The sequence below is a fragment of the Saccostrea cucullata genome, unplaced genomic scaffold (assembly GCF_032062105.1).
Source record: "Saccostrea cucullata isolate Sc308-1 unplaced genomic scaffold, CSIRO_AGI_Scuc_v1 ctg1149, whole genome shotgun sequence".
Classification (NCBI taxonomy): Eukaryota; Metazoa; Mollusca; class Bivalvia; order Ostreida; family Ostreidae; genus Saccostrea; species Saccostrea cuccullata.
Window position 1 is genome coordinate 616,722 of NW_026935988.1, and position 62,108 is coordinate 678,829.

General features: G+C 33.7%; 2 protein-coding genes across 2 annotated transcripts; one reads left to right on the plus strand and one right to left on the minus strand.

Moving 5' to 3' along the window:
• Positions 1-20,330: 20,330 nt before the first annotated feature.
• Positions 20,331-60,022, minus strand: LOC134244421 (alpha-mannosidase 2x-like; the record flags this gene model as incomplete). The annotated part of the gene is made up of 17 exons (XM_062726689.1): positions 20,331-20,721; positions 21,317-21,619; positions 22,025-22,155; positions 23,396-23,537; positions 24,111-24,247; positions 26,371-26,482; positions 26,621-26,743; positions 27,267-27,363; positions 32,967-33,091; positions 33,754-33,919; positions 35,191-35,258; positions 37,170-37,275; positions 38,190-38,372; positions 38,811-39,013; positions 40,062-40,239; positions 58,619-58,805; positions 59,832-60,022. Coding segments are annotated over 17 exons (2,605 nt in total), but the record flags the coding sequence as incomplete, so codon positions are not given.
• Positions 54,721-55,714, plus strand: LOC134244409 (uncharacterized). Its single transcript, XM_062726680.1, has 5 exons — positions 54,721-54,729; positions 54,808-54,930; positions 55,009-55,131; positions 55,210-55,341; positions 55,538-55,714. Exons 1-5 carry the CDS (start codon positions 54,721-54,723, stop codon positions 55,712-55,714), a joined length of 564 nt encoding a protein of 187 aa, XP_062582664.1.
• Positions 60,023-62,108: the final 2,086 nt, after the last annotated feature.

Sequence of the window (62,108 nt, forward strand, 5' to 3'; positions counted from 1 at the left end):
ATATGAGTGAAAAATTCTCGAGAGGGACGTTAAACAATATAAAATCAATCAATCAATCTTAAAAATAACATAATATATGTTCAAATCAAAAGAGGTGGGTTAAGATGATCCCACCCGACATTTTTTTGTTGTTGACATGATGGATTTAACTGGAAATCGACAGACAATTTGGTATAATAAAACCCTAACAATTTGTTGTCAACATACGAGTCGATGATATATTGTATTTGCTAAAATTTATCGACCATAGAATTAGCGGAATATTAAATTTTCAATATAATTAGAAGTATGTTCTTGGGTATAAGGATTACATTGTGAACTTGTTGTAAAAAGTATTTAATAGATGAAAGGAAGATAAATAACCTTTATACCAAACATTCTAAAGATTCAAATTTATTTTATGTGTACTTTTACCTTAAAATGCTGGAAAAAGGGGAATGTTTATTTTTAGAAACTTAATTCCGAATTTACATCTACCTTCTCAGACTTTCTAAAACACATCATAAGAGAAGTAAATTATTAAAAATCGTACCATCCTGTATTATTCTATTTCATTTTAAATCTTTCAATACTTATTTCAGATATCTTTATCTTAGCTTATATGGAAGAAATGCTAAACCGTGATATGAAGTAGCTGACAATAAAGTATTGCAAAGGCAATTCTTATTTAAATCTATGATGTCGTTATCAAAGTACAAATCAACAATAGAGACCGCAAACATGGATCGGGTGCAGAGGATCATACGGGGACCTGTACAGACTTGTTACGTGATATTCTTAAAAAGAAAATTCCACCCTCTGATTTATCTCTGAAAGTCAAACAATGGACAGATGTTAAGAAACATAAAAATAAAAACCATCTTATTCCATCACAAAATGACATCATTTTCCCCTCACCTACAAAGCAGTATGGAGGAGACTACTCAGATCTGGACATATCTATCTTGTACATCATTCTTCGAAATGTCAGTAAAATACCTTCACATTCTAAGGGTTGGGGGAGAATCCGGACCCCGTCGATAGAAGTGTTGCAGCCAACATTGAACGGATTCGTGTTCTTCGGAACCAATACCTTGTCCACTCTGTTGCTTCATTTCCCGTGCAATCCTTTCCTTAAGAAATATAAAAATAAAAACCCTCTTATTCCATCACAAAATGACATCATTTTCCCCTCACCAACAAATCAGTATGGAGGAGACTGCTCAGACTTGGATATATCTATCTTGTACATCATTCTTAGAAATGTCAGCAAACTTTCTCCACCTTCCAAAGGTTGGGGTGAGACTCCAGACCACACCGATAGAAGTATTAGCGCCAATATCGAACGGATTCGTCTTCTTCGGAACAAATACCAACACTCTGTTGCTTTATTTCTCTCTCACGCTGAATTTAGGCAGGAATGGCGGAACATATGGGATATTTTTGTAGAAGTAGAGCAACATCGAGCAACGGGTACTATCTATCAGGAATATGTGAAGGAAATCAAAACATGTTCTATGGACCCTAAACGTGAGTTAAAATTCGTTAAAAAATTGATGCTGTTAATGAATTACATACAGCTGTGTATAAATTTTAAACTGTTATAACTCTACAAATTCTAAATTGACAAGAGAACCACAAGTTAAATGTAAGAATCAATCGATCACAAATTCTAACAGTAGCACTAGTTCAGCTAAACAAACTACTGTCATTTCTCCTATGCCAGGCTCATTCAATTCTGTTTCACAAGTAAAGAAAACGGTTCCTCTGACCCGTAACAATGATATTCAAACAACACAAAAAAATCAAGGATTTGGATTGGTAAAAAAAGGTTTACGATTCGGAAATTTAAATATTCGTCATATTATCCCCCAAAAAGATGAAATTAAACTATTACTTCAAAACAGACAAACTTTAGATATTTTAGGTTTATGTGAAACATTTTTGACTGAGCAGATAGGCAACTCTGAATTGAATATTGAGGGCTTTGTCTTTGAAAGAAAAGATCGTTTACTAAGGGCAGGTGGTGGAATCTTAATATACATTTCAAATGAAATTTCATATAAACGTAGAGCTGATTTAGAAATCAGTAACATTGAGACAATCTGGCTAGAGATAAATCTGAAAAATTCAAAACCTATATTTTATTGCTCTGCTTATCGTCCACCATCTGCCCCCTCCTGCTGGGCAGAGGACCTAGCAAGGGAGGTGAATCGTGCCTCCTGCTGTGACGATACTGAAATAATTTTATCAGGTGATTTCAATATTGATCTAATGAAAGACCCGCCACAATACTGGGCATCTGCTTTAGAGGAGTTTGGACTTTCACGGATAGTTACTGTTCCTACTAGAATAACAAGTACCTCAAGTACCTTAATTGATCATTTTTATACAACGAAACCAGAAAACATATGTGAAACAAATGTACCCCCTATTGCTATATCTGACCACTACCCTGTATGTTTGACACGGAAAACTAATTGTATACAGCGTAGAGGAAAACATACTGAAATCCAATATCGAGATTTTAAACAATTCAATGAAAATGAGTTTTTAAGAGATTTAGAAAATGCAAATTTTAACTCACTTCTTGAGCTAAAAGACACAAACGAGATCATGAATAAATTTTATGAATTATTTAATGATATTCTTAACAAGCATGCCAAAGTAAAAACTAAAAGAGTCAAGACTGAAATTCGACCTAAATGGCTTACTCAGGAAATAAATGATGCTAGACATTTACGTGATACATACCATCTACAAAGAAATTCAGAAAATTACAAATTTTGGAGAAATAAAGTCACACAATTAATAGATCAAGCCAAATCAAAGTATTACAAATCAGCAATTGAAGATAGTTCAAGTCCTAAAGAAATGTGGAGTTATTTAAACCAACTGGCATCAGATTCAAAAAATTTCACACCTACCCGTATAACACAAAATGGTTCGGATTTCGAAGATTTACAGGATATTGTTGATATTTTTAACAAACACTTTACTGAAATATCCTGTAAATTATTAGCAGATATGTCAGTAGAAAGTTTTGATTCAGAATTATTAAATAGTTTTACAGAAACTAAACTAGGGAAAGAAAATGTTTTCAGTATAAATCATATAAGTGAGTTTGAAGTATTAAATATGTTGAATACACTTGATGTAAACAAGTCAGCCGGTATAGATTTGATTGGACCTCGTCTTCTAAAGCTTTCGGCAAATGTTATATGCAAATCTATTACACATCTTATAAATACTAGCATCACTAATGGAGTGTTTCCATCCCGTTTAAAACAAGCAAAAGTTACTCCTATTTTCAAAAATGGCGACCACGCAGATCCAGGGAACTACAGACCGATATCCATTCTTCCAACATTATCAAAATTAGTTGAAAAACACATAGCCAATCAGATATGTAACTTTACCTCTAGCTTTGATCTCTTATTTAAATCACAATCTGGATTTCGAGAATTTCACTCATGTCAAACGGCTCTAACGAAACTTACAGATAATTGGCTACAAGCTATGGACCAAGGAAATTTAGTAGGCATAACTTTCATCGATTTTAGCAAGGCATTTGATTTGGTTAATCATGATATTCTTATAAGTAAACTTCAATCATATCACTTTGACCAAATGGCTATTAAATGGTTTCAATCTTATTTAACCTCAAGGTCTCAGTGTGTAAAAATAGGTACATATTCCTCTGATTTTTTGCCCGTCACAGCAGGAGTGCCCCAGGGATCTATCTTAGGTCCCCTATTATTTTTATTGTATATAAATGATCTCCCTTTACATGTAAATAGAACAGATATTGATATGTTTGCTGATGATGCAACCTTACATACATATCATAAAAATGTAGAAGATATTGAAAATGCCCTAAACTCTGATTTGTGTCAGATAGAAAATTGGTGTTCCAAAAATCAAATGGTGTTAAATACCAACAAGACAAAATGTATGCTCATGGGAACTCAACAGAGAAAATCAAGAATAAATTCCCCTGAACTAAATTTATATGCGTCAAACAAATTAATTGAAAATGTTGAATCTGAAAAGCTTTTGGGAGTACATATTGACCATTCATTGCGCTTTAATTATCATATTGACTCAGTTTGTAAATCTTTGACTTATAAATTGTATACTTTACGCAGAATTAAGAAGTTTCTTCCCTTACACACGAGAAAAATATTTTATAATGCATACATTCTGCCTTCTTTGAATTATTGTCTTACTATTTGGGGTAATGCGCCAGGTGCTGGCATAGATAGAGTTTTTAAATTGCAAAAAAGGGCAGCCCGGATTATTTTAGATGTAGCTTATGATGCCCCTTCACTACCATTATTTGAAAAACTTGGATGGCTGACCATTTATGAGTTAATTGATTTTCATAAATATGTATTACTGTACAAAACACTTCATGGTATGGCACCAACATATTTAAGAGACTCCTTTGAATTTATTTCCTCTAATAGTTATGTTCTACGATCTGAAACGAACTATGACCTTCATCTACCAAAATATCGAACAAATCAATTTAAAAATTCTTTTCATTATTCTGGAGTTCATTTATGGAACAAATTACCTTTGCATATCCGTTTCTCACCAACTGTTCAAACTTTTCGTAAAAATGTAGAAAAATTCATTATAACATGTAGAAACTAAAAGTTATATAAATTCATGTTCTTGAATCAATCTGTATATGTACATGTTTTTTCACGTCACGTTGTATTATTTATTATAATATTGTACGATGTTTTAATATTGTATTATTGTGAATGTGTTTAGAGGGCCCCGAGGAAGACTAGTGCATTGCACTAATCGGGTTACCCTCTTTAAATAAAGTATTAGTATTATTATTATTATTATTATTATTATTATTAATGTTGGTGCAAATATCGCAGATCAAAGTCTGTCAATATTGACCTTGGCTGTCATTCTGCAAAATAAGTGGGTAAGAGATTAACTTAGCTTTTCTCTTAGGAGCCAAATCAAACTTATATACAAGATGGAGATTCTACATTTTTCCTTTCGTATTTAACGTGTGTCACTCGTCAACGTTTTAGAAAAGTTCACGCAGATCATCTTACTTCAAAACTATTTATTAAAATTCGGTTTTTATGACAAACAAATTCAACAATGTAATTTTTTTTAATATTCAACGAATAAAACTGCTCAAAAATCAGCAAAGAAACCAGATTTATGAGGGACTATGTTTGTGGTGAAAGGATAGTTAGCAGACCGACCCCCTAATTTTTCTGCAATTTTGAGTTTCACTACATTGGTACTTATCAAAAATATACTTCCAAAAAACGTAATTTAACAAATTTCACGAGTGACATACCTTAACTTTTATTTTGCTTTGTAAGACTAAAACGGTAAATTTACTGTTTGTGTTTCAAATAGGAACAAATGGTAATCTTTCTAAAGGAAATATGATTTGAGAAAAAATTAAGTGGGATAAGTGCTGATTTTGTACATTTATTATTTGTTTTTACAACGCCATTTCCCTAAATCAAAATCTGATTATGATGTATCTATCCTGTCTATCCTAAAAAGCTCACAAATGTTCAAGAATTGATGTTATTACATATTTTTCTTTTTTGAATGTATTGAAATAAAATATATTTCAGAGAAACTGAGAGATATGAGAAAGAAACTTAGATTGCGCATCGGTAAGTGATTAACCTTGTTGACTGTGTTATATCTAAATATCTCGATCATTGTAATTATTTCTTTGTTATGAATTTTTTTTATATTGCATCGATTATTTTGCCTGTTTGCTTTCCAACTTATTTTTAAAGACATTTTTAAAACAAATGTTATAGAATAAATTATGTATTTGCATCTTTTTATTAATGGTTTAAAAAGCATCTTTAAAAAACGAAATTACCAGCTTTAACAATTGTAAATGTAGGATGATTAGAAAGTCCTCAAATCCAGAATATGAGAGAACCTTAAAACTTCAAGTCCATGACATTTTCAGTGTTTTAGGTTATCGAATACAAATTACATGTACTATAACTTGCTGGGAGAAAATGTAGAAAGTATATAGATACCGTATACAGGGTTATTTTTGCCCCGTCTTATTTTCGTCCTTTCACACTTGCAAACAAGTTTGCCCCGTTTTAAATTCATCCAGTCATAGTTTTGTTTAAGAAATTATACTGTATTCTTTGAATTCGCCCCGTTTTAAATCGCCCGAATAATAGGGCAAAAGGGGCGAAAATAAAAAGGGGGCGAAAATTTCCCTGTATAGTACCTGTAAAGTCTTTTAAAAATTGTAAATATTAGAAAACCTTATAGAAATTGCCAGCATTTTAAAAAAAAGTTTGTAAGATATTGTCAGCTCTTTATCAAAAATAAACAAAGAAGTTATGATAAAAGGAAAACGACAGATTACCTATATAATGCTTCAAAAATTCCCGAAATTATAAACACAGTTTAATTTGCAAAAAATACACAATAAGGATGCTCCAAGGAACCTATATATCGCTTGCTATTAGCTTCACTGAATAACTTTTAATTCTAAGAATTGTCAGCTATTTATTGCAGCCCGGAGGACCGGGCAGCACATTACATTTAAGTTTAAATTTTGGATCGAGGTGGGAAAAGTTATTCAGAATGAAAGGTTGAATATATATTAAAATGTAAATCAGAATGTTCTTTCCCATTATAAATTACTAGATAATGATATATTTGTTTTCATGAAATACATTTCTTAAAATATATGTATTTCATTCTTAATATAGAAAGTTGCTTATCATTTTCTATCAATAAAACATGTCCTTTATTCTAGAACATTAAATTTTACTTATCGCATAAAAGCTTATGGTACACAGATTGTGTTTTTTGTACCTATTTAATCATACATTATTTAATTTTGATGATAGGAGATACGTGTATGGTTTCAATTCAAATTTTATGAAGCCAACAGTTATTTGAGGAAATGATTAAGTTAAAAACGGTATCGGTGTCGCTTTTGTTAGCTCACCTGAACCAAAGGCTCAAGTGAGCTTTTCTGATCAAAATTTGTCCGTTGTCTGTTGTCGTTGTCGTCAACTTTTCACATTTTCATCTTCTTCTCAAGAACCACTGGGCCTATTTCAACCAAACGTGGCACAAAGTATCCTTTGGTGAAGGGGATTCAAGTTTGTTCAAATGATGGGCCACGCCCTTTTCCAAGGGGAGATAATTATGAATTTGTTAAAAATTAATGGCATTTTTAAAAAAATCTTCTTCTCCAGAACCGCTGGGCTAGGAAAGATGAAACTCATGTGGAAGCATCCTCAGGTAGTGAAGATTCAAGTTTGTTCAAATCATGATCCCCGGGGCAAGGGTGACGCCAAAATGGCCGACTCAAGTTTTACATAGGAATATATAGGAAACATCTTTTGAAATCTTCTTCTCCAGAACCACTGGGTTAGTAAACAATGAAACTCATGTGGAATCATCCTCAGGTAGTGTAGATTCAAGTTTGTTCAAATCATGACCCCCGGGGCAAGGATGGGGCCAAAATAGCCGACCCTAGTTTTACATAGGAATATATAAGAAAAATCTTTAAAAATCCTCATCTCAAGAACCACTAGGACAGGAAAGATGAAACTCATGTGGAATCATTCTCAGGTAGTGTAGATTCAAGTTTGTTCAAATCATGACCCCAAGGGCAAGGGTGGGGCCAAAATGTGCTCAGGTGAGCGCTGCGGCCCCTGGGCCTCTTGCTAGATTTTCATCCGATTTAAGGCGTTCCGTAAATCTTCTCGTCTATAGTCTTCATCATTCAGACTCTTGCCTTTATCACACAAATCGAAGCGGTTGGATGATTAAGACAGATCTTGTTCATGACAGGTTATTGTCCACAAAATAATAAGTACATCTTCCATAAATTTTTTCCGTCATTTTCAACATTTAATGCTCTCTTGGGCAACAACTGATGGCCACATCAATGTTTTTTGTTTGCTACTATCGTAAGCACTATAGTTCATGCATTTGACAGCAAACAAAAAAAAATCATGGATAGTAATCTAGCAGAAATATAAATGTTCAATCCCTCAAATCTAAAATTAATATCAATATAAATTTAAAAGTTTTAGAATTACTTATCAATTAGATAATTAAAACGTGTTTTTTACAATCCTTTAGAAGAAACTTTAGTATGCCTTTACTGCAATTGTCAGTATACATTATCCCTTTTAAATACCAATCCCGATTTACTTTCATAGTACTTAAATTATTTTTTGGTTACTGTTTATCATACAGTGTCAAAGAACATTGCATTGAGCTCATATACACGTAAGTGCTAACGATTAAATCCATATATGTGTAAATTCAAAAGACATAAGTAAAATTAAATCGATTGCAGTATATTTTGCGAAGTAGGTCAAAGGTCAGGGTAAATTTAACGGTACCACTGATATTTTTATACCCCCCGCAAAGAAGTTTGAAGGGGGGTTTATAGGAATCAGCTTGTCCGTCTGTCTGTGCAAGCGTGTCTGGTCCATATCTTTCCTACGGAGAAGCATTAAAATCTACTACTTCACACAAAGATTGCTCATGACCTTAGGATGTTTCATGACCTAGACCCAAGGTCATTTAAGGAAGTCCAAGGTCACAGGAAGAAAAATTTTATTATTCCTATTCGGTCCATATCTTTCTTATGGATAAACTTGGTAGGTTCTCATTTCACACAAAGATTGGTCATTACCTTAGAGTGTGTCATGACTTTGAATCAAGGTCATTTTGGAAAGTTCAAGGTCACTGGAAGAAAATTTCATAATTCGTGTCTGGTTCATATCTTTCTTATGGATAAACTTCGTAGGTTCCTATTTCAAACAAAGAATCCTCATGATCTAAGGGTGTGTCCTGAACTTGACCCAAGGTCATCTGTGCAAGTTCAAGGTGACTGAAAGAAAATTTGTATAATTCATATTCGGTATATATCTTTATTGTGAAAAAAACATGAATGTACTACTTCACACAAACATTGCTTATGACCTGGGGTTGTGTTATGACTCTGAATCAAGGTCATTCATGCAAATACAAAATCCATAATACCAAGTTATATATATAGGAAACCGAAACCTCTTACAGTTCTCAAGATATAAGTTGTGACAGGCGGACAGACAAACAGATGGACAGACAGACAAACATACAGACGCTAATGAAAACTTTCTTAAAGTGTTGCTCTGCTCTGCAGGCGACACAACAATGTATTTTGGCTGGACAATTAAAACAAAATAACCTTTTCTTTAAATACAATAGTTACAAAGGTTCGGTAGGTAGCCATATACTTATACTTTTTATGTTGAATTTTCAAAAATATTATAATCAGTTTTATTTAAACTCATGATAGAAACAACATTGGAAATGGTGAATAATCATCATAAAGAAATAAAGAAAGTCCTTGTTAAAACCCGGGCATTTGACAGAGCAAAGGAATTGTTAGAAAAAAATAGATACGTGATAATTAAAGGTTTTCCTGGATCTGGAAAAACGACATTAGCTAAGTGTTTGTTGAAGACTTCCATGGAGGGAGGGAAACGTCCTCTTCAGGTTTTTAAAATGTCCAAACTCTACGGATGGGTTTCTCCGTTTGACAACTTGGCGATATTCATTGATAATGCATTCAGGGAATCATCGTTTTCTATCAATGACTTCAATAAATTTTTAAATATGAAAAACATTATAGAATCTCTAGTGAAACCTAATAACAGTGGAAAAGGAAATATACTTATTTTGACAGTCAGAAACGATATTTATATGGAAATTGCCGCAAAACAGAAAAGTGTAACTTTAGTATTTTCATCCGTAATTGACTTATCAAGTGGTAAATATGCTTTAGAATCTGAGGAGTTCATAACTTTTCTCAACAAGTATAACCTTCCAGGAAATATAAAAGAAGATTTAAAATTAAGACAGGCCGATTTATATTTACCCTTGGGATTTCCTCAGTGTTGTAGACTAGCTCGGGAAAATCCTGATTTCGGAAATAACCTTTCGAATTTTCTCCGTAGTCCGTCAATTTTCCTAAAAGATTATTTGGAAACCCTGATAAAAGAAAGAGCTGTTAAAACGGCAGTGCTAATATACATTTTATTGAAAGGTGAAAATGTGGATTCCTTGCTGTTCTCTGATCAGAAAGATCGGAAAATGAAATCCGTTGCATTAGAAATGCTTAAATTAAATCTCACATCACTTTGTGAATTCCACGAAAGTGTCAAGGTTTTTGAAGGTTTTTTAACAATGTACGATAAGATTAACGATTCGTATTCCTTTTCCCATAGCTCAGTACAAGATATCTTATTCCATATTCTGATTGTCACTTTCCCCGAGGAAACAATTATAAACTGTCATCATGTTTTGCTTCAAAGGTTAACAACAAGTAAGCATATAAAATGCACAAAAGTATTAGTTGATGCAGAATTGTTTGCAACTATTTGTAAAAGGATTTTTCAAATTTTAAGAGATGGCTCGCCCGAGGAATATCAATCAATATCTTTGTTAGATTTATGGAATGACAAATCATTTTATGAATTTGTATTAGCAGATCAAGTTTGTGGTAATCTCTTTAAAGAATGTGTTGATTCAGATGGAAACGCATTACTGGTACATTTTGGAAAATCGGGACACATCGGTTGTGTAGGATATTTGTTACAAAGTAGTTGTGATGAAAAACAGAAGTATAAATCACTTAATGCTGCATGCAGAGAAAACCATGTAAATATCGTTGATCTCGTTTTGTCATTTGATGTTAGATGTGATATATATACTTGTTTTAACGCGGTACAAAGTGGGAATTTAGATTTATTATTGAAAATATGTCAAAGGTCTGATGATTTGAATAAAACTTGTTTATCACTTTTAAGGACTGACACTCATCATAGTTTAATCCAGGAGATTTGTCTAGCACGACAGTTTCATTTAGTACAGCCTTTACTTGAAAGATACCCAACATTAATTGATATCAAATCTACAGATGATGACGATGCGTTGCATTATGCTTCAGACATTGGTGACTTCAATATCAGCAGCTATCTGGTAACTAATTATCCACAATTAGTTGACCTCAAAAACAATCGAGGAGACACAGCATTACATTCTGCATGTGTTTGTGGAGATCGAAAACTGATTGCATTTCTGATAGAAAAAAGTTTGAATATTGATGCAAAGACAAATGATGGGGATAGTGTCCTTCATATTGCATGTCTATGTGGTAACTATGATGCATGTGAATTCCTTGTCACTAGTTATCCACAATTACTTGACGTCAAAAGCAAGAACAGGCACACAGTATTACACTCTGCATGTGTAAAAGGAGACAGGAAATTAATTTCTTTTCTGTTAGAAAAAGGTTTGGACGTTAATGCACTGACTAATAATGGAGATAGTGCCCTTCATATCGCATGTTTTCATGAGAATTATGATGCATGTGAATTCCTTGTCACTAATTATCCACAATTAATTGACGTCAAAAATAATAAAGGGGACACAGTACTACACGCTGCATGTGTAAATGGAGAAAGACATCTGATTTCTCTTATGCTAGGGAAAGGTTTGGACATTACTGCACTGACAAATGATGGATATAGTGCCCTTCATATTGGAAGTTGTCATGAGAATTATGATGCATGTGAATTCCTTGTCACTAATTATCCACAATTAATTGGCCTAAAAAACAAGAAAGGGTACACAGTTTTACACTCTGCATGCGAAAATGACAAAAGTCAATTGATTTCTTTTCTGGTAGAGAAAGGTTTGGACATTACTGCACTGACAAATGATGGAGGTAGTGCCCTTCATATTGGAAGTTGTTATGATAATTATGATGCATGGGAATTCCTTGTCACTTATTATCCACAATTAATTGGCCTAAAAAACAAGAAAGGGTACACAGCATTACACTCTGCATGCGAAAATGGAAAGGAACAATTGATTTCCTAAACGAGGTAAATTATTGACAAGCAAGTTGATGAAACAAGAATATCAACAGTCTCGTTTAAAGTCATCATTTCGTAAATTCTATGGTCGATACAATGACCTTGTCAGCAAATACAATTTATCATTGAATAAAATGCTGACTGACGTTTTTCATACCAATTGTTAGTCCATTATTTATACACTGAATTGACCACGGATTTTTTCCGTTATTTCCTGATTATGACAACGAGCACACGGCGGGTGTGACCGGTCGGCAGGGGATGCTCACTCCTCCATGGCACCTGATCCCACCTCTGATGTTTCGGAGGTCCGTGTTTGCCCTGCTCTTATTTTGTATATTTTTTTATGGACGTTGAGATTGAATACTGTTCGTTATTTCCATATCCTTCTTCCTTTCTCATAGAAAACGGTTTAGATATTAATGCACTGACAAATGATGGGGAAAATGTCTTGCATATTGCATGTTTTAATGGATATATTGATTTATGTAAATTCATTGTACATGAAAACCCACAGTTACTCCAGGCAAAAGATTATTCTGGTATTACTGTATTACATGCTGCAGCACTAAGTGGAAACCTAGATCTTTTTAAGTATCTTGTTAGTGTAGGTTTGGATGTACATTGTTTGACAAATGATGGCAGATCAGTTGTTGATTTCATTGAAAGTAGCAATGTCTATTTAAATGAATATTTAGAGAAACATTATCCTGAGTTATTCTGTCGGAAAAGAATACAGCAAAATCAGGGCTTTGATAAAATGAAACGTCCGAAATTATAGCCCCTATATTTATTCCAGATTATTCTTTAAAAGGGATTCAAATTTATTTTGCTTTAAATAATGATAGACTGTATAATCTATGTTTCTATAACATTAATGGCTGAAAAACATTAATTATTTTAGTTAGATTTTAATTTTCAGTATATGACAGACTGAACTTTGTGTGAATAATTTTTCAATGTTGTAATTCCTTTGTTACAGGTTACAAATCATTTTTATGACAATTTGCACGAGATTTTCATATTATATGTATGTATGATTTTAACATGTAGTGTAAGTACATAAATATGTATAAGTTCTGATGAATTGTTTTTTTTTGTTTTTCGTATTCCTAGATTTATTAACAAATAAGACATGTATGTTACATTAAGCTTAGGTTTTATGATAACAATATATTAATCTTGCATGTTTACTGTTAACCAAAAATGAAATATAAACAAGTTATTACGAGAAATTTTAATAACTGAATTGACATAATTGCTTTATATTCTTTTTTCTCTCTGCAACAACAAAAATATCTTATATTGTAGCAGAGCCAAATTATTAAAATCTCTTTAAACTTTGAATTCCACATCTAAAACAAAATCGTCTTTAGTGTTGTTCTCTTCCTCTTCTTTGAATTATAGTCCAGCTGAACACGTCATCTTTGTGACCAAACAAAGGAAAAAAATGGCAATTCAAAGCAAGGATATGGAGATAACGAACAGTATTCAATCTCAAAGTCCATTAAACAATATACAAAATAAGAGCAGAGCAAACACGGACCTCTGAAACATCAGAGGTGGGATCAGGTACCTTTATAGCAACTATTTTAAAAGGTTATAAAACAAAGAGTCTATTCATAATCTTTCATGTTGTGGCAAAATCTACTTTCTATTATAAATTCTGCCTTATTTTGCCAACATTTTGACAAATTGTGAAGGGTAAGACCTGAGTAAGAATGGATTAAATGTTTTAGTATGAAAAGTGTTTGATCTCGAGAAATCTCTAAACATACAAATATGTAGGAAATGATAGAGATGGGATCAGCTGCCTTGGATAAGAAAGCACCCGCTGATCGGTCACTCTCGCCGTTAGTCCTATGTATAGCTCAGGTAGATTTGACATTCCGTAGTCAAATTCAGTAGAAAAACAAAGGCCTAACAATTGACATGAATCATGTCAGCCAATATACGATTCAATATAATGTTATATCAGCTAAGTAGATCATTATAAAGACCATAGAACTCACGAAATGCTGACTTCGAAAGAGGTAGTTGAAATCCCTGTCACATTAACCTATCTGTCAGTAGCCAGCAATGATATTAAAATTGATCATTATCTGATCTTGTTCTAAAGTAACAAATGAGTTGAGATATGTAAACACCAAATGCAACTGACAGCCGGATATTACCACACATTTATATTTGTTGCGGTTTTCTTCATAAACAATGATTTGAACGCCATTTTCGTGTATACTCAACTATTTGACAATACCTCAAAGAAAGTTTCTTTAACTTTTAACGTCTCTTAAGCATTAAGAATTTTAACAGAAGTTGAAAATAATCAGACATGCAGTAGCGTAGCAGCAACGAAGATTGATTTCTACACTGTATCAAACGCAAACTACACTTCGGATTATCCAACAATTTGAGGCAAATGTAGAAAAGAAATAAGGGAAATGTTCTTGAAAGTTAATATTGGTTCTCCACAATATATAAAAATTTATGAATTTTTAAGGCAATAAGGAAAAATCGACACAGCAACGACGTACATGTACCAGCATATAGTCCATGAGCCACTGGGGGTGGTCGGTACCATTTTGAGTGAATAACTTTATAGTGATATTTGGTAAGGTATACCCCTAACTAGTGAGAAAATGTATGATAGCATCAAATCTGTTGTGGCTTCAATGCTGGAGACACAGTTATTGCCCTTTATTTTCTCAAATTAGGTATTTTGAGCTAAATATATTTGCAACCTGCAAAGTAATAATCACACAGTTGCCAACCGTGAAAGAAAGTTCTACCAGAATTACTCTGAGATATAATGAACATATTAAAAGAGCATTAACTGAGTTACTAGCCTTGATTCTAACATAAATTGCATATTTTTACAAAAAAAATTGTGTAAAGAAAAGATAAGTACCAACGCACATCTACTAGTTTAGTTATTCGTCCGTCGGTGACGACGATGACCACTGTCTCATCTTCGTGGGGGAGGAGGTTGACCTGGACGCGGAGGTGACTGGTCAGGCCGATCCTCGCACAAGCAGAGGATGGATTTTTTTGAATAGAGCCACGCCCCCTTCTTTGTAAATCTCAGCTGGGATGGAGTATCCGCCAGGTGCTTTGCCAGTTGACAACAGACTAATTGCTTTCTGAATCTCATCCAACGTGGAAACGACGTCCAGTGATTGGTTGATGGGAACCTGGGCAGTCGGTTGATGTCTTCGTAGTTGATGGTGCAAGGGCGGTTAAGAACGCCATTGAAATGTTCCGCCTACCTGTCGAGTATCTTTTCCTTCTCTGTGATGAGTTGTAACCCGTCATCACTGAGGAGAGGTGATGAGCCTGATGGAGTTGGCCCTTAGACTTCCCTAAGTCCACAGTAAAAGTTCATCCGGGGCCTGTCATCAGATTCGCCATAGCGTTGGATCTCGTCATCGTTGGCATACAGCCAGGAGTCCTGCATATCTTGATGCTTTTGCTGTACTATGCTGCAAGCGTTCCTCATAGCGTCTTGTTGGCTGTGGTGCTGGGATCTTCTATATTAGCATTGTAAGCGCGATGTTTGTACTCTAGAAGCTACGTGATCTCGACATGGTTCTCATCACACCATCTTTGTGTTTTGTTTTTGGTGGAGGGCCCAGGACACTCGAAGGCTCTATTGTACACTGTATTACGAAGTGTGTTCCATGCTGCTTCCACGTCGTGGTCATCCAGCAGGGTGGAATACATGCGTTCTTCCAGGGTTTCAGCAAAGTACTGAGAGGTGGAAGGCAACTTGAGCTTACCAACGTGGAGGTGTTTTGAAGCCTATAGTCCTCTGAGGACTTATCCTGAGTTTGATCCGGAAGTTGAGAGGTGAAGTTTAGAGACTGTGCGACGATGATCAGTCCAGCATTCCGTGCCGAACATAGTCTTGGTGAACAAAGGAACTGTCTGTTTGTCAGTTTCCTTCTTCCTGACAATGACGTAGTCCTGATCTTTGTTTTCTTCTGGTTCTCTTTGTTATTTCAACCGCATGTGTAGGGTCCCCATCAGCCACGGTAAACTGGCTAGGGAAGGGTGGAGCAGGCAACATTTGGGATACCTTTTCTAATCCGCTCCTCTTACCATGGAGGTGAGCAGTGTGTTCCTAAAGAGGGCTGCTCAGTTGCACAGGTGGCTTCCAAACTCCAACGCTGCTCCGGTCGGTAAAGGTGAAGAACGGCCGTATTGCCTGTGCCGCCTGTGTGCAGGTCCGCGACTACCGACTTCCAGTGAGACCCGCAACTGTCACATTCGTCGCTCACCTGTTGCCAAAGGGTTTTGGGTGGATGATAGAAGGGATGGAAGATGATCAATGACTTGCGAGATGAGTTTGATTAAAATAAAGAAGGGTTGCGTGTCGCCGACCTCTCTCGCCTGCTTCTATCTAGAGATTGAAACAGATACAGCGGATGACCAAGACGTTATATGTGCCTTGCCTTGCTCCAAGCATTCCACGGTGCTTGCTGTGTCCGCCATCTTCGTTGAACCAGTTGAAACGGTTTCCTCCGCAGAGTCTGCCGGTGCACAGTCTTCACATGCGTTATAGGTGGGCAATCCCTCAATCTACAGGGGTTTGAGACCCGTCAGTGCTTTGTGTAGAGAGTGCTCTCTTAGAGGGATCTCCCTTAAGAGTGTACGGGTTCCCTTTACCCGGACTAGTGGAGGGAAAGGACGTCAGGCCATTGCAGGTCATGAGACACAGCCAACTGCCCACAAAGCACATATATGATTGTGCACATATGTTGCTTAATTTTGCTTAATTTTAATGTCAAAAATATATAATATATTACACCTTTAACTTAGATGAACACACAAGTTCCATTATCACCATGGTTTAGCATGAGATTAAATTAAGAAAACATTTTACGTAAAGGCTCTACTCGAGATCTGACATATACACAATATCTTTGTTAAGTAAGCAAGGAATATACGCACAGGATAAATCCAGGGAATTTTCCTTCAATTTTCATTTTTAGGATAGGGATACAAATTTACTATTAAATCAAGTTATATATATTTGTTACGGAAATAGTGTTTTGAAATCCTAAAACGTCAGGAAAATTCTTTAAATAAAATCATCATGCAATATGTTTTTGATGTGATAATTATCACAGTAGTAATTTCTTTCCTTTGATCAAAATTTCAAAATAGCGTACTCCACTTTTATGATCAAGGGAAGAATTATATTCCTATATAATTTAGACGGCTCATTACAGAGCCAATATTGAATAATAAATGAACAGAATTATAATATAGTCTGCATTTAAAAGAATTTTCAAGAAAATATAATCCGAAAAAAGATAGAAATTGCGTATTAAAAAACCAACCTCCTTCTTTCAAAGACATATCTGTGAGAAAGAACAAGTTGGGTTGGTGTATATAAACAGTTGATACACCATTAAAGCCACAATCAATTGAATGCTATCATACATTTTCTGAAGGTAAAGATGTATGTCTTTCAAAAAATAACTATGAAAATTATTCACCCGAGATGGTACCGAAACCGAAAAATTCATGGCCTGGCTCATGGACTATAGTACCAACCTAGAATATTTTTGTAAAATTCAAACCAAAGCTCCGACTAAAAACTTTAAAAATATGTCTGGAAAGTTTTACGGCAAAACTTAAACAAGAGGCCCATGGGCCCCATCGCTCACCTGAGTTGTTGTGTCCATGCTGTTTTTTTTTTTTTTTTTCCAAATTTCCTACTTATAATACCTTTAGTGACCCCACTCTACCCCAAAGATCATAATTTGGACAATCGAAAATCTACACTACCCCAGGATGCTTTCGCCTAAGTTTCAGGTTTTCTATCCCACTAGTTCCTGATAAGATTTTTAAAGGTTTTCCTATAGTCAAATGTATAACTTTGATTTCAAATTGTGGCCCCGCCCTACCCCGGGGAGTCATGATTTGAATAATTTTGAATCTACACTTCCAAAGAACGTTTTCACAAAAGTTTCAGCTATTCTGGCAAACTAGTCCTTCAACTTTAGAGAAGATTAAAAAAAAAATTAATATTTAAATGGAAAACTTGAGTTCCCTATAGTGGCTCCGCCCTACCCCCGGAGGACATGATTTAAAAAATACCCCAAAGTGCTTCCACATAAGTTTTTTCTGGCCTAGTGGTTCTTGAGAAGATTTTTAATGTTTTTTCTAGTGTTTTTCTATATTAAACTTTGATTCCCAATTGCAACCCCACCCAGGCCTGGGTTTTAGAATGTTCACTACCCTAAGATGTTTCCACATGAGTTTTAGCTATTCTGGCCCAGTTACATATTACATTCAGTTAACATATTTCTATGTAAAACTTTGATTCCCTATTGTGTCCCTGTCCAACCCCCGGGGGTCATGATTTGAACAATTGAGAATTTTACACTACCCAAGGATGCTTCCATATAAGTTTTAACTTTTCTGGCACAGTGGTTCTTGACATATTTATGACCCACCTTTTTTGTCTCTTCTTGATTATTTCCCCTTGTGAGGGGACTTGGTTCTTTATTTAAACAATTTAAAATCCCCTTCACCCAAGGATGCTTTGATTAGAATTTGCACAATAAATCCTTGAAACATTGCGTTTGATCCAGAAACATGATTGTTTTCAAAATTTCTTTGTGCACTCCATCACGTTACTTTGATATTAAAGTCAAATTGCGAACCCTTCTTTCCCAGAATTTTTTTTTCCCAGAATAACATACCAGCCTGCCTCTCTAGATTATCTTGCACACAAAGATGAACAAAATTACTTCACTGACATTAATATAGAACATAAAGCAACTAAAGGATACTTTTTTATTGCAGGGGATCCACTGAAGTGTAAATACATAAAATATTCAGTTTATTGTGAAATCGTGAATAGAAATGAAAATCATTGAGCAATAAAATGCCAGTTATAGTCAGTAACACTCTCATTTACACACACCTGTATCCATAAATATTATTAATATACAAAAAACACACATATATTTCCATGATGGAGTGGACTTGCCATACAATGCCTGTTGCCAAATTGTGAACAAATAATTTGACACACTGTACACATTTTTATTAATTATATTATACATCAGCAACTCTCGTTTCTTTTCTTCCAAACCCTCAGCAAATATATAAAATCACACAGGGATTTAAAAGAGAATTGCTTTTTTAAGCATTCCATTATTTATATACAGGCTTTGTTTTAAACATTTCATATCTCCCATTGAATGAGACTTGCATACAAAATATATTATTAATCACTGAATGCCACTCATGAAGTGATTATAATGAAATAATGATTTTAACAATATGGAATGTTAGAATCTGATGAAACATACATAATTCTAATTAATCAAATACATCTCAATACCTGAAAACATTAGCTCTCCAAGAAATAGAATATATACATACTGTTACGTCTAATTTCTGTAAGCAATAAATAAACACTCTCACTAAATTATATAATTCACGACCATCAATAACTGCCACATTTTCACGAAAACATCCTTAAATTTTTCCGCCAAAACATAGCTGAAAAATTGCCAACTTTGCATAAAACAATATTCAATCAATCATTAATTATCATTGAGAAATGAGACAATCACACACATAAATAGTTGTCTTAATAATTAAAAGAATATCAATGATTCAAACTATGTACAGTAAAACCTGTCTGATCAGATACTTATATAAATCATCCAACTGTGATTTCTGACCTTAATTTAATTTCCCATTGTATTGTTTCTTTTCGTATTTCAAAAACTATTCAAAATGTTCAACTTATTAAAAATTACCAAAAAAGCTATAATTTGCAAAAGCTTTAATTTACACATGATATGTAGGTTTAAGGCTTCATATATTGCACAAGGAATATTCAAAGGCAGAAGAAGGATGCAAAACTAAACACATATAATTTTCAGACATAAATAAAACCAGTTTTTCAAAACTTTTTTAAAATTCAGCTTATGACAAATTACTCCGTAAAAACTATAATTTGCAACAGCTTTAATTTACACATGATATGTTGGTTTAAGGCTTCGTATATTGCACAAGGAATATTCACAGGTAGAAAAAGGATGCAAATCACACACATGATGTTCAGACAAAAACAAAATCGTTAACAGTACATTTTTATGGAAATCATAGAGAATTAAATCATGCATGCATATATAAAGGAATTCATGTTATTTGGATGACAGATGCTTAAACTGACAAAAGAAACATTTTATCAATATCCAGGATATTCAATTAAAATAGACATATATTTCATTTTTCGCCAAAATCAAACTTAGTCATTCTCATTTTCAAATATTTATGATCATAACAAATGTATTTCTGATGATATGCATACATTCAATAACCAACATCTATGATCTTAATTAACAATATCTTCATTACCAAAATCTTCATTGCACTAAACCCAAGTCTAGCATCTCATAAAACTTGGTATAAATTAAAGATTTCATCTTTCTATCTTCACTTCAAACTTCTACACCAGCCCTGCTACACACACTTCAGACCAGCAGTGTTTCCTTGAGAACTCTAAAGTAGGTTCATATCTCAGACAGCTTTGTGCAAAATAAAAATCACTTTTTATCACAATTGATTATCACCATGGGGTTTTACTTCATCCAGAAATTATAGCAGCCATCAGAAATTATAGCTGCCATCACCACTTGACCTTGAAACTGTAGATTTCCATTGGGTTCAAGGTCAGGTCACTGTCCAGTGATGTGGGACCTTTATCATGGAGCAAGGTCAAGGACGTTCTCCGGATCTCTCTTACTCCCAAAGCCTCATTGAACAGTTCTCGTAAACGGACCTGAAAAGAAATAAATCAAAGTACTGAGAGTACTCACAGGTAATTAATTATCACTGACAAACACAAAGGATTTCTCTCATTAGATATAGAAAATGAATCTGAAGAGCCTCAACAATCAATTTTTTTTTCTTTTCTCACTTTAATCATAATATACAAACTGATTGTTGCATTGAATTGTTATTTTTTTCAAACAAATATTAGTTCATTCATCTTCCAAATGTAGGACCCTTAGCAATAACTACACTAATGCCACTGATGGTAGAGTTAAATTTGGAAGGTTTGCTTGAATTCAGTAAAGATCAAATAAAGACTAAAATGTCCTATTTTTATCCCATACAGAAATCTGAACAGTGAATCCTATCCTGCCTCAGTTATATGATTGATTGTATACTGTTTATATGATAAGATATCACCATTGCTGGTGAAGGGCAATTTTATATTACATACAGAAATCTGCCACACCTGCTGTGACACGGGGCCTCGCTTTAAACAGTGAATCCTAGTCCCTTTTGCCTCAGGTATAAGAACAGGTATAAGAACATTGTATACAAGAGATACTGCCCCTGTCAAATGAATAAAGACCTGAGTTACTTACCCTGCCTTGTGTATATGAACACTGTAAGTCTGTGTTAGGTATCCCACAATCCACTCCTATTCTGTGTAACAGCAGGGCTGAGTCATCACCTCGCGTGATTGCTCCATCATAAGTCTTCTGTAGAGAGCGTAGGTTAAGTAGGTGTACGTCACAAGGTAAAGGCGAGGACAGGAAGGAATGCTGGGATAGCAATGCCGGAACACTCACTGAAGACTTCTGGGGGAGTATGCTGATTTTATGGTTTAGCTGTAGATAACTCAGGTGAGCTTCTAGTGATGGAAATCCCATTAATTTATCCTTCACCTGTAAAAATCAAAGTACTGAAAGTATTGAATCGAGGTGAGTCTCTAGATAGGGGAATATCATAAGTTTATCATTAACCTGTAAAAATCAAAGTACTGAAAGTATTGAATGGAGGTGAGCTTCTAGTGAGGGGATTCCCATTAATATATCCTTCATATGTAAAAACGAAAGAGCAGTTCAATGTAGACATCTTGTACAGTGGATTGTACCATCACATAAACTGTTAATAGTTCTAATAAACATTTTGAACAGTAAACATTTTCAAATTGTTGTCATCACAAGTAATAAAAGATTTGCCAGTTAGGACAACATTCATGTCGAATAGACTGCATTGTAAATAATTCAGTATACCTATATATACTTATCTATACCTATAAATACTTATCTATACCTATATATACTTACAGGAGGGGAGCTTCGTTTCTCTATCAGAATTCTAAATCTGTTAGGGGTGGGTCTATTGTCCCTGACACCTTGTCCCATGCCACGCATGTCGTCCTGATTCAGCGTCCGGTCCAACATCACCTGGATCTCACCTGTCAGAATATAAGAACTCATGTTTACATCACCTGTCAGAAAAAAAATCAATGTTTACATCACCTGTCAGAAAAAAAATCAATGTTTACATCACCTGTCAGAAAAAAAATCAATGTTTACAACAGAAAAAAAAAAGAAGAATGCGGTGTCAGAAAAACTTTGTCAATGAAAGTCATCAAATATCCCTGTGAAAAAAAAATCAATGTTTACATCACCTGTCAGAAAATAAAATCAATGTTTACATCACCTGTAATTAATCAAGAAATCATTTCAGAATATTAAAACCTGTGTAAACAACGCACTGAAGAAATCTTGGACAAACATTTGTAGCCTTTCTGTACATAATGAATACACAATATTCAGTGTAACATGATGTGTTTGTGAAACACTTTGTGACTGGTGGCCGCAAAGTTAGAAAATATTTAATAAATCAAGAAATCATGTCTACAATGCACTGAAGAGATTCAGGACAAACATTTGTAGCCTGTCTGTGAACAATGAGAGTACCATATTCAGTGTAAATATTTGTTATTAAAGCCTTTAATACAGGCAAATCTTATCTCAATCTTGATGGGACAAAAAAAAACTTCAACATATCCTAAGATTTGAGGTACAGAGGTAATGAAGACAGAGTTTCATTATGCTAAATCAACATATCAATTGTATTCGAAATTTCTGTGTCAGAGATTAGGAACTGTACATTTGTTTGATTTTTTTCTGGATACTGAATGTCCACTAGTTTTATGACATACCATGGTTTTTAGTTAATAGTTATGTGGTATTAATATTACGCGGAAACAAAGAAATGATTTGTACCAAGTAAATTTAAATTCTGTATATTACAGCCTTGAAAAAGAACAAACAGAAATTTTGCTAAAATTTTAGTGTACATATATCGTGTGTAAATTCTGTACAGAGACTGCTATGGAGATTCTAAAGCTGGCGCTGTAGTGGTTGTGTATGACATGGTTAACCTCTGTTTACACTGCTACTTCCTGTGTACCTGTAGCTTGATCGAGACTTGTTTACAAACAATTAATTTGGGTACATAGGAAAAAAAATCATTATCCAGGTCCAATCAAGGGTGTACAGGGATTTACCCTGGGTTGTATTCCATACACCCTTCAGCCTCAGGTTGTATAGAATACAACTAGGGGTAAATCTCCATACACCCTTGATTGGACCTGGATAACCAATAGTGTCACCTAGTGACTAAGTAATGAGAACACTGTACTCTACCTTTCTGTAGACTGGCGACTCCCAGTGACTGAGCAGTAAGGACAGTGAAGCGAGTTTTATCATCCTCTATGTAGGCCATGGCTGGCATCGGGTAAACATTGGCTTGTATGGGAAGTTTATCAAATGTCTTGCGTTTTATCATCTGTTGGTACAAAAAGTAACATTTCTTTATTTTGAACATATTTCATGGACAATAATGATAAAACAGTGGGTAGAACACAAGCTCCATTAACTGAGGTAGTCCTCTCTTAAATTTTTTAACACCACCTGTTTAACCTGATATACTGTTTAATCTGATATATGGTTTAATATGATATACTGTATAATCTGATATACTGTTTAATATGATAATTTTTTTATCACCACCATTACTTTACATGATTATTTGGTGAATTTTTAAAAAAAAAATTAAAAATAGACAAAATCATAGAGCCCCCAAAAAGAAAATATTTCGATCTGCATTAACTTGTACAAAAATCATTTAACTGATCAAAACACGACTGAATCTTAATTCTAAGCATAAAAAAAACCCTCAACATTACATTCATGCTTGGTATGCAGGAAAAATTTAATCATGAAAGCTACTGATTTTGACTAATGTGAAGCTCATTTAAACATGGCATAAATAAATTTAACCTTGGTGGACTGCCAGGGTTAGGGTTAGGGTTAGGGTTAATTACCTCTACATTCATGTCTGGTTTAGTGCCAAGTTTACCTGGAAGCCATTCAGGTCTGTGTATAATTCTTGTTCCGAGTTCTGGACGTCCGTGACAATCTTCATAGACAACTCATAGTTCACTTCATTTCTGATGTCCACCAGATTAAACACGTCCAGACTTCTTCCATCAAGGCCTACATAATAATATATCATATAAAACAGTATATCAGATTTAACTGTATATTCTATTAAACAGTATATCAGATTAAACATGTTCTACTTTCTACCATCAATGCCTATATAATGATATACCATATAAACTACCATCAAGACCTACATATTTATATATCATTTAAATATAGGATCTCACATGTTTTGTATTTGGCTATGACTTTTATCCAACAAGTTGTGTGTTTTATATCCCTGAGACGTGGAGAGAGGATAAAAACACACGAGTTGGATAAAAATCATATCCAACTACAAATCATGTGTTTTACATTTTGTTTTAAACGCCACAATCAATGTTTTACACAGTTTTTGTATTGAATTCCACTTTATTTTACTTCATATTTAGCTAACACAAACCCATTGTGAAGTTACTACTGTGGGACATGAAGATGATATCACATGAGATATATCAATGGGATAAGGAGTTAATCATGGGATAAAACAGTTTATTATACCTCTGTGAATTTGTTCTATATAAAAATATGACAAATAAACATGCTATCTTTTCCAAACAGCCCCTACCGTGAAATAGTTTTTGTGCTATCTGCCCATGGTGAAATAGTCGTCAAACTATTCATCGGCAACATTCTGTTTCCCTTGCTTTTCATCTTGGAAAACTTCTGATTTTATACGGATTGTGACGTATATATCATGACGTAACAAAAGTAAAGTCAGCATCAGTATAATAAAACACCTATTTATAGACTAGGCCATAAAAAATAAATTGCTAGATTCTCATCCAAATTTTTTTAAATTCCGGGCGGGCAGGCAGCTTTTATTTTATATTTTTTTAAAATTTTGCTGATTTCTTATTGACCGGGTCAATTGGTGTAATTTCATCTACAATACCTAAATAAAAGTCATAGTAAAGGTTCAATTATTTCTTACTTCACATCATCACCAATCTTTTTCAACCAATGACCCTTGTTTAAAATATATACGCATGTATTACAGCAATTACCATCTCTTTAGCTCTCAAAATCATTTCATTAATTCAAATTTAATTAAAACAAAGTAGAATGGTAGATGAATACCGATCCTGATCAGAATTTAAACGAAGAAAAATAAATAAAAAAAATTGAGGCAGGGGTATAAAATCGGGGCGGGTGGGGATGAGAATCTAGGAATATTTTTATTATGGCCCTATTCCAACAATAGCAAGTTTATCCCCCTCGACAGCAAACTATTTCCCTGTCTGCTGTCTTGGGAGTACATAGGTGTATAATATCAGTTTAAACAGTATACTGTAAACCAACTTTTATTAGCGACGACTTTATTTCGCAATTTATAGAGGGTAAACTAGTTCCAGATGATTAAGTTTCGCGATCAAGCCTTTCTGGATCAGTTGTTAATAGACACCGAGACCTTAAGAATCCGTTAGAAGGGGAAAATATTCGCGATGACGAGGCGAAGCCCTCAGGGAATATGATTTTTCTCGGCTGAATAAGTCTTCATATTTCCCTCACTATCATGCAATAAATGTAGAATAGCTAATCATCCTTACTGTATGAAAGACTGGTTTTGTTAGTAAGATACAAGTGGTGCATTTACTGAAGCATGATCTCCTATCATTCAAAAAAATGAAGTATAATTGTGGTTTAATAAAAAAATAAAAATTATACTCTTCTGACCCACACTGACATGTTTCTGATTTCAATACGATCTAGGGAACACAGGTACTTAATAATAATATATAACCAATCAAATAGCTTGTTACAACCAACATTATATAAAATACTGTGGTATTGTGGATTCTGACAACATACTATACGTTACTGATAAAGACGGACACGTCACCTTGGACACGATGATGTGTGATAACAACTTGTGTTGCTGTTATTATAACTACCTGTGTTGCTGTGATAATTACCTGTGGTGTTGTGGATTCTGATGAAATGTTGTAGGTGGCTTATAAAGACGGATACCTCTGACATGATGATGTGTAATAATTACCTGTGTTGCTGGGCTAATTACCTGTGTTGCTGTGTGTTTATTACCTGTGTTGCTGTGTGTTTATTACCTGTGTTGCTGTGTGTTTATTACCTGTGTTGCTGTGTGTTTATTACCTGTGTTGCTGTGTGTTTATTACCTGTTGTGTTGTGGAGTCTGATGACATGTTGTACATGACTGATAAAGACGGACACTTCTGACACGATGGGACCCGACACAACTCTTATTACAGGATGACTGACTCGGACAGGCTAAAATAAGTCACAGTGTACTTAAATCATAAGTTCGATAGGTTATAAATAAGTCATATTCAGTTTAAGTCATAAGTCAAACTCAAAGAGGCTGGAAAAGTTGGCGAGTTTATTTATTTTGTGAAATTCTATTTTTACCTTTGCCGGTCCATCGGGTAAGAACAGATAAGCACCGCTGCGCTCCTTTCCTGAGCGGGCTCCGTAAGTCTGGAAGCTGACCTCTGACCTGTGAGTATCACCCGTGGATTTTGTTGTTACTGTCTGCAATCATAGAAACTCAACTAATCCAAGACTCAGTAACACAAATACCACAGAAATTCAAGTCGTAAAACTAAATCATCTATTTTCAGTTGTTCTGTATTAAATTGTAGCCCCCACTCGTTATCCACCCCCTTTATATAATATGAAATCAATTATATTAAAAGCAATGCATTTTACAAAATAATCTGTGTTAAAATCATAATCATAATGAATCACTTGAATAATCTCAGAAAACTGTGCTTGTATGTATAAGTCAGATTTTAGTTAAATGTTAACATTGTATTTAATATATTAATTGTTTGTATTCGACAGATTTTTACTTAATGTGATTTGTGCTTTAATTATATTAAAACAGAATAAAGATACCCCCAGTTGCTTGTATTTGACTGATTTTTCTTTCTCAGACTGTGATTTGTGCTTTAATTATATTAAAACAGAATAAAGATACCCTCAGTTGTTTGTATTTGAATGATTTTTCTTTCTGTGATTTGTGATTAATTATATTAAAACAGAGTAAAGATACCCTCAGCAGACCAGAGGTTCCAGAGAACGTCGCCTTCAGAAACAAGTTTTCAAGGCTGAACTCCACAGAACTTTTCCTTTCTACTATAAACGCAGAGCTGAAAAAAATACCAGTAACATTACAGACTTTAAAAAAACAAAGTTCAGTTGTACTATGCAGATATTATAAATCTATTGAAATTAATTACAAAAGATGCTCCATTAGTTCAATTTTGAGCCCTGATCACAGCAAACATTTTTAGAGATTTTTAATCTGGCCTGGGGGGCATAAAACTTAGACAAGCTCAGTTGTTATCTAGTCTCACTTCTCCACTATATATTTCTTTGGTAAAAAATGACACTGAAATCTAAGTGAGCTTGTCTAAGTTTTATGGCCCCCAGGCCAAATCAAAGTAGTAACCTTTTCTTATCTTCATTCTTTAACATATTCAAAAATCCTGCAGGTTATTAAATATTCCTTTTAACTCTTTTACCGGCATTTATTGGTCACTGCCAAGAGAACATTGGTTTACTTTACAGAATTTAAGACAGACCAGACTTAAATTTAGGCTTTCTCAAATGGGACTTAAAATTTCGACTAACTCCAGGGCTCTCACATCACTTTTTGGGACTGGGGCCAGGGCAGTTCAAATTGGGAAAATTATCGTCATTTTAGGAAAAGTTGGATGACACAAATTCATTAAAAAAATCCTAAAAGAGTTTAATCCACGAACCATAAAATATGGCCTCATCCCCAAAATTAACATGATTTTTATTATCGATAGTGTAGACTTTAAGCTTTTCATAACCGTTTTTCTTTTTTCGATATCTATTTTACTTTTTCAAAACGAGATCTTGCAATATGGTATTGTTTTGATGGAAAAATGCATTATGAACGTCATTTTTTTGTAATATAACGTCACGTAAAAAGGCGATAGAGATGACTGTAGGATTATAATGCACCTATTTATTAAAGGTGCTTAGACACATAATTGAAGCAATTTTTTTTACTCAAATGTTCTGTTTAAGTCTCAACTTATTATCGAATTGTTTCAAGAGTGAAGAATTCTTATTAGCCAAAGGCGTAAGATTGATACGTCGCCGTTGTTTTATGAAGAACTAATTCTTTATAATCACATCTGGGCGTCATTTTGTTTACAACAAATGCTTGAAAATCACAGTAGCACAATGTCGGCAGTTCTGATAAAAACTGATTTTGATGAAACTGTACATGTATTTTAAAAAACCTGGTTAACAATAAAAAAAAATATTTGAATTATCATCTTATTTAAAAAATCATTTTAGTCGGCGCGATTAAATTTGGTAGGTCGCGTTATAGGGGAAACAAAGGTATTTTTTTTATTTTGGCCTCGGCAAAAAATCACAATTTTCAGATCATGTAAAAAATTCCATGTTCGCAGGTATTTTAAAGCATAATTTTTAAAAGCTAGAAAATGCACTTTTATAGGCTTTTCACAGGTCCGATCAACGTATTTAGGGGGGAAATCGATCAAAAGGAAAAGGGCATTAAAAATATTTTGAAGTGAATTATCATTTACATGTATCTTACTACACAGAGAGAGTTCGTGAAACCAAAAAAAAAAACAAACAAACAAACAAACAAACAAAAAATAAAATAAAAATACACGAGTGAATTTTAAGAATTATTGAATTTCTATACGAAGAAGATCATATTAACTTGTTTGGCATGAATAAACAGGATTTTGCTCAAACTGAAAGCTATATCAATGCAATCGCTCTGTTTACAGATTCCACTGTGTCTTAGCGAATTTATAGTGAGCCATTTCAAATATAACTCGTAAGTTTAGTGGAATAACCTGTCATATAATTTAATCAAGAATCTATGCTTATATTTTGCCGGTCTCTAGCACGAAACAAGATCGAGTGGTTTTATGGGTCAGTTATTAATTTTTTTCACTTAAGACACCCCGCTTTCTCATTCAAATAATACAATTACCTCCATAGCTGTAATGGCTAAGCCGGGATTTTACAGTGAAATATACGATTTTATTATTTCAATATAATGTATATATTGAAAGTCTCTTTCCCAAAAAATCTCTTATGAGTATTTATACAGACTATGCTTTACGACTTTAGCTATAAAATGACAATGTTATGATTTGAAAAGGTAAAATTCTGCATTTAAAAAAAGTGCGAGAAAGCAGAGTTATATGAAGATTCATTCTTTGACACCCCCCCCCCCCAACACACTTGGTGAGAAACAATCTCCGTAGCAGATCAAGTGGGAGTTCAGATTTCAGAGTATAATTAAAAGCAAAGTAAAAAATACCATACCAGCGCACCCAAAAGATACACAGGTCCTCTGCATTTGGTAAGAAGAATAGTGTATATATACTAGGGATGACAATTTGTAACCGGTTAATCGATTAATCGGTCGGAACGATGCTAACCCGTTAGAAAATCCGTACTAATTAATTAGTCGGAAAAATTAGAATATATGTAAATTTGAACGCAGTTTCCTTAAAATCCCTTCTGCTTTTTTTTTTTAAGAAAGGAAAGTGCTGCATTGATTTTTATTTAGGGTTTTTACACCATATTTTGAGGTAATTATAGCTCTCCAGATAGAGATCGCAGTGTAATTGGTAAAGTGTTATTTACTGTTTATATAACATCAAGCCGTTACCCAGATAGTTCTGTGTTGTTTTTTTACGATATTAAAAACATCGCCACCGCTAAGCACTTTTAATTACAGTATGTCTATATTTTGCCGTTATCTATTAAGTTATGTTGATATTATAAAGAACGTTGTAAATTGTAAATAAATTGAAAGTTCAGACATAGACTAGTTCCGATCATGGTATTAACGCAGAATTAACTTCTTTAACAATTGCATTGGAAAATTATCCCTTTCTGATTTCTCAAGCAAGATTCATGATTTTCTTAATTTTTTCTTGTCTATTGAAATTGAAATAGAATATACTCTTATGTACATTAAATACCCCGATCAAAATAATAAACAGAATGTAACTTCTATCCTCCTTTTAGCCTTTTTGTGTATATGAAAAGAAAGTGTCAATTGATATGTATATATCTTGATGCGACTAACTGCATGGTTAATACATGTAGGTCAGAATGTTTTGCAGTTAACCGATTAGCAAATCTGCAATCGATTGCAATCGCTAATATATTCACATGTAAAGTTAACCCCCCCCCCCCCCCCCCCCCATCCGATTGGGTTAATCGATTTAAAGCCTTTTCCTTGTCAATGAATTTAAGTTTGATTTTTGGAAAGGGTACTTTAAACATTTTATTTTAATTGATAATACAACAAGTGGACATGACTCCCCTACACCACACCACTTTGAAAAAAAATTATAGTTCCATAATATTGACTTGAATCAGTATTTTTTTTACTGAAGTGTCTCGACCATACTGCAAAAAATGAATGAAGAAATAAAGAAAGATAGGATGAAAGACTCTTTTAAGACCCCCCCCCCCCCCACACACACACACATGCTTCAATTTGTGTTCTTTCTTAATTATCAAAGTGTATTACTTTTTTAGCTTATTTTTATTTCTTGACTCCAAGCACCGTCTTTAGGGGGAAAGCGATGTTTCTAGTAATTACTACAGTGACATATAGAAAAATGTATTAAAATTAAAATAAATTATGCAATTTGATTCTGGAATCATATTTAAAGTATGTCGCATAAACGACAGTAAGTGTATCAAGATTTATACTTTCGACGTAAATAAAAGATATATCAGATAGGCCTATACTTATACTTTTTTTTTCAGATAAGAAGCCAGACAAGTATCTTTCGTTTGAAAAGGATGATACAGTAACTGCGCGTTTTGTACAAATTCATATACAGTTCGATAAGGGGATTCGTCAAAAACATATTGTGTGTTATATGCGTCCTCACATGAGTTCTATTTAGGATGCAGTTTACAGAAAACCCAAATGTTTGATTTTTTTAATGATTTTTTTTTTCAAGAATTTTACTCATTTCTTCTTCTTTTTTTCAAAAGGGCATTTTATTAAAGACAGCGAGCTACCCAATACGTCCATAAAAGCATTTATTTAACATTTTTTAAAATAAAAAAGTGAAACCTCACTTTACATCTTTTATGACGTCACAAATGACGTATAATAATCAGTAACGTCACATTTATGTGTACATGATCATAGTATTTTTTTCCCACTATTAATTATCGTCTGATACATGTGGGATAGAAATGTGTTGTTCTTTTACTCTTATCAATATAATACCCCCTTGTTCGATGCATTTAATTTATGTAAAACACATGGAAATGTATGATGGTTTGTAGTCATAGCTCTTTCACAGACAATGATTTCTTCTTTTTTCAATAGGGGCGCACACCTTACGGGTAAATATTTTCATTGGAAAATATCTCTCGCATAGTGATTGTTATTTTTCTGGTTTAATATTTTGCCGTAACGAATGTGCTCTATGTGTAAATCACGATTAACTGTCCTATTTTCGGCATTTTCCCGGAAAACTTCGAACCATTGTTAGGTTTAGATTTTAATTTGATATCCCAAACATCCGGTATTGACAGAAATGATGCACATGTAAACTGTATCAATGGTCTAAGGTAAGATTCACCAGAAATATTGATTTTATAGCCCTCTTAAAATTTTTCATATTTGCTAGGCCATATGAGGCACTTTGTGGGTCGAGTTCTTTTGCTTTTCTAGCATTTTGTCATCAATGTTAACTCTTGTTTTGAATAAACAGTTAAACAGAACAAACATGGGTACGTGGGCTATTTATGAAAGTACATTAGCTTTTTCATTACTATCTTTGAGTGTTGATATTACGGTTATATGTCTTTCTGAGTGACAGTCGCTGGTCACATAGTCCCGAATTTCCTCGATCACATGGACAACTTTGCTTACCAATACAGCGCGAGACTGAACATCCCAAAGCGCGGGTATGTTTCTAGGTGCAGCTTACTAATGTTGAAATGAAATGTCTATTTTTGAAACCAAAATGATGTTTTTTGTCGAAACTACATGACAAGATACTCTGCACTCATAGTTGGTACACATTTTTGTACAAACAATAACCTGGTTCCCGGAACCAGTTTCCGAATGCATTTGGCGTGAACTAATAAAATATTAGTAGTACAGTTTCACTTTCATTTGCAAGTGTGTTTTGTTTGTTTGTTTGTTTTTTTTTTGTGATTAAGATTGATGGACTTTTATTTTTTAATTAATATTTTGCTATAGATGGAAATTGGGAAATTTACACCTTTCTTTTGGGAAAAAAGATACCTTTTTTGCATTGGGAACGGGGCCGAATATTAGCCCCAGATTTAGAGAATCGAGAGCCCTGAACTCAGATGAGACTTGAAATTTAAAGTAACTCAGGAAAGAATTAACACTTTTACTTACTCAGATGGGACTTAAAATTTTGACTAACTCAGAAGAGATTAAAAATTTTGACTAACTCAGATGGGACTTAAAAATTTAGACTATCTCAGATGAAACTGAAAATTTTGACTAACTCAGATGGGAATAAAAATTTAGACTAATTCAAATTGGACTCTAAATTTAGACAAATTAAGATGGGAACTAAAAATTTAGACTTAATCAGATGGGACTTAAAATTTTGACTAACTCAGATAAGACTTAAAATTTAGACTTACTTAGATAGAACTTAAAATCTAGACTTACTTAGATGGGGCTTAAATTGAGAATAGTGTAACTTACCCATAGGAGGGTTCCCCACTGTTGTAGAATGTGACTTTACTGTGACTGTTATGAGAGCTGTGTTCCTTCTGTGTGACCTGATACCGAGCGATTCCTAGAGCGGGGACATCAGCAACGAAGGACAGCTATAAAACAGACATTACAAACATCATACAGAGATCTGGTACCGAGCGATTCCTAGAGCAGGGACCTCAGCAACCAAAGACAGCTATAAAACAGACATTACATATATCAGCAACAAAGGACAACTATAAAACAGCTACAAATATCATACAGATGTGAATTGTGATTTTGTCAATGAAAATTAAAACACTACTAAAATTGCAAGATGTTGTATACTTTTAAACAGCAAGTTAATATACATGTTCATGTATGTAGAGAGTTTCAAGACTGAATATTAAACGTTTAACATTGTTCAACTAGGGGTTATATTTTTAGTTTAACATCTCATGTTCTTTTAAAAAACATCAATTTAAAATCGTCATGATTAAAACTGATATTGATTGACAGTTACCTTTATTTTTAAACACAATCTTTACAGTAGATTCCTTATTTTTCGCGGGTAATTTGCATTGCAATTGGCTTTTCAACATCGAAGTGTGCGAGAATAATAATTGTCGAACGGACATTTGATCAAGAGATTTTACATAGATTTCAAAACCTTATAAATAAAAGTTATTTTATTTCCCGATTAGTGTGTCCAAGGAAATTACACGATTATTAAGGAATCCACAGGATACAGTATTTCATCCCACCCCTGGGGATACAACATCTAAATGAAGTCTACCTTGAATCGCCTTTCAGACATGGTGGTGGGTTCTTTCCAGTAGGGGTCAGTCTGGGAGGAGATGACCTTTCCGCGGGGGTCAATGACCTCTACATTAGGGTCACTAACGTGGAGATTGACCACTTCCTGTCTGGGGTGGGCCAGAGAATTGTACAAAATCACAGAACTGTTCACAGAACAGGTGGTTTTTTACAGTTTAACATCTATGTTCTTTTAAAAACAGTGTTCAAATTAAAATCATCATGATTAAAACACAGGTGTATGTTGACATGTATTTTTATAACACAATCTTTTATGTTTATTTCCACTTTTTAATAGGTACTTTTTATTGCAAATGCTTTTACAATTGTCCAAAAGCAATGAAAATAATTGTCCAACAGAAGTTTGGGAAACAGTTGAAAACATTAATATTTTTTCAAAACCGTATAAAAAAAGTAATTTTATTTCCCGATTGGTGTGTCTCACAAAATTACATGATTACTATATATAACAGGATATATTTTGCATATTACTAAGAATAACAACAGGCCTACGGGCATCAAGGTCACCTTGACTGTGTAACAACTTCAAACAATTGGTGGGTTCTGTCCAATAGGGGCCATGAAATTCACAATTTACAATTTTGAGAGAGGCACCAGTTATCATAATTATTAACTTAGCAGATTACCACTTCCTAATCAGGGGTAGATCAGAGAATTGTACAAAATCACAGAACTGAAAAAAAACACAAGAAACATGTTACAGATGTGTGATATACATAAAAGTTAAGGATATTTGAGTTAGATGTATGTTACAGATGGGCAGTGTGTAATCATATGATTTTATATACATTTGTGAATATCTCTCCACTATATCCCGGTCCAGTGCGCACTTGAAGTTAGCGGCCACTGCCCAGAAAGCAGTAGCTCACATAAATATATATAACATGCACGCAATAAAACCCAGAAGCATAAGAAAACAAATATTTTCAGATTCTAATGTATTTTTCAGAGGTTAATACATGACCTAATCACACATTAATCTCTACCTATACATATATTATAAAGTAATAAACTGACTTCCTATACTTGTTTTCATGTATAAAAATGAACAAAATTAGCAAGTAAAATAATTCTTATTTTATTTACAATGTAAACAAGTTTTTCATACGTTTTTTAATTTTTTTTGCCTATCGATCTAACCTGCGTACTTAGAAAACCCATACATAGGTTAATAACGAGCCTAACATTTGTTTACAAGTTCTATATCACTTATGTCAGCTGCAAACAGTTTATAAAGCGTAAACTGCACTAAGTTATGTTATATGGTGTAACAAAAGCTGAAATAAGCTTCGTTCCTTAAATAAATATCTGCGCTTGCCATAACAATTTCACCGTCAACATATTTATGACACTCGTTTAGATATAACACATACATGTAGTATATTATAATAATTACCTGGGTTTAGATGTAACTTGCAGCAGGTTTCTTTCTATTAAGGTGTCATGGCTTTTCCTGGTCTCGTCCTATAACATGTCAATCATAAATCAATCATTAACATATATTATATAACTTTGTGAAATCTGGTAATCTGATTGGTCAATAAAAAGTACTTATTTTTTAATAACGACCGCTGAAAGCGAATAATGACTCGCACAAGCTGCCTCGTTTTCACTTTCGCTTTAGACAAACATGGAAGTGCGCAAGTTGTAGGTGAGGAAAATTTAAAAGATATAGTGAAGAACTATGAGGCTGATAATACAAAAAAATTACAAGGATATCTGTGAATATTTTTGTGGAATACAGTAATACTTAGAACATATACCATTTCATGGTTGAGTTCGACTTTTCCACTCGGTGATTAGAGATTTGACGGTGTTTACGCGATTACGGAGACTAAAAAATGATGACAAGCATGCAATGTAAGATTGGATCTTATCTTAGAAGACAGGTATTTATAATTTGTCAATGCATTTCCTCTGCAAGTGAAAACGAGAGTGATTCTCAATCTGGGGGAGGGGGTACTCTGTGTTATTCTGAGATAGATATCTTGCGTTATTATTATGATATGGGTTAAAATTAGTTATCGAAGCTGAAATTTTCTCAAATGTTAACAATATTCAATGAATTCTGAAACACTTACATTCAACTTATTTATGGTTAATACTATCTCTGTAAACATTAGGAAAATATATACATTGTACTATTAAATTTGGGAAATTATTATTTATATAATATAATAAATATGGACTCAATATAGGTGCAATAGTGTGTGTTATAATACCCATTGGTGACACAATGTAAAGTAAATAAAGTTATATAGGCAGGTTTTATACCTCGGGCTAGCGCCCTCGGTCGATATACCACATGTATCTTCGGTCAATATTGTCATCCTGGGTCATTATAAATGCATATTGAGTCCATATTTGTATAATATTATCAATTAAATTGATTCCAACATATACAAGTTTTTTGCATTTAAAGATGCAATGCTGAACAGAAAACCTCTTTTTCTTTTTTCATTTACAAAATGTATAATTAGGGTTGGATACCGTTAAGGATGAAACGGTATGATACCATACCGATATTTTTGAAACGATACGGTATTTTTGACGATACGGTACTATACCTTGATGTATAGAGATCCGGGTTTATTTTAATAACAAATGTGCTTTCAATTATCACTGCTTATAACCAACTTTCAATATTATAGTCAAAAATGTGTTAAATATATTCTATTTCTATAATTCAACCTTTTATTAAATGATCAACAAAACAAAATAATCTGAATCTCTATAAAATAAAAAATAAGATTAAAAACACCGCCGTTTAATTCTCTGCTAAATTACAGCTGATCGTCTCATCCAGTCGCCATTTTGCTTGGTAGCACTAAATGACGAAACATGAAAAATGAAGAGAAATGACATCACAAATCCGCAACGTTTTGCCTTTTTAATTGACAATTTCTATCAGTTTCTATTAATAAAACTGAAACAAGATTAATTTAAATATTTTTAATACGCATTGGTTTCCCTCGATATCGGCTGTAGAAAGGAATTCTTACTTATATGATTTCGTTGATTAGCCTACCCTTTCAATGCACGGAGAATTCCATTTTAGCGAGTCTGTAATCTTGACTAAAAAATAATTTGTAATGTATAACAATATTTTAAAGATAAAGAAATACCGTTATCAGTACCGGTATGAAATGAAACGGTATTTTACCAGTATTTTGGAAGTAACTATTCGGTACGGTATTGGTACCGTGTACCGGTGTCCAACCCTATGTATAATACTGTTTGATTTCAATTAAACCTTATCCTTGTAAGTTAAGAAAATAAATTTACTTGAATGTTTTTTCCTTTGCTAACACAGAGACAATTTTTTTGCCTCTTTCCTTTACAAACAATCACAAAAAAGTAACAAAAAAATCTTACAATATCAAAGAATATGCTTTGTTTGTAATCACTCTTGGTTGCCATGGAGATAAAGGTCACGGCCTCAGTAATGATGGTCTTACAGTTGTTTTCTGCTGTCAGAAGTCTGGTAAAATAGATACATCTCATAATATGAAGCGGCATGAATAAGGACAACTACAGTACTGTAAAATTCTATTGTCTTCCCTTGCACTAAGAGATACATATATATAATAGAAGACCATGGACCACATCACTCACATGAGTACGTGGACTAGTTAAATAACACAAGTCAACTCAGTATTGAAAAGTTTACTTGTTGGGGGAGGGTGGATTCAAATTTTTTTATTACTTGAGAATGTCACTATATCAATAAAGCATACATGATTAATTTGGCTAAGATTTTTCCAACATATTACTAGATCTCCCATTGTGACCCCTCGCTAACCCCTTCATTTGAACAAACTTGAAACCTCTTCACCCAAGGCTACTTTGTGGCAAGTTTGAATTTGGCCCAGTGGTTTTTGAGAAGATGACAATGTAACAAGTTTACAACGACAACAATGACTTAACTTTCTCTGTAATTGACCACTACAAAGTCCTTGGAGGTGCCGGTGATTCTGTTGTGATTTATCAGTACTTTGATACCAATGTAAGTACTAACCTTTCTCCGTAATTGACTGCTACAAAGTCTTTGGCGGTTCCAGTGATTCTGTCGTGATTAATCAGTACTTTCAGTACTTTGATTACGTTGTAGGTACATGTACTTACTTTTCTCTCTAACTGACCACTACAAAGTCCTTCGCGGTGCCGGTGATTCCGTCGTGATTTATCAGTACTCTCAGTTATTTGATTCCGTTGTGGTTCTGTTTCAGTACTCTCAGTACTTTGATGTGTCGAGATGCTGTTTAGGTACTTTCAGTACTTTGATTCCATTCTAGGTACACACTTTTCTCTGTAATCGACCACTACAAAGTCCTTGGCGGTGCCAGTGATTTCGTCGTGATTTATCAGTACTTTGATTCCATTCTAGGTACTTACTTTTCTCCGTAATCCACCACTACAAAGTCCTTGGCGGTGCCAGTGATCCCGTCGTGGTGCTGGAACAGACCCAGGTGTCTCCTGGCCTCCACCAACAGCCGCATCATCTGGTCCACCGGGAAACCAGTCAACAGGTGCTTCTTCTGGTGGACCGAGGCAAGGCTCAGGGCTATCTCAGCTGATCTGTAGAGATACAAGTAAAATGAAACTAGACTTGAAGTTTTCTCAACTGTCCTATCATGAGATAAAATTAACTGTCCAATAATTAGATAAAAGTAACCTCTGCTGACCTGTTACAGGAAGTTTACAGAAATAAAACTCAGACAGGCAATCTGTCAAACTGAAATTTGTTTTTTTCAAATCGATATTCCTTGCAAAACCAAGTAATAAAGGTTTGTCAAATCTTATTGTCAAAGATAGGCTGTGAAAAGAGGTCTACTTGTAAACCTTACTATGAATAATAAGAAGGTTTGGTTGAGAATATTCAAGGTTATGAAAGGCTTATTACTTTTAAGTTTTGCAGAAGTACAAATTACCTAAGACTTGTTTCTATGTGTCTGTCAAGCTGTTCCGGAATGGCCAGGACGTACATTCTAAAATAGCCAGACCAGTAATACTAACCTAAGACTTGTTTCGATATGTCGGTCAAGCTGTTTCTGGAATGGTCGTGAGGTAAAATAACCAGACCAGTAGTGGTCATCCTTGTCGGCGTACGTGAAGAAATCCCCGGTCAGAACGGGGTAGTCGGGGGGCTTACTGCCAGGCCGTGACCCAGATAACTCGTGGATTTTATTGAAATACTCAGTCAGGGTACCAAACTGTGCCTGGAACAAGAATCAGAGACATGTAAAACAAATCCAGAATATTTACTGAAATAATCAGTGTACTAATCTAAGCCTGAAAGAAACAAGTTATTAATCTTAATTGTACATGTAAAGGAAGAACTGCTGTATAACTAAATTTTCACATTAAGTTTAGGATTTGACATTAACTTTTTTTCTCTATTTGTCCATTTGGAGAAGTGACCAAGACATTTACTTGTCCAAACTTCAACTTTGTTTAACAAAAAAAATCAACAATGATTAATTACGCTTTCAACTTGAGAAATATAATTAAGTCAAATACACTTGACATCTTGCTGGATTGATTCATGATGTTGTTGATAAATACAACAAACACATGACACAGAATTTTTCTAGGCTTTCTGTCCTGACAACAACATAAAGGTTCACAAGTGAACCTATCAATATCAAACAGAGTACAAAGTTCCAAAGTGCCTTTACAGTAGTATGGAATAAGTGAACTTAGATTTCAATTGAATGTGAACTCCAGGATCAAAGTCCAGTTTTTATGTACAGCTTCCATCTTGAAACTACCAATTAGCCTTCAAAAGTCATTCTTTTTATTATATAGACTGAGACTCCTTTACATTAAAAAGTAATTACGTGTAAATGAAAATATTGCAAATGAAACAATCATGATTTACAATAACACAAGTTCTTTGAATTTTTCGGCATAATATCAGACACTCAGTGCTTAATTGTTCATAAATTTCTTCACTTATTGCTTCTTTAGTAAGTCCCTCATCATCATATTAACATCCTTGTCATGGGTTCTGATCAATTTTAACATTTATATCGGTCTTGACACCTTGCTGAGGGTTCTTGTTGAAATAATTAAAGACTCCTATCAATGCCTGGATAAAAGTTTCTGAACATCTTAACTTGACCCCTAGCTTTGGGTTCTTATCAAACCTAACCTTGACCCCTAGCTGTGGGCATCTTATCTGGGACCCTAGCTTAGGGTAACCTTGACCCCTAGCTGTGGGCATCTTACATTGACCCCTGACTGAGGATTTTTATCAAAACTTACCTTGACCCCTAGCTGTGGGTTCTTGTCGAGGTAATCAAAGATTTTCTGATAATTGTCAAACTGTCTCTCGCATTCATCAACTCTGTCGTATCGGAAGTCATCTCCCAGCGGGATAAAGAGGGCGTTACTACCATACAGTGAGGCCTTCTTCTTGTACTGGTCAATTAACAGGGCTGTCCTGTAATTAATGATTACTGGTAATAATTACTGGTCAATTAACAGGGCTGTCCTGTAATTAATGATTACTGGTCAATTAACAGGGCTGTCCTGTAATTAATGATAACTGGTAAGTTAGCAAGTCTGTGCTGTAATTAATAATTTATGATCAATTAATATATTGGACAAATCAGAATCCTTGTTGCAGTGTAATCAAAGTATTTTACAGAGTATTGGTCTTTATTTTTGACACATAACCTGAGGAATAAAAGATAAAAAATTAGTGCGCCCGTGTAGAGAAATATCTTGACAAAACATTGAGGAAATAAAAAATTAGTGCGCCCCGTAAAATTATCGAGATATTTCAGTGCGCCCATACCCACCCATTTCGGAAAAAAGACGTAATATCGTCATATTTGTTTTCTTTGCTATTTAATAAAATATATGGACAGATAACTCTTCCATTCTTGTAGACGTTTTGGGCGTGCACATCGGCCTGGGTAGTTCAGTTATCCAGGACTTGTAATATGTCGTATTTAACATGTTGAAATGAAGAGAATGTTTTAAACACGATAAATAATCCCTGGCATATGTATGTTTTAGGGTCAAATATTTCACAATTTTTTTTACATTACATTAATTATAAATATATACAATGTATATGTGTACATGGTGTATAAATGTTATCATGATTATATACAAACATACCAGATTCTCATTGGAACCATTTGTGAAAAGAGATTATAATTGTCATGATTGTTGTCATGATTTGGTACAGACTCTTCTTATCATGTATTTGACTAGATTTAGTCCTTTTATCATGTTTATAGATTTAATGATGGAATTCAGTTATATTTTGTAATAATTATAAATTATTAATAATAATGATGAAATTCAGTCATTTCTTAAAAAATCAAACAGCATGTCCTGTAGCATACATTTGTGTTCATGGCTGTATGCTGGATATAAATAATTAAAAATCAGATGAGTAAAAAAAAAAAAGAAAGAAGACTATATTATAAAACCCTAATACTGCCTCATAATATTTAATATTTTAATAGATTCAGGTGTTTTATTTTCTGACACTAAAGCAGAGGTTTTTATTTTTTTTAATTTTTTTTTTGTTTGTTTGTTTTTTTTTTTTTTTGTTCTTTTCTATTTTATTAAAAAGTTTTTTAAAATTTATTTTAAACTACATGAAACCCCTCTCGTATAGTTGCCTATAGGGGTACTGGTCAATTAGCATGATTAGGACAGCTTGGATTATTATTATTTTTTTTTGCTTGTTTTATTTTATCATGATAAACGATAAATATATGTATATATTTATGATGATCAGATTACATACAAATATACCATGTATACCAGCAATTTTCTTATGTAGTCTGAAAACATTTTTTGGAAATTAATAGATTAATCATGCGTATGTAAATGACTAGATTTAGTCTTTTATGAATTAAATGATGGAATTCAGTTATAATTGGATATTATAAATTATTATAAATAATGATGAATTTCAGTCATTTCTTAAAAAATTGAACAGCATGTCATGTAGCATAATTTTTGTTCACCATCATGTTCACTGCTTCAGTTGCTGTATACATGGTATATTAGCATGATTAATAAACATGATAGCTAAACAGCAGATGGGGGAAAAAATCTTTGAAACTATTTTTTAAAATATTTTGACTGTTTTATCAGCATTGATCATCAGTTGTATTCAGTTTAAAACATGTAAAATATTACATGTATTATTTTATTTAAATGTTTAAATTACACCTCAACACTGAACATGCTGAAGAATAAACATACGTTCTTGACCATGTTGACTTGGTATGAGGATAACAGCTGTTTGTTTGACCCAAGAACAGATCTGTATGCTGTTGCTTGAATCTGCAGGCTCAGCTAGGGCATAAAAATCTGTCCACATTACCATGATTACAGTTCTTATCATCAGTATCATGTATAAAGACAAAATAAAGTGGTACTACATACTACATATATACTATATGCTACATCAGCATGATCAGCATGGATAACAAAATTGGAAAAAAAGAAATAAAAATTAAAAATTCAGTATTATTTTCTAAAAATTGTCATTTCAAGTTCATTTTGAAAAGAATTAAATGAGTAAAATTCAAAGTTCTGAAAAAAGATTGATGTCATGCATGGCTCTTGTTACACAAATGAAATCATAAGAAGAGATTATCAATTCCCCTCCCTTACAAAACTTACCCCTACCCCCATTTGTTAAAGTTTTAAGTTTTGAAATCGTGGCCCCTGTGGGTAGGGTGGGGTCACAATGAGTATTACAAAGGGGAAATTTGGTGAAAACAGCAGGGGTAAATTTACTCAGTTGAGCGCTAATGGGAATTTTGTTAAATTAAAAATTGAGTCATTTAAATAGGATATCAGTCTTTGCCAAGTATTTTTTTAAGGCCATTCCATGTTTTTTTCTATGTTTAGCGTCCACATGCACCTTGGTTATTGATACCCCATGTCAGAAAAAAACAAGCAAAATATGGAGTCCTGAAATTAGTTATTCTGTTAAAAAATCTTCGAGTTCTGTTAATTTTGCTATATATTTCAGTGTATAGAATTTACGTAAATGATGTAATGTGGGATGTATTTTAAGTATTAAATACTTCATTTTACTAAGGAATTGAAATCAAATCGTGTTTTTTTGCAAATAGGTAGCTAGGTTTTGAAATATTGATGAACGCTAAACAGCAGAAAAACTTTGAATAGCCTAATAGATATGTACTTTTTTAGCTCTACTGGTCAGAGACCAGAAGAGCTTATGCGATAGTAATGCGTTCGTCGTCCGTCCGTCTGTCTGTCTGTCCGTCTGTCTGTCAGTTTGTAAACAATTTTTCAAAATGCTACTCCTCCTACAGTTTTGGTCCGATTTCAATATAACTTGGCACACAAGTAAACTTCACTAATATACACAATTCTGTGCATCTGTTTTGGATTTTGATGAACGATGTTGCCATGGTTGCTAAAAATAGAAAATTCTGTGAAATTATTTCAAAATGCTACTCCTCCTACAGTTTTGGTTTGATTTCAATATAACTTGGCACACAAGTAGACTACACTAAGTTACATAATTCTGTGTATCGGTTTTGGATTTCGATAAACGATTTTGCCATGGTAACTAAAAATAGAAATTTCTGTGAAATTCTTTCAAAATGCTTCTCCTACAGTTTTGATCTGATTTCAATATAACTTGGCACACAAGTAGGCTATACTAAGGTTCATAATTCTGTGTATCGGTTTTGGATTTCGATAAACGATTTTGCCATGGTAACCATGGTAACTAAAAATAGAAATTTTTATACTAAGATACATTATTCTGTGCATTGGTTTTTATTTTGATAAGCGGCAAGGACCATTTTTATATTAATTGCTATTTTAAAGTTTCAAGTCCCAGCTGCTACTTTTCTCTTCCTTTGTTTTATGTATAAACCAGTAGAGCTACAGTCTCAACAGAGACTTCTGGTTTCAAGATGTAATGCATCTTCATATTTATGCAGGTGGGCATTAAATCTCATTTATCTGACTTTCTGTTTGTTTGTAATAATAAATATTAAACTTGCATTAGTATTAACTTGCTAGCTTTCATATTATTATTGACAAGGTGTTTTTTAGAATGTATATGGTTTTTGACCTTGAAGTTTGAACTTATCTTAGTCATAACATTTGCACCTGAGGAGATGGGGCCTGCACTTTTTCAAGTGTGCATTACTATGATTACCTTTGACCACTAAATAGTCAGCATGTTCACATTAGCCTGGAATCCATTATTTTTTTGAATGATTGTAATTATTAATATTCTTATAGTGTACATGTGTATCATGTGTATTGAGGGAATAATTTTATTGAATACATTTGGTACTGCATATTTATTGTGACTGCTTTTCTTAGTATTCAAATATGACTGCTTTTCATCATTTTTAAATATGACTGCTTTCACCATTTTTTAAATATGACTGTTTATAATCATTTTTTTATTATGACTGCTTTTCATCACTTTTTACAATTATGAGTACCTGTGGTTATTGTCATTTTTAAAATCATTTTTGTTTATATTTTATGTACTGATAGTAAATCATTATTTATATACTTAAAATGATAAAGAGTGAAAAACTGATTGTTGGGAATGTTTTATAATCATCGATAATGGATCATGTAACTAAATATAGAACAGGGGGGGGGGGGGGAGATTTTTTTAAAAAAAAATATCATGATTCTGATTACATAACTTAATTTTTATCCATATTATACATAAAATACATATAACACAACACATATAAAAGCACACAAGTACATTTTTATATATGGAATGAACTTGAGTATCCTGGCAATGTACATGATGTACATTGATAAAAGTGATCATGTTTTTGTATTTTCAAAAATGCTAAATGAAGTTTAAGGATGTTTTTACCATACATGCAGTATAAAAGAGTATGTAACCTGATTGAAAATTTTTCAGAGGGGAAAAAAAAAGTTATGTTCATGGTGATTTGAACACATCCTCTTTACTACTAAATATCAGCATGTGAAAATCAGACTTTTTTTAATAATATTTAAAAAAAAAAAACTCAGATGCCCCCTAGGAAGGCTTTTCTGCACGGGTCTGCTTGCTCCGTGGGTTGCCCGACGCCCAACCAGGCGGGGAGATTAAATCCTGCTCAAGACAAAGATCCACTTGCTCCCAACGATGCTCAATGGTCAGTGAGATTTGCCCACTGTGCCATCTTGCATCTTATAGTGTATGGAGGGAATAATTTCATTGAATACATTTGGTATCTTTATTATGACTGTTTTTCATCATTTTTAAATATGACTGTTTTTCATCATTTTTTTTTATTATGACTGCTTTTCATCATTTGTCATTCAGTTTTGAAATCATTCAATTTTCTCATCTGTGGTTATTGTCATTTTTAAAATCATGCTTATATTTTATATACTGATAAAAAAAAAAAACAAACAAATCCTTAAGATGACACGATTTAAAAACTGAAAGTTGTGAATGTTTTATAATCATCGATAATGGATCACTTATCATGCTTATCTTTAGCATGTTTAGGAATAACTAAATAGAAAAAAAGGGGAGGGTCAAAATTTTTTTTTTAAATTATGTTCGTGATAATATATCTTAAGTTTTATTTATGATCTATATAAAAAACATGATCGAGTTACAACATGCATAAAAGCACACAAAAATCATATACAGAATATATAAATGTATTGCAGATAGTATGATGGATCAAGTGGATTTAATAAACTCGAACAAGTTGAGTGAAACGGAAATGCCAACACATTTAATGAAGCAAAACGATAATCATGATAATAAAACAGATCTAGATAAACACCATGAAAACCTGAAAAACATATGTAGACTTTGTGGAAAAGTAATAAAAGGAACCGGCAAGTACAATAAGCTCAACTTTCAAGAAGAACTTCAAAAAGCTTTTGGAATATCTTTGGAAATGGAGGACAGTTCCAAACATCCAGTGTTCATATGTCGAAATGATTGCCGCAGGTTATATAAAATAAGGGCTGCCTTAAAAGAACATGACGAAGTTGACAATGAATATCTTCTTCTAAATAATCCAAATGACATATCATTTCCTCATTCTAAAGATTGTGAGCTCTGCTATGTCATATTTGCAGCAGAGGAAAAGGATGTAAAACCACAAAGCAGGAAGCGAAAGTATAAGAAAACTGGCAATGTAAATAACCTTGAACATGTTAAAAGAAAAAGGTCAGAACAAGACCGTGAACCCGATGAAGTAGTTTCAGAAACCACAAGCATACAGTCTCCTTCTGAATGCCCAACAGACAGTGTTAATGCACCAGAGACAGGCATTTTTATTACGAAGACTTCTAGAGAGCATAAAGAAGAAAATCTGAATTCCACAAATGATTCTTTAACAGGCAGATTTTCAGGAAAGGTATTATCCAAATTAATTAAAGAAAGTTTGGAAGGAATGAACTCAAGTGAAAAACAAGATTTTTTTATAGAAATTCTTTCTCTGCTGTCTGATACAGATTTTACATTGCTTTCACACTGCTATGGTCAAGTTCTTAGACCTCATATTGTGAACGATGCTAAAAGATGTACAATGTCCTACAGAGATGTGGAAGAAATGGCCAGGTTTGAAAGTGCACAGTGGCTTCAATACAGAAACAAAAGTTTGCTTGCTTTTATAATGGGGTTGGAAAGGAAACCATTCAACTGGGATTTTAAAATTAGCTGTGAAAATAAAACTCTACTGCCGACTATTCGAACTGTTGAACAAGTATACATGATATGTTTGCCTTCCCTTATATTACCAGTTTCTTTCTTATTCAACTTGACTACATATGCACTAACTGGAAGCAAAGCAGTGGTCAACATGTTGGGAAACACCAGTCCATCTGGGCATTATAAAGCTGTTACTCAATGGCTCAGAGAGCAGGATTCTCAAGAAACTCAAATTCCATGTGGTGATGTCATGAATGTGTTTGACAACGAGCAAGTAATAGGAAGAAAACATGCTATTAAAGCAAATAACAAGGCAAATATTTCCGTCATAACAAATAAAGGGTATGTACATCTTTCAAGCGAAAATTACCACCAGACTGAAGATGACCTTAAGCCTTGTCATTTATTGTCAAGTTTGTTTCCTAAAGAAGGGGATGTGGCTTCAAAAATGCACTCAGTTCTACAAGAAATGATGGAAATGGCATCTGAAAGGTTTACAGAGTTAGAGAAATTACATTATGAACAAGTTTTTTATTTTGTTGACAGTGCAATAAATGCTGTTATGGAGGAACAAAGAGCTACTTCAGAAAAAATTACAGATGATATTGATGAGTTTGTTAAAAAATCAGAGCTCGAAGAAGTGACCATTGTGTGTAAATCCTGTGGAACAAGAAACAGAAAGCGGAAAATCATATGTGATGGATGTCAGGAGAAGGATGGATTGAAGAAAGCTAGAGAACTGAGAAAAATGCCAATGCCCAAATCTGCTAGCAAAGCCAAACCTGAATCATTCACAAAGATCAGTTTCATTGAAGAAGGCATTGATTCAACCACAATTCAACAAACAACACTCTATGGACATATACCAACCAACCATAAAGAGGCAAAAGAAATTATTTTGACAGATCCTGTTTATTGCAATCCAAACAGCACAGAAACTGTTGCAAGAGTATTACGCAAAATAGGAATAGAAAATGGCATAAGAAAATATGGTGGAGAAAAGAGAGGTTGGACATTTATTTGCTGCGATGGACTACCTTATCTGATTTGCAAAAAACTAAAAGAAGAGGCAGTAACCTGTACCACTAATAACTGCCAAAAATCCTTCTACAGCAAAGTTAAGTTTGAGTTACATGCAACAGAAGAACACGAAGGTGAAAGAGAAATTTCATTTACGTATGAATTTGATTGGTTCTACCTGAAAATTGGGTCTGGTCATTATGAGATGAACCTATTCAAGTCTTTCTTTGAGCTGAACTGGATACCTTTTTTGGAGGCACTTTGTGAAAGAATGGGATTTATTTCTGATCAGGCAAAAATGTTTGCAAAATCTTGTAAGGATACCCACAAATCATGGAATCTTCTACTTGTATTCCACCATGCATGCCTAAGGGAACTTGTGCTACCATATGTAAGGGAGTGCCTAAATGGGAACACAAAAGCCAATGCAAAAGGTTTTTTGCAGTTTTCCAACAATTTGTATCAGTCTAAAAATTTTCCAAATTTTAGATATCTGATGGATCAAGTGTGTCGCTTTTCACAGGGTATCATCAATTTTAGGATGGCAATTAGAAGAAACAACTCAAAGCTTTGTGAGAGTGCAAAGTACATGACTAAGGAACTTTTCCATGGTCGTAACCATCCAAAATACCAGCTCATTGAAATCCATGATGCAGTGCAAAGCATGATGATGCCAATGGAAGTTAAAGGGCTTCAGGATTTGTACACCTCCATTACAACAACAGCAAATTTTTCAACTGGGGAGGACTTTGACTTCATATTGGAGGAGAAAAATCGACAGCTGAAAGCTTGGATTCCCAAAGGAGTACCAACAGACCAAATTTGGCAGGTTGTTTGTAGACAAAATAAAATGCTTGAAAAAGTGAAAGAAAATTCTATGCAGATATTTGGAGTGACCAATGACAAAGGATGTTCACGCAAGATTGAGATTGAAGATCCTATCTTTGAGTTCCGCTGTTTGCTGAGAAGATCAGGCTATTTGAAGAAAGAGAGAGACCACACTTCAATAAGTGGAATTGCATTAGATGAGGATCTAATCAATTTCATCACAAAGGCCACACAAAAGAGAAATGACCTACTAAGAAGTGAATTTCTTGGCATATCAAGTGAGATGAAAAGCAAGAAAAATCCCTTGCCGGTGACAGTAGAGGAAAGGCAGAAACTTGAAAGTGTTGAAAGCATGACTCTTCAGCAGATAAAATATGAAATAGAGAACCTTATTGCTCAGTTGCCAGATGTAGAACAGCAGGAATATTATTATGGCATTTATAAAGAACTGAAGGGGAAGAAAAAAAGTGAACATGTGGACTTCTGGCAACAACTAAAGGACAACATAATGGACTCTGTGTTTGAAGAGGATTAGAATACAATGTAAGGCATTTAGTGCTAACATCCACTGCAGTTTATTTTTAGTGTATTTTTACATGTTGTAGTGTGTGTCATGCATATCTTGTAAACAAAGACATAAATGTGTACAAAATCCTATACATGCTAAAAGAGTAATATTCTTCTAAGGCATGCCTAAGGTTTATAGCCTAAATATTTTTTTTCTGCAGTTGCTAGCTGAGCCATTATTTTTAGAGTGGGTCAGTAGATAGTAATTTTTTAAAATACCTTATAGTTTTTGATGCATAACAATCTCTGGATTTTATTAGGGCAGTTAAATGTGATGAAACTCAGCAGTTTAAAAAAAAAAAGTTATACATGTTATAGATTGATAACAACATGAACAACAACAATAAGCATGATAAGAAAATGAAATCGTTCAATATCTGAAAACTTTAAACAATGTTAAACTTACTAACTTATTAGAAAAAAAAAACAGATCTCAAAAATGGATGAAAAAAGTTTGGGTTGGGTGCATTTCAGTGTGTCGGTAGGCAACTGCAAATAAACATTTTTGATTTAATTTTAGTCCTGAATTGACTACCATTTTTAAGCATCAAGTTAACTGCAAATAGCATGAATAACAAAATTTCACTCAGATTATTAATTTAGAATGTGATTATGTATTGTAGCACTTGTTACGGAACTTGTTTATCTCCTGCTTGCAACATGGATAGTCTTAACTGCTTTGCTTCTCTACGTTTGCATGAGCATTAGGAAATACAAATGGTCAATGGGTGCAAGGTATCATTTCATGTATCACAATCATGTATCCTAAAAATTAATGCTAATCAATGCTAATGTGAATAACACATTTATCTTTAAACCCTGTATGATCTTGTAACACCTGCATCACTATACATAGTAAATATGTGTATGTATTTGGTAAACATATGATAAAGCATGAAGTATCTTTCATTGTCTAAATATCTAACCTCAACATTCTCAAAACTTCCATATTTTGTTATAAATTTGAAGTCACCTAAACATGCTCAATATCACATGAATTTCTATATTTAAGAATTTTTTTAAAAACTCTCTTTAGCTACAACAGAGATGGAATATCCAGATTTTGAGGGCATAGACAATAGTGAAAAGGGGGTGAAAAGATTAAAGCCAGGGAAGAAGAAGAGTGTACATTCGAAAGAAGAAGAAATAAAGATGACCTTCTTCGCACAAAGGTCAAAAAAAGCTAGAACTCTGAAACAGTTAAAAAAGAATGTTAAAAATCTGCAAAGCCTAACATTTGAGCCCTTAGAGACAATTTGTGTTATAAAGGAGAAGAAAACTCAAAAATTTAAATACTTTGGATTTGGAGAAATTGTTCATAATTTTGAAATGGGAAAGCCGTTATCAGTTGGAAGACCAAACAAATCAAGGTTGTCAAAGGTTTTCCCAGGACCAGAGGGAACACAGCAAGTCGACCCTCTGACTCCTGGGAAATACGCCTTCTCATTTGGAACTGGAGCGGGGTCTAGCCTGAAGGAAGGCCAAAAGAATGAGTTAGAGAAAGTAAGGATTGAGAGCACGGAGACTCAAACAATGAGGTAATTTTAAGATAGCACTATATGTTATTTAATAATAACTAATGATCATTTTTCATATCAATGGACAGTGATGGAAACACAATATTCTTTGAGGGACTTTTTCTCTGGAAACAGTGATACCCTTTATGTGATTGCCACCTGCAGATGTTTCCATTTCTTTAAGGCTTTAACATGTACCTAATTAAACAAATTTGATCTGATATAAAAACATATAGTATCTTTCATGCACATTAGATTAATATTTTCATATGCTTGACTAGAGTGTATGTTTAATGCAGACTTGAGACCATTGGTAGAAAAAGAAAACTATTTAAGAATGCCAGTGCCAATGACAAGAAAAAACAAAATGAACGAAAAAAAGACGGGGAAAAGGAAGCAGGGAAAAGAGGAAGGGGGAGAGGACGAGGAAGGGGAAGGGGAAGAGGAAGGGGAAGGAATATGAGGTAAATAATTTAATAATTCCAATAAGATTCATAGGTTTGTATAGCAGTTATCCTTTGTGGAGACATCTGCTTCATTGTAAAATTATAATAAGCTGACAACTTATGTATTTCCTGTCTTGTACTCTTGTAAGGGTTTCTGACAGCAACTCCAGTGATTCGGATATTTTCCCTCTTCCATGCCTGGAGGGCAGTGATTCATTGTAAGTAGGCATTTATTATATTCATAATTTTTAACATATACTACCTTGACAATGTTAACCTGTATTTTTGTCTCATTTTCTATGCTTGTATTTAATTCTAAAGCCATTTAAAATAAGTCCTGCTTTGTTTTATAGCCATGATCATTCTGACCATGATGGTCCTACTAAGGAGAAAAGGAGTGTCCCTTCAGCAACATGGTACATTGTATATATAACTACCAGTATATTGTAAGATATTCATGTTCAGTGATGTTCTCAGCCTGTTTATAATGAAATGCCTATGAACATGATGAAAAATATCAATATTTTAATACTGGCAAAATGTTTCATTTCCATAATAGCAACAAGAGTCCCTAGATACATTTTAATAGTTATACAAAATGTAAAAATTTAGTCAAAGACATTTTATTTACAGTGTATCACTTGAGGACAGTGCAAGCTGTGATTTGCAAGATAGCCCCACCAGGTATATGATATTTTTTAAATCATTATTGTATCCATATTGTGCTTCATTTCCTCAAGAACATCAAGTCATTAGAAAATAACCATATCATGCTCATGCTTCCTTACATCTGCTTCATACAGTATCTGCAAAGTTTTCAATATGACTTAATGTGTTGGCTGTTACGTGATGTCAAGCTTCACTGTGTTCATTTCGTTAAATAAACAAAATATTCATGAAATATACAAAAATGATTGGGATTGGGCTGCAAGCATAACATATTTTAGCCCATGCTTTACATTCATCTTATTGTGTGCATTGTCATGTTTATCACTCCATCTTCATATTCACCATCATCATGAATCTTTTTTTTTACACCATGTGTACTCATGATAGTTTGATGACATTCAACGATCTGTTGTACGATTGTATAAACGAACAGGTACAAAGTTCATTCTAAATAGTGTAAATTGAAATTCTAATATTTGATAGAAATAGTGTAGATGAAGTATGCTATTGAAAACTGAAGAAATTTTGTTATAAAATTGTTGATACTAATGTAAATTAATGTTCACGACTTATCATGTTCATGTTAAAAACAAGTCTCTCTGCATGTCATTCATTGTTTGCATGGTGTTTACATTTAAAAGTCAATGCGTGTATATATATATTTATTATATACCTAATGTGTATCATCCAATTTTACTGTTGAATTTACGCTATCACGTGACGTCGTGATCCGATTTTCCGGATCACCAACATGTTGTTTTCTGAATCCATATCACCACTCTCTGAAACTGATGACGTAGTACGCAAAAATATGACGTTATTTTTCTTGCACGTTAAAAAGTCCCTTGTAATTATGCATTGTTTAATGGATTTATATTGTACAATTGATCTTTAAAGGTTTATTCTAATATATTTAGCCAGTTATAAGGGGGTATATAATAAATTTATCATTATAAAAGTAACTTGATCCGAAGAGCCTTATCACGTCTCGTTGACAGGCGCGGATCATCAGATCAAACTAGTCGCTTGGCGTCTCGTTTGATCTGATGATCCGCGCCTGTCAACTCGACGTGATACGACCCTTCGGATCAAGTTACTGTTATAATAAATATTTAAAACATGTACCTATTTGCCATTTATTGCATTGTGCATGTTGTGTGCATGTGACATTCTGCATGTCCTGCAAGGTAAACAGTCACAGGTGAGACTGAAATCCATCATATTTAAAAATGATTGATAATTGTCATTTCTTCTGAATACACAATGTACATGTTCTTATTGTTTTTTGTAAATATGTCTTGTTTTCATCATATTTCCATTTCTAAGTTAATTCTTCCAACCCATTTACTACAGTAATAAGATACAGTACACTATCCTGCCATGGACCCATATGTAGAGAAAAATCTTGACAACAACTGAATCTAAAATAAATTAGTGTGCCCCGTAAAACTAACGACATAATTAAGTGCAACCAGGCCTAATAATTTGATAAAAAATTATGACATACAGTCATTTCAATTTTTAGAAGTAAGACTATATTTTAAAATAAACTCCAAATAGTTTATGACTGTTTTTCATCATTATTCTAAAAAAAAATGATGAATTTTAGTCATTATTAAAAATTTATTTTATGACTGGAATTCATCATTTTTGAATTTTTTTGAAAATTGTGAATTTCAGTCTCACCTGAATGGTAAATTCATGAACAGATGAAGTGTTAACATTTTAACAGTCAGTATGATCAGGGTGAGACAAAAATCCATCATATTGAGAATGATGGATAATTGTTATTTTATTAGCTTCATAATGTACTTATTTTATTTTTTTCATAAATATGACTTATTATATTAAAAGAAATTTAATACAAAAAAGATGATATATGATCATGTTTGTCTTCATAGGTAACTCTATATATTATAATAAACTCCATATTTTTATGACTGTTTTGCATCATTATTCTAAAAAATGGTGAAATTTAGTCATTTCTAAAATATAACTTTATAACTAATTATCATTATTTTCAGAAATGATGAATTTCAGCCTCACCCCAGAATATTACAAAAAAAAATAGTAAACTGTTAAATTGAATTTTTCTTAATTCCATCATCTTATTTTACCAGTAAATACAATTATTTTAGCACTGTTTAGTGGTACAACATCTCTTAACTTTAGTGTTACATCATCATGTATGTGTGTGCTTTTGTTATTGTAATGAATAGCAAATTTGACAATGAAAATACCTTGAATATTAGTGGTTCATGTAAAGTCTGCAACACAGTAAAATTTCAAATGATGAAGAACCCTGGATATGTATATATATATATATATATATATATATATATATATATATATATATATATATATATATATATATATATAAAATTAGAATGGTGAACATTTCGTTTGTTGATCTCAAATTCCTTTGAACACTGTTGAACACTTGATAATAACAAAAAAATAATTTGCAGGGAGATCTTAGCTCATTTGAAAACTTGCTCCCCACTTCACCAGAACCACCCTCCTTGTTTGAAGGCAACACTGCAGCAGACACAACACAAGAAACACAAGCCAAAAAGGCCAGGGCGTCTAACTTGATTGATATGGCAGAAGTAAGCTACATTTGAATATTTAGCTTGAATATCCTGCAATACATTCAGTTTTGTAATCAAATGTGGTGTTTTGATTAGGTCGAAAGCATTCCTACTAGGCCAGAACCACCCTCCTTGTTTGAAGGCAACACTGCAGCAGACACAACACAAGAAACACAAGCCAAAAAGGCCAGGGCGTCTGACTTGATTGATATGGCAGAAGTAAGCTACATTTGAATATTTAGCTTGAATATCCTGCAATACATTCAGTTTTGTAATCAAATGTGGTGTTTTGATTAGGTCGAAAGCATTCCTACTAGGCCAGAACCACCCTCCTTGTTTGAAGGCAATACTGCAGCAGACACAACACAAGAAACACAAGCCAAAAAGGCCAGGGCGTCTGACTTGATTGATATGGCAGAAGTAAGCTACATTTGAATATTTAGCTTGAATATCCTGCAATACATTCAGTTTTGTAATCAAATGTGGTGTTTTGATTAGGTCGAAAGCATTCCTACTAGGCCAGAACCACCCTCCTTGTTTGAAGGCAACACTGCAGCAGACACAACACAAGAAACACAAGCCAAAAAGGCCAGGGCGTCTGACTTGATTGATATGGCAGAAGTAAGCTACATTTGAATATTTAGCTTGAATATCCTGCAATACATTCAGTTTTGTAATCAAATGTGGTGTTTTGATTAGGTCGAAAGCATTCCTACTAGGCCAGAACCACCCTCCTTGTTTGAAGGCAATACTGCAGCAGACACAACACAAGAAACACAAGCCAAAAAGGCCAGGGCGTCTGACTTGATTGATATGGCAGAAGTAAGCTACATTTGAATATTTAGCTTGAATATCCTGCAATACATTCAGTTTTGTAATCAAATGTGGTGTTTTGATTAGGTCGAAAGCATTCCTACTAGGCCTGAACCACCCTCCTTGTTTGAAGGCAATACTGCAGCAGACACAACACAAGAAACACAAGCCAAAAAGGCCAGGGCGTCTGACTTGATTGATATGGCAGAAGTAAGCTACATTTGAATATTTAGCTTGAATATCCTGCAATACATTCAGTTTTGTAATCAAATGTGGTGTTTTGATTAGGTCGAAAGCATTCCTACTAGGCCAGAACCACCCTCCTTGTCTGAAGGCAATACTGCAGAAGAAGAAACGCAAGCTTGTCAAGTTGGTTCACACATAGAGGTGACACATGGGAAAGAAATTTTGAAAGCTGTTGTAAGTACATTGGAACACATAATTTTTGAAGTTGTTCTAATTTTCACATAAATGTACTTATTTTCTTTTTTTATTAATCATGATAATTATTTGTTCTAATGTATTTATTTAATACAGATCTCAACATGCTTAAAGATGAAATACATTTAACAATTTATTTTGGTTTTTACTATGCTAGGAATAATTTTTCTTTCAGATTGTTCGTCTGTCTGCAAACCCAATGGGTTATTGGGTTCGTTTTTTTCGAAAAGCTTCAAAGGGGGTTTATGGACTTGAAGAGAAAGAATTCTTCATTGTGAATGAAGACATTTCTGATAGAATTCGTGACCCTACTCTAGAGGCCTTAGGGTCACGACTGTTTTATAAGTTTTAATAGAGTTAAAGTTACCTTAGTTAATCTTTTTATTTTTCATATGTTTGTATATACACAAACATGCGTGTTCATAAGCATCATAATAGCTTGTCTTGTGGTAAACAAAATATTTTCATTGAATTTTAGCTCTACTGGTCAGAGACCAGAAGATCTTATGCAAAAGTAAGATTCAGCCGTCTATATGTCTAGCTGTTTATTTGTATGTTTGCCTGTATACAACTTCTCAAAATACTACTCTTCTTACAGTTTTGCACTAGTTTCATTATATCTTGACACACAAGTAAACTACACTAAAATAATTCTGTATCTCAGTTTTTGAATTCCATGAGTAGTTTTGGTCTGATTTCAATATAACTTGTGGTACACACGTGACACTTATCTCATCCTTATATTAAAAGTACAAACCAATAGAGCTACAGTCTCTTCAGAGAATTCTTGTAAATATTTTTACAGATATAGATCTATATACTTCTGTGCATCCATCAGGTCCATTTTCATTTGTTTTAACTGTAACAATAACCATGATGAAAATGGAGGGGTACCATTATCATGATTATGTTCATGTGCATAATAATTAACACATAACTTCTTTCTTTTAGTTGAATGTTCATAACAAATGACTGGGTGAGACTGAAATTCATCATTTTTTAAAATAATTGATTTTTGTAGTAAAGACTAAAATTCATCATTTTCTAGAATAATGATGAAAAACAGTCATAAATTTTTGGAGTTTAGAGTTACTTCTGAAAATAAATATGACCATATTTTGTCATTTTTTTTTTATCAAATTAGTAGGTCTGGATGTACTGCATTATGTAATTTGTTTTACAGGGGGTGCACTTTTCACTGTCAAGATTTTTCTCTACACATGGGTCCATAAAGGATAATGTAATATATCTTATTATTGTAGTAAATAGATGGAAGAAATAACTTTGGAATGGAAATATGATGAAAACAAGTCATATTACCAAAAATAATGGAAATATGTGCCTTATATAGTTAGAAATGACAAAAACCAATTATTTTTTAATATGGGGGATTTCAGTCTCAACCCTGACATGAAGTTATGATGATTTTTATATGTTATGATGATGTTATGACATGTTAACATTGTGAACCTTACGAGATTCTCATTATGAGACATTCACAATTGACCATATTGACCAATCATACATCATTTTTTCAGTTATACAACTTTTAAAACACGATGAAGGTTTGCATTCATTCATGTAAGCATGAACAACACATTTGTTTCTAATATTAAAGGTATTGTTTTAAACTTAGTTTGTATTTGTTCTTGTCAAACATTTAAAAAAATCATTTTGTGCTTGAGAAACACTATATCATGGCCGTAAAAACGTCATTCCCCCCCCCCCATAATTTTATAATAATTATAATTTTATAGAAAACTTAGGTACTATATGCTTGTGCTTAATTCCCACACCCCCCCCCCCCCCCCCCCCCCACCAAAACTGAAATTGCTTCCTACTGGCCTGATAATGATTATCAATATTATATATAATCAGCAAATGCTCATCAGTAATCATGGTTTTCTCTTATTTTGGGTGATATTTAAAAAAAACCTTTAAAAAAATCATTTTGTGCTTGAGAAACACTATATCATGGCCGTAAGAACGTCATCCCCCCCCCCCCCAATAATTTTATAGTAATTATAATAATTATAATTTTATAGAAAAATTTGTTACTATATGCTTGTGCTTAATTCCCCCCCCCCCCCCCCCCCCCCCACAAAAACTGAAATTGCTTCCTACTGGCCTGATAATGATTATCAATATTATATATAATCAGCAAATGCTCATCAGTAATCATGGTTTTCTCTTATTTTGGGTGATATTTAAAAAAAACCTTTAAAAAAATCATTTTGTGCTTGAGAAACACTATATCATGGCCGTAAGAACGTCATCCCCCCCCCCCCCCCCCAATAATTTTATAGTAATTATAATAATTATAATTTTATAGAAAACTTAGGTACTATATGCTTGTGCTCCCCCCCCCCCCCCCCCCCCCCCCCCCCCCCCCCCCCCCCCCCCCCCCCACCAAAACTGAAATTGCTTCCTACTGGCCTGATAATGATTATCAATATTATATATAATCAGCAAATGCTCATCAGTAATCATGGTTTTCTCTTATTTTGGGTGATAAATAGTTTATTGAGGATGAAACTTGATAAAGAGAGACAACTCTATGAACTCTTAATTTTTATGACTGTTTTCCATCATTTTTTCCTTGTTTCTTTAAAAATGATTGATTTTAGTCATAATAGAACTTTTAAAATATGACTGAAAATCATCATTTTCAAAAATGACTGATTTCAGTACCACCCCTGACTGTTGGAAGTTTCAAATTTTAAGGAGATATGATAAAACTTGTTTAATTTTTAATTTGTTAAATTTTAGTTTCAGTCAATAGGTGGCATAAAATAAATAGACCTTTATTTACATAAAACAACCCTTTGAAAAACAGGTCATCATTATGTCATCCAACAAAAACTTTAAAAATAAAATCTGTAAAAAGGAAATAAAATCATACCTACCTACCGACCCACTCTTAAAATTATAGGTCGGCAACTGCAAACAATGAAATTTTTAAGCTTGGCCTTAGCGATTACTCCTAAAAAGTTGGTAATTTAATTTTAGCCAGAGGTAATTTTAGCGATTAAAAAATGCTAAATAAAGAAACAATAACAAATAAAATGCAATTTATTTTTAGCGATATTCAATTTTAGCAATCTCCGGAACCTCGCTTTTAATGCCAAAATTAAATCCTCGCTAAAAATTCTACTTAAGAAGGACAAGTAAGGCTAACACACCTTTTTTTTGCCCATTTTTGGAAGTTATCTTTCCGCCACATAAGACTCTGTGATCACCTGAGGAGGTACATTACCTTTCTGCTACATTAGACTCTGTGATTGCCTGAGGGGGAACCCTCCATGGACAACTGTATCTCCCCGGGGACATCCGTGCAAAGTCAAACTGACAGCAAATCTTAGGGTCAGGGCCACACGTGTGGGGGATGTCGTACGAATAAAACGGCATGGTGTGAGTTAAAATGTCAGAACTGCCCTCTGTGTCTGTATAAAAAATATTATAACAATACACATAGATAAATTCTATCGATGTATTAATATAAAGATTTTGTATTACATTTTTAATAAAGGGCATGGTATAAGACAAGATTTTGGAATAGAAAACATCCAAATAAGATAAATATCACTGTATCTATATCAACAACAGATGTTTGTAAAAAACTTATGCCCCCTCCCCCAAAAATTGGAATGGAGTATATATGATAAGAGCCAATTCTGGCCCCCTAAAAATCAACATTTTAGAATGACATTCAGATATGTTTTATTGATATCCATTTTGTAGAAGAGATTATATTAGATATATTTCCAATACATTTTTCACACATATATGCACTCATGACATTAGAAATAATACTTTTTTTTGCTACCTAACAAAAAAGCTAAAAATATGTCTCTTTCTTGATGTTTTTTCTTATGGGAAACATAGAGCGCAGTGCAGAACATAAATAATTTTTCTGCCACATATCAGTATTGGATAGATACATCTTTGGTTAAAATATAAAGCTTGTTCTACACTGCGCTCTTTATTTTATGGAAGAGAAACTGCTTGAAAATAAGCCGTTTTATACAAATTATGCTAAAATGGCGGGAAAACGTGATTTTTAGGATGTCATATTTCTAAAATAACAGCATTTTGATCAAAATGAAAATGACCAATAAAGGTCACATATATAGCTGTACAAATTAAAGCTATAAAAAACGTAAAATTAAGATATTCATTTTAAGAGGCCAATTAAGACACATCATATATTACTCTTTTCTAAGTAGACGAGGCAGACCTGGTGACTCTATTCAAAATAGTCTGATTGTACCCAAACAGAACTATACCTAGTTATTTTTATGATAACTCTGTATACTAAATTTCTTTCCAATACATGCTACCTCTGCGAAGAAAATGAACAGAAACTGGTGGACAGACACACTGACTGACTGACCAAGCAGCAAAACAATATGCCCTCTCTTCTTTAAAGGGGGCATATTGATGAATTATCACAATGAAAGGAACCTCACCCCAGAGCTGCCGCCACATAAACTCCAGATTGTGATTTTTTGCCAGGTGTTTTTTGAGGACGTAGTGAACCCTCTGTATCAGCATTCCCGTGACTCCTGACCTGTTCAGGAGGTACGCCATAGTGGGTGAGTATCCAAAGGGGTCAACTGCCCAGCCTGATGTAGGAGAGAAACCTGTCAACAAAAAAACTCTATAGATGAACCCACATACAAGTACACACAAAGAGGTCCACACCCAGCCTTAAACCTTGAAGCAAAATAACTCAGTCTTCTAATATGTTGACAGCCCGACGGCTAGAGCGAGCACAAACTCTTCTATTGTTTTAATTTAGATTGGGCTCGTCAAACCGCACTTGACATTTGGTGCGTCTAGACTCTGAAGTCACATGACATCGTATGTAAGTTACAAATACCAAGAAAAAACTGGACAGTGCTAAGAGTTAATGGAAAAATTTGCTTTTACTATATATCTTCAATTAGTGTCCATTTAATCAAGACGAGTAAATTTTTTGTTGATCATTTGCGGTCTTTCTCGTGAGAACGCAACTTAACTAAGTGATGCATGGTGGGTCAAAATTACTGTGGCAAAAAATGAATGTGCAGTAGTCTGAATTTTCTCTTTGCCCAGGCGTTGTCTTTAGAGCTTGCAGTTACGAGCATCGAGAAGCTATAAATAATTTAATTTTACTTGTATCAAGCAATTTCATTGGCTGAATCATTCAGAGGAACATATAATATTTTGGATAACATAACTTGCCTACGTCACAATGAGTTACGTCAAAAACATAACTCCGCTTGACGTTACTTTTAAATTATGCTATAATATTTACATTTGCAAATGTTTTCCTTTATACAACACTACTAAAGGCAAGCGTTTTTATAACTGTGTGAATACAGGTATGGGGTCAAGAGGTCATAGATGTGCGTTTGGATAAACGTTCGACGTAATTTCTCTGTGACGTCATAAAGGGTTGACGCGTGTTTAGTGGATTACATATATGCCGTTGGGTTTGAAAAATTAAGGCATTTCACACGTTAAAAGGAACAATCAGACAAATATAATAAAGTATGAATAAGTCACAAATGTAAATATAAGTAATAAGGTATCATTTTTTTAGTTTTATTGAGATGTAAAACGGGTTGGCACATGATCAAATCTTCCATAAAGCCTTTCGGGCTTAAAATTATGTACTGTTATATACAGGTGACTCTCGATCTCTCGAAGTTCGAGGGACCGCAAGAAAAGTTCGAGAGATCGAGGGGTTCGAGAGATAGAAAGTAAAATAAAATCCGGAATTCAGTTCCGATCATCGATGTTCTCTTATTATAGATACCGGAGGTATATGTAAATAAAGTTACTGCACGTTTTCAATCGTATTTTACAGGTAATATAATCGATATCAACAACAAAGATCGTATTTCGAATAAATAAAACGAATTCCTGAAGTTTCAATATTTATTTGTTGTTATTTCATGATAACATGAAACCCGGATAGCAATTGTCGGTTTGGCTATTCCGCGGCTTGATCGGGTCCTTCACCAGTGTTCACCAGATTAATCGGTATTCCGTCCTTGAGAAAGGAATCTCTTGTGCAATATTTGCCATACTGGGATTATGTAGACTCTAATAAGAGTTCTTAGTCTATGGGAACTTATTGAAACGGACGTCTATAAATTTATTCTCTAAAAATTATCGTCTCGGTTTCAAGTCAAAATAAGTTGTGAAATCGTTTATAATTTACCAATAATAACCAGTTAATTATATCAAAACACGGACGAGCCACAGGTGTAGTGTCATCTATGTAAACACCCAATTAACACCTCCATGCCAGCCCCAGGCGTTCAATGTTTTTCCAGGTAAGTCCAGGCTCAATTATACGCTTGATCGGTGTTTATACACGCGCAATCAAAACTTCGAGAGATAGAGAGTAAAATTCAATGAAATATGTGTAACGGGACCCAGGTTTTGGTTCGAGAGATAGAGAACTTCGAGAGATAGAAGTTCGAGAGATCAGGAGTAAATTTGCTTAGTTATATAGAGGGAAAAAACGGGACCAGAGGTTCACTTCGAGAGATCGAGAACTTCGAGACTGATGACATATAAAATTATGTATACTGTATATATCTGTGTGTTATACAGACTGATGACATATAAAATTATGTATACTGTATATATCTGTGTTATACAGACTGATGACATATAAAATTATGTATACTATATATATCTGTGTTATACAGACTGATGACATATAAAATTATGTATACTATATATATCTG

Bases quoted from the DNA above. Each gene is read 5' to 3' on its own strand.
- LOC134244409 (XM_062726680.1), top strand. The intron at 55,132-55,209 runs GTAAGCTACATT...TGTTTTGATTAG, and splicing joins ACTTGATTGATATGGCAGAA to GTCGAAAGCATTCCTACTAG. The intron at 55,342-55,537 runs GTAAGTACATTG...TTTTTCTTTCAG, and splicing joins AAGAAATTTTGAAAGCTGTT to ATTGTTCGTCTGTCTGCAAA.